The 71,475-nt window shown below is 48.3% G+C and overlaps 2 protein-coding genes across 2 annotated transcripts; both read right to left on the bottom strand.

The window, feature by feature from the left end:
• Positions 1-200: 200 nt before the first annotated feature.
• LOC139235181 (neurofilament light polypeptide-like) lies at positions 201-30,421 on the bottom strand. Its single transcript, XM_070866400.1, has 5 exons — positions 30,347-30,421; positions 6,807-7,889; positions 6,597-6,721; positions 1,779-1,986; positions 201-1,730 (listed from the first exon to the last, which is right to left on the bottom strand). The coding sequence occupies exons 1-5, from the start codon at positions 30,419-30,421 to the stop codon at positions 201-203; spliced, it is 3,021 nt and encodes a 1,006-aa protein (XP_070722501.1).
• Positions 30,422-37,552: 7,131 nt separating this feature from the next.
• On the bottom strand, positions 37,553-43,908 carry LOC139235182 (alpha-internexin-like). The gene is made up of 3 exons (XM_070866401.1): positions 42,868-43,908; positions 42,649-42,773; positions 37,553-39,281 (listed from the first exon to the last, which is right to left on the bottom strand). Exons 1-3 carry the CDS (start codon positions 43,906-43,908, stop codon positions 37,553-37,555), a joined length of 2,895 nt encoding a protein of 964 aa, XP_070722502.1.
• Between the last annotated feature and the right edge of the window lie 27,567 nt (positions 43,909-71,475).

The raw sequence follows: 71,475 nt of genomic DNA on the forward strand, positions 1-71,475 counted from the left end.
CAAGGTTATCACAGACTAATCTTAATGTTAATAGCCTCTTTGCTTCTTATTTTCCCTCTTGTTTCACATTACAGTAGCATTGTGTCTTGTTGTGTCTTCAGTACACCAGACTTTCAGCATCATTTGGCAGAAGTCTTTGAATTTTTCTTCAGTTTCAACTTATTTTTTTCAATTTTATAATCAAACCATTGGTAACGACCTCATTTCTTTTCTTTGCTGTCTTTGCTTTCCTTTTTCTCGTCTATCTTGCTCTCCTTTTTCTCCTCTTTCTTACTCTCCTTTTCTTTTAGTTTTGATGTTTCTTTAACCTCGGGAAGGTCCTTTGATTTTGTTTCTTTGTTTTCAGGATCGGCCTTTGTTTCCCCTTTAACTGCTCCTGTCACGCCCTCCGACTCTTCCTCAGGTTTATCCAGTGGCTTTTTATCTTCACTTTCGTCTGCCTTTTCTTCAGCAGCGGGTTCAGATTTATCGTGGCTTATTTCTGTTGGTGCCTCAGGCTCTGATTCTTTCCCTTGACCTTTGACAGCTGCCTTGGCTGTAGAATTTCCAGACTCAGTCTGACCTTCTTTAGGACTTTCAGGCTCAGCTTTTGCCTCAGTAGCTTCTTCTTCCACAGTCTCCTCTTTTGTCTTATCAGATTCACCTTCCGTTGCATCCTGTTTTGCCTCAATAACTTGTTCCTCCACAACCTTCTCTTTGGCTTCAGCAGTGTCTCCTTTCACAGTTTCCCCTTTTGCCTCAATAGCTTCTTCCTCACTGGCCTTTACTTTTACCTGGACAGCTTGTTCCTCCTCTTTGGCCTCAGGAGCTTCTTTGTCTTCCTTGGCCTCAGTACCTTCTCCCTCTTTGGCCTCGGAAGCTTCTCCCTCTTTGGCCTCGGAAGCTTCTCCCTCTTTGGCCTCGGGAGTTTCTCCCTCTTTGGCCTCAGGACCTTCTCCCTCTTTAGCCTCAGGACCTTCTCCCTCTTTAGCCTCAGGACCTTCTCCCTCTTTAGCCTCAGCACCTTCTCCCTCTTTGGCCTCAGGTGTTTCTCCCTCTTTGGCCTCAGCAACTTCTCCCTCCTCTTTAGCCTCAGTACCTTCTCCCTCTTTGGCCTCAGGTGTTTCTCCCTCTTTGGCCTCAGGTATTTCTCCCTCTTTGGCCTCAGGACCTTCTCCCTCTTTAGCCCCAGCACCTTCTCCCTCCTCTTTAGCCTCAGCACCTTCTCCCTCCTCTTTGGCCTCAGCACCTTCTCCCTCTTCTTTGGCCTCAGCACCTTCTCCCTCTTCTTTGGCCTCAGCACCTTCTCCCTCTTCTTTGGCCTCAGGTGTTTCTCCCTCTTTGGCCTCAGGTGTTTCTCCCTCTTTGGCCTCAGCACCTTCTCCCTCTTTGGCCTCAGCACCTTCTCTCTCCTCTTTGGCCTCAGCACCTTCTCCCTCTTTGGCCTCAGCACCTTCTCCCTCCTCTTTGGCCTCAGCACCTTCTCCCTCCTCTTTGGCCTCAGCATCTTCTCCCTCTTTGGCCTCAGCACCTTCTCCCTCTTTGGCCTCAGCACCTTCTCCCTCCTCTTTGGCCTCAGCACCTTCTCCCTCTTTGGCCTCAGCATCTTCTCCCTCTTTGGCCTCAGCACCTTCTCCCTCTTTGGCCTCAGCATCTTCTCCCTCTTTGGCCTCAGCACCTTCTCCCTCTTTGGCCTCAGCACCTTCGCCCTCCCCTCTTGCATCACTGGTTGCTTCTTCTATAATAGTTTTCTTTTCCTCAAACTCTTCATCATAGACTTGGCCAGGTTTCAGTTTCACATAAACATCTTCGAGCTCTGCCATGTCAACTTCCTTTGTTGTCTCACTTACAACCTCTTCGACAAACTTGTACTGAGGGATGGCCTTTGTCTTAGTTGTCATGTCTGATGCTTGCGTTATATATTGTGGTTGTCTGTATGCATAGGATGAAGGCCTGAAGCTATCAGTAATTGATTCAAATCTGGTCTCCTCGCCTTCAAGGAGTTTCCTTAATAAAGAAAAAACAGATTACTGTCAACTTTTAGCTTGTCCTGTGGAAACAGAGAACAGTACTTGTTATGGGAAGGCAATGTTTTATCTGTCACTTAATTAAAACCCCTAAATATTGAAAGCCAAGGTAAATTTTCAAAATATTCATTTTCTTTAAGTAGGATTAGCTAAATTATTTTCCACCAAATTTCTAATAGGTTCCAAAATAAGATTAGATAAATGTATTCAATTGGATGCCACTGAAATAAATGATAAGATAAGACATACCGTGGTCGCAATTTCTGCCAAGAGTTGTTCCATTTTCTCAAAGGGTCAATTGAGTGAAGGAGGATCATGAAGGGCTTATTTGTTTTCCAATTGACATAAGTCTGTCTCAGTAACCATGAAGCAATTTACTTCATGGTTACTGTATTGTGATCCATAATTCATCATTGCCTTCCTTCAAGTGTATAATATATTTGCTTCATGGGTGCTCTGCTTAAGAATTCATAGCAACACATTGCTATTAAGAGTTAGTTGGTTTATTAACAAAGGTTTACCAATCATACTACACATTACCAGTTCATCCATTAGGCACACAACTGCATGCCTCATCGTGGATGACCTAGACCCAACTTACTGGGGTTTTATTGAGTCTTGTGAACAACATGTGACTGGCTAAGCCACTCGCAATGCAACAGCTCTACAACTATTTTGGATAGAACTTTTAAATCAAGGACCCTCTTTTAGTAAGGGCACTAGAACCCTCAAATTTCCAAATTACCTGGGAACTTTATCAAATTAAATTAAAACTCTGTTTTCCGGGGTGATGATGCACTCCAGTCCCCTCGATGCCCACCTCTCGCGGAAGACCGCGAGCGCACCGGTGGACACCGCGTGTTCCATCTCCAGGGATACCCTGGCGAGAACATAGCCGCGGAAGAGAGGTAGGCAGTCGGGCTGAATGACCCAGCAACAGCATCCTCACAGGTGCATACATTACAAAGTGCTCATTATGTTTTTCAACATCCTGGTCTCATTGACTCCCCAGTGGTTACTAAACTCTCAAACTGCCTGTCTGATATTATGATCTGGATGCGTTGAAATTTCCTTGTGGTCAGCTAAACTCGAAGTAATCTTCCTCGCTCTGTGCTACTGCCTCGATTCCCATTGAACTCTCTGGCTCTGAGGCTTAACTCAATATGCAGTTGTGTTCGATGCTGCGTTGAGATCCAATTGATGACAAAGACTGCTCTGTTCCATTTTCAGAGCCTTGTTCGTCTTCTCACCTACACCTCCCTCTCTGCCACCGAGACCCTAATCCATATTGTCATTACCTCAATGTTCTCCTTCTCCAATGGCCCGCTCACTGGCTTCTCCACCTTCACAAACTTCAACTAATTCAGAAGGCTGTAAACCTGTGTCCTCTCCTGCACAAAGTCCCGCACGCTCATCACCTTGTCCAAGCTGTGTTTTATGGTCTCTCTGTTCTACAGTGAATTGACTTTAAGATCTTCACCTTCGCTTTCAAATCCCTCCATTGCTTAGTCCCACCCTCACACCATTGTTCTACTATTGGTGGCTGTTTCTCCAGACATTATGCTTTTCCACTGGAACTCACTTTCTAAATTTCTATGCCTTGCCACCTCTCTCCCTGCTTCCTAAAAACCCTTCTCTTTTTCTTTTTCTTTGATTCTCTGCATCCACCTTTTTTCCGCCATGTGACGTGCTTCTACACATTCGAGTGATTTCTGGATCCCACCCTCTCGTGGGGAGCGCATGTTGCGAAATTACAGTCACACATCCTGCCATCCTAAAAGGCACTCCCTGCAAACGATGCCCCCTACTGGAGTGCCAGATTACGGATCACTCCCATTGTTCCTTGGGTGAGGAATGCTATCAAGATACAAGGTGTTGTGGAGGGCAATATATGTCGTGTCCTCCTTTTAAAAAGATTAAACGGGAGGTGCGTAAGATGTGATTCATCGCAAGAAGAATACGATTTGTATTGGAGATTCACTCTCTTGATACTATTGGAAGAGCAGAGATCCAATCAGCAGCATTTAAAAACACTTTTAGAAAGAAAGAAAGACTTGCATTTATATAGCGCCCTTCATGACCACCGCATGTCCCAAAGTGCCTTACAACCAATGAAATAATTTTTGAAATGTAGTCACTGTTGTAACGCGAGAAGCGTGCTGTTAATATGGTTTGTATTTATCTTTCAGACTGGGCCTGCTGAGGCAGGAGTGGAGCTAAATTTGCAGACAAATGCTTTGGGGAAGTTTGGAATTATAAAACTACAGTATGAGGGACTTCAGTTACGTTGATAGACTGGAGAAGCTGGGGTTGTTCTCCTGAGAGCAGAGGAGGTTGAGAGGAGATTTGATCGAGGTGTTCAAAATCATGAGGGTTCTGGACAGAGTAGATCGAGAGAAACTGCTCCCATTGGCGGAAGGGTCGAGAACAGAGGACACAGATTTAAGGTGATTGGCAGAAGAACCAAAGGCGACGTAAGAGAAAACCTTTTTACGCAGCGAGTGGTTAGGATCTGGAATGCACTGCCTGAGAGGATGGTGGCGGCAGACTCAATCGTGGCTTTCAAAAGGGAGTTGGAGAAGTACCTGAAGGAATTGCAGGGCTACAGGGAAAAGACAGGAGAGTGGGACTAGCTGAGAGTTGGCACGGGTTCGAATGGCCTTTTTCCGTGCTGTAACCATTCTATGATTCTATAATTCTATCATCATTTGAGGGCGCTGAGCACCTCGAGTCTCATCGACAAGAGCATGCAGAAATCAAGCGCAGGCAGTGGAAGGAGTGTGTGGCAAACCAGACTCCCCACCCACCCTTTCCTTCAACCACTGTCTGCCCCACCTGTGACAGAGACTGTAATTCCCATATTGGACTGTTCAGTCACCTGGGAACTCACTTTTAGAATGGAAGCAAGTCTTCCTCGATTTCGAGGGACTGCCTATGATGAGGAGTATGTCCCCTCTAAATTTTTTTCTCTTTTCTTCCCTTGTGATTTCCACTGGGATATGGCTCCATGGATGCCGGAAGATCTCCCAAACCTCACACAAATGGTCGTTCTTCATGTAGGAGCCTAGATGCTAATTATTGGCAGGCTATTCGACTGTGGGACTCTCATGATCAAGCCTGCCTCTGTATTCACTCAATGCCCCCATATCCAGCAGAGCAACGATCAGAAGTGGGAACTCCGATTGATCCCTCACCCAGGAATGCTTGGGCCAATTGTAGTGTCGTTACTGTCTTTACTGAGGGCAGCTGACTTTTCCCACTATGAAAGCCTGTGCACGTTACTGGTAACTTTGCTAAAATTGTTCTTCTTTGGAAAATCACAAACTGAAATCTGAACCATAAGAAGAAAAGTGCTGCAATTGATGGGCGCTGGGAACTATAGTAAAATTACTGGCTTATCAGTCAGCATCTGTGGAGAGAAGAATCAATTAGCACCTTCAGACCCATCTTCAAATGCTAAGTGTGTTTAAACCAGGATTGCGGAAATCTGGAACTCCCGCCCCCAAAGAGCTGTTGAGGTTGGGGGGGGGGGGAAGGTGGGGGGTCAATTGAAAATTTATAAGCTGCGTTTGCTAGCTTTTTGTTAAGCAAGGGAGTAAGGGGTTACGGCACCACGGCAAGTAGATGGAGTTGAGATACAAATCAGTCAAGATCTAATTGAATGGTGGACAGACTCTAGGGGCGGAATGTTCCTCTGTTCTTATGAAACTATTAAAAAAGGAAAGAGTCATTGTCGATGTTGTCCCGGTGATGCTGCCTGTCCCTGCCTCACTGCAGGATAACCCCACCCCTACAGCACTGCACCAAGCCGAATGCAAATAGACGTAATCAGTGAGTCACACCAAATACATGGCTGTGATTATTTGCCAGTGTGTTACTGAAATACAGTTAAAATGTTCAAATAAGTACTAACTGTCTTGATGTTTCAGGAATGCTGCAGGTTTAACCATTTCCTAACCAGAGATGTCCTGGGCCAATATTTATCCCTCCACCAACACCACTAAAACAGATAATCTCGTCATTTCTCTTGTGCAGTGCGCAGACTAGTTGCTGCGTTTCCTGCATTACAGCAGTGACTACACTTCAAAAGTACTTCATTGGCTATAATGCGCCCTGGGACGTCCTGAAGTCACGATGGCGCTATATAAATGCAAGTTCTTTCTTTAGAAATTGCAATTATTTTCATTGACAAATAAATGATGTGTATACCCAGTTTATTTATCTTAGGTTATGGGAGATCTGGAAAAATACTGAAAGGGAGTCTTAAAGCTTACAGTTGCTCCACATAATTCTCTTCAGCAACATCTGTTGATCTGAATGTCTATCAGTCAGGATATTGTCACAACATCATTATTTTATTCTTTGTTATAATGTTTTAGCAACTAGATGTCCATTATAAGTGGCAGTTCAAGTTAGCATTAATAACTCGTGCTGTTGAAAGGTATGCATGGATTTGTAACGACAGAAATCTTTGAATTCTGTTTTTGTGCTGCATATATTTTATGCTGTTTTATAACATATATTGGATATTTTACTTGCTTATGTGCTAGATACAATTCAAGCCCAGTACACAGGCTGTTGTGGACCTACCTGTAGGAGGCGATCTCCACATCTAAAGCCATTTTGACATTCAGCAGATCTTGATATTCCCTCAGGTGATGAGTCATTTCTTGTTTTGCATTTTTAAGTTCATTTTCTAATTGTTGGACAGCACCCTGAAAAAGACAATTTGTTTAAGGATCACATTGGAATGCAAATGGGGATTTAATCAGATCACACTGCTGTTAAAGGAATTCTCACCTGGTATTGGATTAAATCTCCATGGTGACTGTCTTCAACAACATTCATCTGTTTCTCCAAAGACTCCTTCCTCCCTCTTATTGTCTCCAGCTCTATATTCTTGGACTGTAGTTGCCGATTGTACTCGTTGATCTCCTGCCTTGTGCTCTGTAGAGCTTCTCTGTTGACTTCTGCTGCATTGTTGATTTTGGCTATTCTGGATGTGAACCATTCCTCAGCATGCTGCATGTTGCCATTGGTGTATCCTTCCATCTGGGCTCGGATCTCCCTCAGGGCTCCCGTCAGGTCGGGCTTGGTGAAATCTTTCATTTCAACACTGACCTGCGAGGCTTGGATCTGGGCGAACAGATCAGCCACCTCTTCCTCGTGACTGTTCTTCAGGAACACGATTTCCTCCATGAGCGACTGTGCTTTCCTTTCTAGCTCCAATTTAATCAAGTTGGCGTTGTCGCTGTGCTTCTTGTAGGCTTGAATACTTGCTTCGGTGTCGTGTCGAATTTGTACTTCTTCCTCATATTTCCCCTTCAGTCGTTGGAGATCTTCCTCCAGGTGCTCACGGTCCAGGTGAATCTGCATCTTCTGGTTCTCAATTTCTTGGATGAGGTTTCGTAACTCGGCGATCTCCGGCTCATTGATATTTGGAAGGGAAGAAATGGTGTGCCTTTGCCTGAGGTCTACGATTTCGGCCTCCAGACCCTTGTTCTGCTGCTCCAGCTGCCTGACCTTGTCGATGTAACCGGCGAAGCGGTCGTTGAGACCCTGCATCAACTCCTTCTCGTTGGCGCTGACCATTTTGGCATCTTCGTAAAAGAGGCCGGACTGGCTGAGCTCGACATTTCCCGAGGGCCTGTGAGCTGGTGAGCTGTATCCTCGGGCCGCAGACAGGGTGCTGTGTTTGAGCGATGATCTTGACCAGTCCTGGGAGCTGAAATCTGAGCCTGGGAAGCCCGGGTTCCGAGTTACGGTCCTGGAAGAGACGGAGTGCAGCTTCCCGAGCGGAGAGCTACTAAGAGGCTGCCAACCATAACTCATCTTGCTGCTGTTTGATCGAGCTCGAATGCAGAGTCTCTGCTCTCCGTCTGCCTGATATAGGGAGCGCTAGTGGTGACTTTGCAAAATTGATTCTTTGCCTACTAAAGGGAAATTTGTGATGCCTTCGCTTGATTTCTGTTCTGCATTTAAAACGGCAATGCTTATCTTGTGGATTGGTTGATTGATTTGTTTCTTTGTTTTGGGAAGATTGATATTTAATGAATGAAAAATCAATTTGCTTTTTGTTTAAAAAAAACTGCAGAATTTTCCCTCAAGTTACAAATACTGAATATTGTTCCTTTCCAGGAGGATGACTCACTCTGGGCTAGGAGCATGTTGAGAGTGAGATGGAGCATTGCAGCAAGGAAGATCGAGAAGAGCGTTGGTGCGTCTTCGCTCAGTGCCAACATCCCCAGCATCGAAGCACTGACCACACTCGACCAGCTCCGCTGGGCGGGCCACATTGTCCGCATGCCCGACACGAGACTCCCGAATCAAGCGCTCTGCTCGGAACTCCTAAATGGCAAGCGAGTCCCAGGTGGGCAGAGGAAACGTTTCAAGGACACCCTCAAAGCCTCCTTGATAAAGTGCAACATCCCCACCGGCACCTGGGAATCCCTGGCCCAAGACTGCCCAAAGTGGCGGAAGAGCATCCGGGAGGGCGCTGAACACCTCGAGTCTCGTCGCCGAGAGCGTGCGGAAATCAAGGGCAGGCAGCGGAAGGAGCGTGCGGCAAACCAGGCTCCCCACCCACCCTTTCCTTCAATCACTGTCTGTCCCATCTATGACAGAGACTGTAACTCACTTTTAGAGTGGAGGCAAACCTTCTTCGATTTTGAGGGACTGCCTATGATGATGGATAGGAGCATGTCCTTTTGTATTAACCCGCTGGATCCCAGGATATGCATGGGTGTAGTATTCATTGTACAGGTTCACAGTAGGTCACAGCAGGCTTAGGCTGCTGTTCAAGCCAGGAATTGTATTGGAGCAAGTCCGTTCTGAATCACTGCCTTTACTCTCAGCTCACTCTCTATAGGGTCGAGGAACATTCAAAGAATTGAAAGCAATGAAGTACGGCTTGGGCTACTTCACACTGATAATCTGAGCATCCTACTCCCAAAGCTCTATCCGATTCTGGTTCATTCGATGCGTCGCATGCACACGGCACAGTAATCCTCTCTTTACTGTGGGCCTTTGGGCTGGAAATTCAGTTGAAGGTTTTTTAAGACGCTAATGTCGGGCGTTGGCTAAATTTAGCGCCAGAAAATGGCAGCCAAAATATTTAGTGTTTGCGCCCTGACAGTGGAGTGGAGCGGTATGGAAGAGCTCTTATCTTAGGGCGCTAGGCTGGGTGAGCAACGGAATATCTCGAGTTAAAGACCTGGCTTCGTAGTGCCCTGAGAGAGGCCTCCCTGCAACATTACTCACCCCACATAAAGTTAAATCGCAAGAAAAAAAATCGCAATCGCCCTTCCCTCTCGCAGTCATTCCGTCCCATTGCAATGGGACAGCTCCGCACGCCAGCTTTCTCTGGCGGGGTCACTAGAGGGTGCTATGGGCGCAAACCAAATGGTGTATCCGTGTCGATACCGGGGGCGTTGCACATCGGCGCGGAGCTCCCAGGCGATACTCCTCAGTGCCGCTGGTATCGGCACACTGAATTTGCCGAGCGGCGCCAATGCTGGTGCTCGCGGCTGCAAACCCTTTAGCGCCCCTGGAGTGCCCCACCCCCCGCGCTATCTAACCGAATTTCTCCCCCTTTATGTTGAAGCTTATGATAAATTGCTCGGGTTGGGTGGCTCTTCCTCACAAACTTGCATCCTTGGCTCATTCTCCCTCTTGTAAAACCTGCTGGAGGAAAGCCTGCTTCCACCGGCTGTGAATACTGCCCTCGTTCCCTGCGCTGACACCACTTTAAATGCTGGGCCCTGAGCCTGACGCAGTGCTGGGACGTGGTTGCTTTTCACATTGCTCCCAGATTGCAGACAGTGAAACGTGCCAATTCTGTATTTTAAGCTTGTGTCTGCCCTGCATCATTGCCTCGAAGGTTGCAGGAACCCATGTAGAACCTGTTCAAAGCTACAATGAGCTTTTTTTACTGATGTGCAGATTTCTATGAAACTGAGGTGTTAAAATGACAGCTCGGATCAGGCAAGGAGTTTAGTCTACTGGAATTGTACGGAGCGTGTGGATTATTTTGTGTAATATGGTTTTAAGCACTGAGCTCTTTTAATTTTGATTGCCTATTGACGGATTAATATGATTAACTGTGGGAAGGGACATCCTCAGACACAAACAGTATAGCTAGAAAATATACCAGCCTGGTGTGGCATTCGCCCTATCTTCCCTGAACTACAACTCCAATACTGAACACCAAACTCTCATTTCCCAGGCTGTTACTGACCTCATCTTCTCTAGAAAGCTGCTCATCATGACCTCCAACCCCACTCAGCCTGTTTTTAACCCTTCACCAAAGGAGAATGTCCCAGTAGACCAATCATTTCAGCCATCTGTTGTCCAACCAAACTTATTTTCTCTTATCATGACTCAATTTCCTCGCCCCACCCCGTCCCGGCCTTAACTAATCACTACCCACCTAGAAATTCTAGTATCCTGGTCATAACCAGCTCCCCCTCTATAATCCCTCTACATCTCTGCCCTTCACCAGGATGACCCTGCACATCTCCCACAAACAATGGCCCAATCAGTCTCCATCCACCAGAACCCTCCCCTGTCTGTCCTCACCTTACACCCCATCATCATTCAGCAGATCATGCTCATTTCAGTTTGGGTGCAGACACGTTGACTGAAGCACGAGACAAGTAGCTGGAGTCAACTTACATTCAGAAATGTAAAATTGAACAGCAAGCATAGTTAGACATACGGGAGCCCATAGTGTCGGGGCCCAAGAGCGTATTTTGACCAATGTTTTCATTGCAGAGATGACTAAGTTTGGTCATGAATATCTTAGTTTGTCTTTATAAAATGGAATTCCTTAAGTGACACAAATATGCATTCACAGGAGGTCCATGGCAATAGCTTCAAGTAACTGTAAAACCATGGAACAGTTTTCCTTTGACAAAAGTGAAATTGTGACATTATTTAGTAATTTCATTGACTAGCTGTGGAATTCTGTGAAGACAGAATTGTAAGTTCAGACAGTAGATTCTAGCAAAATGTCCTGCTATCCCAGATTACTGATAATTGAAGGCTGCTAGTCCCCCAATGTTTCAAACAAAGTCTTGTCCTTGTGCTTAAATCCCTTCCTTGCTTTGGTCCTCCCTATCTCTGAAACCTCTTCCAGCTCTACATCCCCTCAAACTGTCTGTTCGTCTGCTCCTTTCTCCCTTCACCCCACTCCCTCCCCTTCACCCCACTCTCTCCCCTTCGGCCTAATCTCTCCCCTTCACCCCACTCTCTCCCCTTCGCCCCACTCCCTCCCCTTCACCCCACTCTCTCCCCTTCGCCCTACTCTCTCCCCTTCACCCCACTCTCTCCCCTTCACCCCACTCTCTCCCCTTCGCCCCACTCCCTCCCCTTCGCCCCACTCCCTCCCCTTCGCCCCATTCTCTCCCCTTCGCCCCACTCCCTCCCCTTCGCCCCACTCCCTCCCCTTCGCCCCACTCCCTCCCCTTCGCCCCACTCCCTCCCCTTTGCCCCACTCCCTCCCCTTCACCCCACTCTCTCCCCTTCGCCCCACTCCCTCCCCTTCGCCCCACTCTCTCCCCTTCGCCCCACTCTCTCCCCTTCACCCCATTCTCTCCCCTTCGCCCCACTCCCTCCCCTTCGCCCCACTCTCTCCCCTTCACCCCATTCTCTCCCCTTCGCCCCACTCCCTCCCCTTCGTCCCACTCCGTCCCCTTCGCCCCACTCTCTCCCCTTCGGCCTAATCTCTCCCCTTCGCCCCACTCTCTCCCCTTCGCCCCACTCCCTCCCCTTCACCCCACTCTCTCCCCTTCGGCCTAATCTCTCCCCTTCGCCCCACTCTCTCCCCTTCGCCCCACTCTCTCCCCTTCACCCCACGCTCTCCCCTTCACCCCACGCTCTCCCCTTCACCCCACTCGCTCCCCTTCGCCCCACTCTCTCCCCTTCACCCCACTCTCTCCCCTTCACCCCACTATCTCCCCTTCACCCCACTCTCTCCCCTTCACCCCACTATCTCCCCTTCACCCCACTCTCTCCCCTTCACCCCACTCTCTCCCCTTCACCCCACTCCCTCCCCTTCACCCCATTCTCTCCCCTTCGCCCCACTCCCTCCCCTTCACCCCACTCCCTCCCCTTCGCCCCACTCTCTCCCCTTCGCCCCACTCCCTCCCCTTCGCCCCACTCCCTCCCCTTCGCCCCACTCCCTCCCCTTCACCCCACTCTCTCCCCTTCGCCCCACTCCCTCCCCTTCACCCCACGCTCTCCCCTTCACCCCACTCGCTCCCCTTCGCCCCACTCTCTCCCCTTCACCCCACTCTCTCCCCTTCACCCCACTCTCTCCCCTTCACCCCACTCTCTCCCCTTCACCCCACTCTCTCCCCTTCGCCCCACTCTCTCTCCTTCACCCCACTCCCTCCCCTTCACCCCACTCTCTCCCCTTCACCCCACTCCCTCCCCTTCACCCCACTCTCTCTCCTTCACCCCACTCTCTCCCCTTCATCCCACTCTCTCCTCTTCACCCCACTCTCTCCCCTTCATCCCACTCTCTCCCCTTCGCCCCACTCTCTCCCCTTCACCCCACTCTCTCCCCTTCACCCCACTCTCTCCCCTTCGCCCCACTCTCTCTCCTTCATCCCACTCTCTCCCCTTCATCCCACTCCCTCCCCTTCACCCCACTCTCTCCCCTTCATCCCACTCTCTCCCCTTCACCCCACTCTCTCCCCTTCGCCCCACTCTCTCCCCTTCACCCCACTCTCTCCCCTTCACCCCACTCTCTCCCCTTCACCCCACTCTCTCCCATTTGCCCCACTCCCTCCCATTTGCCCCACTCCCTCCCCTTTGCCCCACTCCCTCCCCTTTGCCCCACTCTCTCCCCTTCGCCCCACTCTCTCCCCTTCACCCCACTCTCTCCCCTTTGCCCCACTCTCTCTCCTTCATCCCACTCTCTCCCCTTCATCCCACTCCCTCCCCTTCACCCCACTCTCTCCCCTTCATCCCACTCTCTCCCCTTCACCCCACTCTCTCCCCTTTGCCCCACTCCCTCCCCTTTGCCCCACTCTCTCCCCTTCGCCCCACTCTCTCCCATTTGCCCCACTCCCTCCCCTTCGCCCCACTTTCTCCCCTTCACCCCACTCCCTCCCCTTTGCCCCACTCTCTCCCCTTCACCCCACTCTCTCCCCTTCACCCCACTCTCTCCCCTTTGCCCCACTCTCTCCCCTTCACCCCACTCCCTCCCCTTCACCCCACTCCCTCCCCTTCACCCCACTCCCACCCCTTCACCCACTCCCACCCCTTCACCCACTCCCTCCCCTTCACCCCACTCCCTCCCCTTCACCCCACTCCCACCCCTTCACCCCACTCCCACCCCTTCACCCCACTCCCTCCCCTTCGCCCCACTCTCTCCCCTTTGCCCCACTCTCTCCCCTTTGCCCCACTCTCTCCCCTTTGCCCCACTCCCTCCCCTTCACCCCACTCTCTCCCATTCACCCCACTCCCTCCCCTTCACCCCACTCTCTCCCCTTTGCCCCACTCCCTCCCCTCCATCCCACTCCCTCCCCTTCGCCCCACTCCCTCCCCTTCATCCCACTCCCTCCCCTTCGCCCCACTCTCTCCCCTTCGCCCCACTCTCTCCCCTTCACCCCACTCTCTCCCCTTCACCCCACTCTCTCCCCTTCACCCCACTCTCTCCCCTTCACCCCACTCTCTCCCCTTCGCCCCACTCTCTCTCCTTCACCCCACTCCCTCCCCTTCACCCCACTCTCTCCCCTTCGCCCCACTCTCTCCCCTTCACCCCACTCTCTCCCCTTCACCCCACTCTCTCCCCTTCGCCCCACTCTCTCTCCTTCATCCCACTCTCTCCCCTTCACCCCACTCTCTCCCCTTCGCCCCACTCTCTCCCCTTCACCCCACTCTCTCCCCTTCACCCCACTCTCTCCCCTTCACCCCACTCTCTCCCATTTGCCCCACTCCCTCCCATTTGCCCCACTCCCTCCCCTTTGCCCCACTCTCTCCCCTTCGCCCCACTCTCTCCCCTTCGCCCCACTTTCTCCCCTTCGCCCCACTTTCTCCCCTTCACCCCACTCCCTCCCCATTGCCCCACTCTCTCCCCTTCACCCCACTCTCTCCCCTTCACCCCACTCTCTCCCCTTTGCCCCACTCTCTCCCCTTCACCCCACTCCCTCCCCTTCACCCCACTCCCTCCCCTTCACCCCACTCCCACCCCTTCACCCACTCCCTCCCCTTCACCCCACTCCCTCCCCTTCGCCCCACTCCCACCCCTTCACCCCACTCCCACCCCTTCACCCCACTCCCTCCCCTTCGCCCCACTCTCTCCCCTTTGCCCCACTCTCTCCCCTTCGCCCCACTCTCTCCCCTTTGCCCCACTCCCTCCCCTTCACCCCACTCTCTCCCCTTCACCCCACTCCCTCCCCTTCACCCCACTCTCTCCCCTTTGCCCCACTCCCTCCCCTCCATCCCACTCCCTCCCCTTCGCCCCACTCCCTCCCCTTCATCCCACTCCCTCCCCTTCGCCCCACTCTCTCCCCTTCGCCCCACTCCCTCCCCTTCGCCGCACTCCCTCCCCTTTGCCCCACTCTCTCCCCTTTGCCCCACTCTCTCCCCTTTGCCCCATTCCCTCCCCTTTGCCCCACTCCCTCCCCTTTGCCCCACTCTCTCCCCTTTGCCCCACTCCCTCCCCTTTGCCCCACTCTCTCCCTTTGCCCCACTCCCTCCCCTTTGCCCCACTCTCTCCCCTTTGCCCCACTCCCTCCCCTTTGCCCCACTCCCTCCCCTTTGCCCCCACTCGCTCCCCTTCGCCCCACTCTCTCCCCTTTGCCCCACTCCCTCCCCTTTGCCCCACTCCCTCCCCTTTGCCCCATTCCCTCCCCTTTGCCCCACTCCCTCCCCTTTGCCCCACTCTCTCCCCTTTGCCCCACTCCCTCCCCTTTGCCCCACTCTCTCCCCTTTGCCCCACTCCCTCCCCTTTGCCCCACTCCCTCCCCTTTGCCCCACTCCCTCCCCTTTGCCCCACTCCCTCCCCTTTGCCCCACTCGCTCCCCTTCGCCCCACTCTCTCCCCTTCGCCCCACTCTCTCCCCTTCGCCCCACTCTCTCCCCTTCACCCCACTTCCTCCCCTTTGCCCCACTCTCTCCCCTTCACCCCACTCTCTCCCCTTCACCCCACTCTCTCCCCTTTGCCCCACTCCCTCCCCTTTGCCCCACTCTCTCCCCTTTGCCCCACTCTCTCCCCTTCGCCCCACTCTCTCCCCTTCGCCCCACTTTCTCCCCTTCGCCCCACTCTCTCCCCTTCACCCCACTTCCTCCCCTTTGCCCCACTCTCTCCCCTTCACCCCACTCTCTCCCCTTCACCCCACTCTCTCCCCTTTGCCCCACTCCCTCCCCTTCACCCCACTCCCTCCCCTTCACCCAACTCCCTCCCCTTCACCCCACTCCCACCCCTTTACCCACTCCCTCCCCTTCACCCCACTCCCCTCCCCTTCGCCCCACTCCCACCCCTTCACCCCACTCCCACCCCTTCACCCCACTCCCTCCCTTTCGCCCCACTCTCTCCCCTTTGCCCCACTCTCTCCCCTTCGCCCCACTCACTCCCCTTTGCCCCACTCCCTCCCCTCCATCCCACTCTCTCCCCTTCACCCCACTCTCTCCCCTTCACCCCACTCCCTCCCCTTCACCCCACTCCCTCCCCTTCACCCCACTCCCTCCCCTTCACCCCACTCTCTCCCCTTCGCCCCACTCTCTCCCCTTCACCCCACTCCCTCCCGTTCACCCAACTCTCTCCCCTTCACCCCACTCTCTCCCCTTCACCCCACTCTCTCCCCTTCACCCCACTCTCTCCCCTTCGCCCCACTCTCTCCCCTTCACCCCACTCTCTCCCCTTCACCCCACTCTCTCCCCTTCACACCACTCTCTCCCCTTCGCCCCACTCCCTCCCCTTCGCCCCGCTCTCTCCCCTTTGCCCCACTCTCTCCCCTTCGCCCCACTCTCTCCCCTTCACCCCACTCTCTCCCCTTCACACCACTCTCTCCCCTTCGCCCCACTCTCTCCCCTTTGCCCCACTCTCTCCCCTTCGCCCCACTCTCTCCCCTTCACCCCACTCTCTCCCCTTCGCCCCACTCTCTCCCCTTTGCCCCACTCTCTCCCCTTCGCCCCACTCTCTCCCCTTCACCCCACTCTCTCCCCTTTGCCCCACTCCCTCCCCTTTGCCCCACTCTCTCCCCTTCGCCCCACTCTCTCCCCCTTCGCCCCACTCTCTCCCCTTCACCCCACTTCCTCCCCTTTGCCCCACTCTCTCCCCTTCACCCAACTCCCTCCCCTTCACCCCACTCCCTCCCCTTCGCCCTACTCCCACCCCTTCACCCCACTCCCACCCCTTCACCCCACTCCCTCCCCTTCACCCCACTCCCTCCCCTTTGCCCCACTCTCTCCCCTTCACCCCACTCCCTCCCCTTCACCCCACTCCCTCCCCTTCGCCCCACTCCCACCCCTTCACCCCACTCCCACCCCTTCACCCCACTCCCTCCCCTTCGCCCCACTCTCTCCCCTTTGCCCCACTCTCTCCCCTTCGCCCCACTCACTCCCCTTTGCCCCACTCCCTCCCCTCCATCCCACTCTCTCCCCTTCACCCCACTCTCTCCCCCTTCACCCCACTCCCTCCCCTTCACCCCACTCCCTCCCCTTCACCCCACTCCCTCCCCTTCACCCCACTCTCTCCCCTTCACCCCACTCCCTCCCCTTCACCCCACTCTCTCCCCTTCGGCCTAATCTCTCCCTTCACCCCACTCTCTCCCCTTCGCCCCACTCCCTCCCCTTCACCCCACTCTCTCCCCTTCGCCCTACTCTCTCCCCTTCACCCCACTCTCTCCCCTTCACCCCACTCTCTCCCCTTCGCCCCACTCCCTCCCCTTCGCCCCACTCCCTCCCCTTCGCCCCATTCTCTCCCCTTCGCCACACTCCCTCCCCTTCGCCCCACTCCCTCCCCTTCGCCCCACTCCCTCCCCTTCGCCCCACTCCCTCCCCTTTGCCCCACTCCCTCCCCTTCACCCCACTCTCTCCCCTTCGCCCCACTCCCTCCCCTTCGCCCCACTCTCTCCCCTTCGCCCCACTCTCTCCCCTTCACCCCATTCTCTCCCCTTCGCCCCACTCCCTCCCCTTCGCCCCACTCTCTCCCCTTCACCCCATTCTCTCCCCTTCGCCCCACTCCCTCCCCTTCGTCCCACTCCGTCCCCTTCGCCCCACTCTCTCCCCTTCGGCCTAATCTCTCCCCTTCGCCCCACTCTCTCCCCTTCGCCCCACTCCCTCCCCTTCACCCCACTCTCTCCCCTTCGGCCTAATCTCTCCCCTTCGCCCCACTCTCTCCCCTTCGCCCCACTCTCTCCCCTTCACCCCACGCTCTCCCCTTCACCCCACGCTCTCCCCTTCACCCCACTCGCTCCCCTTCGCCCCACTCTCTCCCCTTCACCCCACTCTCTCCCCTTCACCCCACTATCTCCCCTTCACCCCACTCTCTCCCCTTCACCCCACTATCTCCCCTTCACCCCACTCTCTCCCCTTCACCCCACTCTCTCCCCTTCACCCCACTCCCTCCCCTTCACCCCATTCTCTCCCCTTCGCCCCACTCCCTCCCCTTCACCCCACTCCCTCCCCTTCGCCCCACTCTCTCCCCTTCGCCCCACTCCCTCCCCTTCGCCCCACTCCCTCCCTTCGCCCCACTCCCTCCCCTTCACCCCACTCTCTCCCCTTCGCCCCACTCCCTCCCCTTCACCCCACGCTCTCCCCTTCACCCCACTCGCTCCCCTTCGCCCCACTCTCTCCCCTTCACCCCACTCTCTCCCCTTCACCCCACTCTCTCCCCTTCACCCCACTCTCTCCCCTTCACCCCACTCTCTCCCCTTCGCCCCACTCTCTCTCCTTCACCCCACTCCCTCCCCTTCACCCCACTCTCTCCCCTTCACCCCACTCCCTCCCCTTCACCCCACTCTCTCTCCTTCACCCCACTCTCTCCCCTTCATCCCACTCTCTCCTCTTCACCCCACTCTCTCCCCTTCATCCCACTCTCTCCCCTTCGCCCCACTCTCTCCCCTTCACCCACTCTCTCCCCTTCACCCCACTCTCTCCCCTTCGCCCCACTCTCTCTCCTTCATCCCACTCTCTCCCCTTCATCCCACTCCCTCCCCTTCACCCCACTCTCTCCCCTTCATCCCACTCTCTCCCCTTCACCCCACTCTCTCCCCTTCGCCCCACTCTCTCCCCTTCACCCCACTCTCTCCCCTTCACCCCACTCTCTCCCCTTCACCCCACTCTCTCCCATTTGCCCCACTCCCTCCCATTTGCCCCACTCCCTCCCCTTTGCCCCACTCCCTCCCCTTTGCCCCACTCTCTCCCCTTCGCCCCACTCTCTCCCCTTCACCCCACTCTCTCCCCTTTGCCCCACTCTCTCTCCTTCATCCCACTCTCTCCCCTTCATCCCACTCCCTCCCCTTCACCCCACTCTCTCCCCTTCATCCCACTCTCTCCCCTTCACCCCACTCTCTCCCCTTTGCCCCACTCCCTCCCCTTTGCCCCACTCTCTCCCCTTCGCCCCACTCTCTCCCATTTGCCCCACTCCCTCCCCTTCGCCCCACTTTCTCCCCTTCACCCCACTCCCTCCCCTTTGCCCCACTCTCTCCCCTTCACCCCACTCTCTCCCCTTCACCCCACTCTCTCCCCTTTGCCCCACTCTCTCCCCTTCACCCCACTCCCTCCCCTTCACCCCACTCCCTCCCCTTCACCCCACTCCCACCCCTTCACCCACTCCCACCCCTTCACCCACTCCCTCCCCTTCACCCCACTCCCTCCCCTTCACCCCACTCCCACCCCTTCACCCCACTCCCACCCCTTCACCCCACTCCCTCCCCTTCGCCCCACTCTCTCCCCTTTGCCCCACTCTCTCCCCTTTGCCCCACTCTCTCCCCTTTGCCCCACTCCCTCCCCTTCACCCCACTCTCTCCCATTCACCCCACTCCCTCCCCTTCACCCCACTCTCTCCCCTTTGCCCCACTCCCTCCCCTCCATCCCACTCCCTCCCCTTCGCCCCACTCCCTCCCCTTCATCCCACTCCCTCCCCTTCGCCCCACTCTCTCCCCTTCGCCCCACTCTCTCCCCTTCACCCCACTCTCTCCCCTTCACCCCACTCTCTCCCCTTCACCCCACTCTCTCCCCTTCACCCCACTCTCTCCCCTTCGCCCCACTCTCTCTCCTTCACCCCACTCCCTCCCCTTCACCCCACTCTCTCCCCTTCGCCCCACTCTCTCCCCTTCACCCCACTCTCTCCCCTTCACCCCACTCTCTCCCCTTCGCCCCACTCTCTCTCCTTCATCCCACTCTCTCCCCTTCACCCCACTCTCTCCCCTTCGCCCCACTCTCTCCCCTTCACCCCACTCTCTCCCCTTCACCCCACTCTCTCCCCTTCACCCCACTCTCTCCCATTTGCCCCACTCCCTCCCATTTGCCCCACTCCCTCCCCTTTGCCCCACTCTCTCCCCTTCGCCCCACTCTCTCCCCTTCGCCCCACTTTCTCCCCTTCGCCCCACTTTCTCCCCTTCACCCCACTCCCTCCCCATTGCCCCACTCTCTCCCCTTCACCCCACTCTCTCCCCTTTGCCCCACTCTCTCCCCTTTGCCCCACTCTCTCCCCTTTGCCCCATTCCCTCCCCTTTGCCCCACTCCCTCCCCTTTGCCCCACTCTCTCCCCTTTGCCCCACTCCCTCCCCTTTGCCCCACTCTCTCCCCTTTGCCCCACTCCCTCCCCTTTGCCCCACTCTCTCCCCTTTGCCCCACTCCCTCCCCTTTGCCCCACTCCCTCCCCTTTGCCCCACTCGCTCCCCTTCGCCCCACTCTCTCCCCTTTGCCCCACTCCCTCCCCTTTGCCCCACTCCCTCCCCTTTGCCCCATTCCCTCCCCTTTGCCCCACTCCCTCCCCTTTGCCCCACTCTCTCCCCTTTGCCCCACTCCCTCCCCTTTGCCCCACTCTCTCCCCTTTGCCCCACTCCCTCCCCTTTGCCCCACTCCCTCCCCTTTGCCCCACTCCCTCCCCTTTGCCCCACTCCCTCCCCTTTGCCCCACTCGCTCCCCTTCGCCCCACTCTCTCCCCTTCGCCCCACTCTCTCCCCTTCGCCCCACTCTCTCCCCTTCACCCCACTTCCTCCCCTTTGCCCCACTCTCTCCCCTTCACCCCACTCTCTCCCCTTCACCCCACTCTCTCCCCTTTGCCCCACTCCCTCCCCTTTGCCCCACTCTCTCCCCTTTGCCCCACTCTCTCCCCTTCGCCCCACTCTCTCCCCTTCGCCCCACTTTCTCCCCTTCGCCCCACTCTCTCCCCTTCACCCCACTTCCTCCCCTTTGCCCCACTCTCTCCCCTTCACCCCACTCTCTCCCCTTCACCCCACTCTCTCCCCTTTGCCCCACTCCCTCCCCTTCACCCCACTCCCTCCCCTTCACCCAACTCCCTCCCCTTCACCCCACTCCCACCCCTTCACCCACTCCCTCCCCTTCACCCCACTCCCTCCCCTTCGCCCCACTCCCACCCCTTCACCCCACTCCCACCCCTTCACCCCACTCCCTCCCCTTCGCCCCACTCTCTCCCCTTTGCCCCACTCTCTCCCCTTCGCCCCACTCACTCCCCTTTGCCCCACTCCCTCCCCTCCATCCCACTCTCTCCCCTTCACCCCACTCTCTCCCCTTCACCCCACTCCCTCCCCTTCACCCCACTCCCTCCCCTTCACCCCACTCCCTCCCCTTCACCCCACTCTCTCCCCTTCGCCCCACTCTCTCCCCTTCACCCCACTCCCTCCCGTTCACCCAACTCTCTCCCCTTCACCCCACTCTCTCCCCTTCACCCCACTCTCTCCCCTTCACCCCACTCTCTCCCCTTCGCCCCACTCTCTCCCCTTCACCCCACTCTCTCCCCTTCACCCCACTCTCTCCCCTTCACACCACTCTCTCCCCTTCGCCCCACTCCCTCCCCTTCGCCCCGCTCTCTCCCCTTTGCCCCACTCTCTCCCCTTCGCCCCACTCTCTCCCCTTCACCCCACTCTCTCCCCTTCACACCACTCTCTCCCCTTCGCCCCACTCTCTCCCCTTTGCCCCACTCTCTCCCCTTCGCCCCACTCTCTCCCCTTCACCCCACTCTCTCCCCTTCGCCCCACTCTCTCCCCTTTGCCCCACTCTCTCCCCTTCGCCCCACTCTCTCCCCTTCACCCCACTCTCTCCCCTTTGCCCCACTCCCTCCCCTTTGCCCCACTCTCTCCCCTTCGCCCCACTCTCTCCCCTTCGCCCCACTCTCTCCCCTTCACCCCACTTCCTCCCCTTTGCCCCACTCTCTCCCCTTCACCCAACTCCCTCCCCTTCACCCCACTCCCTCCCCTTCGCCCCACTCCCACCCCTTCACCCCACTCCCACCCCTTCACCCCACTCCCTCCCCTTCACCCCACTCCCTCCCCTTTGCCCCACTCTCTCCCCTTCACCCCACTCCCTCCCCTTCACCCCACTCCCTCCCCTTCGCCCCACTCCCACCCCTTCACCCCACTCCCACCCCTTCGCCCCACTCTCTCCCCTTTGCCCCACTCTCTCCCCTTCGCCCCACTCACTCCCCTTTGCCCCACTCCCTCCCCTCCATCCCACTCTCTCCCCTTCACCCCACTCTCTCCCCTTCACCCCACTCCCTCCCCTTCACCCCACTCCCTCCCCTTCACCCCACTCCCTCCCCTTCACCCCACTCTCTCCCCTTCGCCCCACTCTCTCCCCTTCACCCCACTCCCTCCCGTTCACCCCACTCTCTCCCCTTCACCCCACTCCCTCCCCTTCACCCCACTCTCTCCCCTTCACCCCACTCTCTCCCCTTCGCCCCACTCTCTCCCCTTCACCCCACTCTCTCCCCTTCACCCCACTCTCTCCCCTTTGCCCCACTCCCTCCCCTTTACCCCACTCTCTCCCCTTCGCCCCACTCTCTCCCCTTCACCCCACTCTCTCCCCTTCACCCCACTCTCTCCCCTTCACCCCACTCTCTCCCCTTCACACCACTCTCTCCCCTTCGCCCCACTCTCTCCCCTTCGCCCCGCTCTCTCCCCTTTGCCCCACTCTCTCCCCTTCGCCCCACTCTCTCCCCTTCACCCCACTCTCTCCCCTTCACACCACTCTCTCCCCTTCGCCCCACTCTCTCCCCTTTGCCCCACTCTCTCCCCTTCGCCCCACTCTCTCCCCTTCACCCCACTTTCTCCCCTTCTCCCCACTCTCTCCCCTTCACCCCACTCCCTCCCCTTCACCCCACTCTCTCCCCTTCACCCCACTCTCTCTCCTTCGCCCCACTCTCTCCCCTTCGCCCCACTCTCTCCCCTTCACCCCACTCTCTCCCCTTCACCCCACTCTCTCCCCTTCACCCCACTCTCTCCCCTTCACCCCACTCTCTCCCCTTTGCCCCACTCCCTCTCCTTCGCCCCACTCTCTCCCCTTCGTCCCACTCCCTCCCATTCGCCCCACTCCCTCCCCTTCACCCCACTCCCTCCCCTTCGCCCCACTCCCTTCCCTCTGCCCCACTATTTACGGCCTTGCCTACAGCCGCTTAGGCCCTAAGCTTTTGAATTCCGTCCTTAAACCCTTTGGCTTATTCACCTCTCCCTCTCCCTTGAAGACCTTCCTTAAAAGCCACATCTTTTGACCAAGCTTTTGGTTCCCTTCCAAATCTCTCCTTGTTTGGCTCAGTATCGATTTTTTGTCTGGTTATGTTTTTGTGAAGAGCTGCGGGACATTTTTCTACGTTAATGATGCTGAATAAACGCTGTTGTTCATCTGTGGCTCAGTGGGTAGCACACTTGCGTCTGAGTCAGAAGGTTGTGGGTTGTGAGCACAAAAATCTAGGCTGACACTCCAGTGCAGTGCTGAGGGGGGCTACCTTGCGGATGAGTCCTTAAACCGAGGCCCTGTCTGCTCTCTCAGGTGGATGTAAAAATCCCATGGCACTATTTTGAAGAAGAGCAGGGGAGTTATCCCCGGTGTCCTGGCTAATATTTATCCCTCAATCAATATCACATAAACAAATTATCTGGTCATTATCACGTTGCTGTTTGTGGGAGCTTGCAGTGCGCAAGTTGGCTGCCGCGTTTCACACATTACTACAGTAACTACACTCCAAAAGTATTTAATTGGCTGTAAAGCACTTTGAGATGTCCGCTGGTCGTGAAAGGCGCTATATAAATGCAAGTCAGTCTTTCTTTCTTTCTTAGTATTCCTAGCAGGATCTAATGAAGGATTTTCTGGTTGACTAGTAGAGCCACAGTGAAAGACCTGGAGTTCCTTAGTTTGGAATTAGGGTTAAGTTTACCATTGTATCAATGATACTATTTTTTAACAAATGAACTAAACTTTGGATGAATATCATTGCCCTGATGTGTATGGCCCTCAGCAATGGCTTTGGCCTTGCTGAGGTCAGTTTCAATCTGTGCAATTACAAAAATCTAATCTAAATAAAAACATAAGAAATTGGAGCAGGAGTAGGCCATTTGGCCCCTCGAACCTGCTCCACTATGAATAAGATCATAGCTGATCTGATCTTGGGCTCAGCTCCACTTCCCCGCCCGCTTCCCATAACCCTTCACTCCCTTATCGTTCAAAATCTGTCTATCACCACCTTAAATATATTCAATAACCCTTCCTCCACAGCTCTTTGGGGCAGAGAATTCCACAGATTTACAAACCTCTGAGAGAAGAAATTCCTCCTCATCTCAGTCCTAAATGGGCGACCCCCTATTCTGAATAACTTCTAGAAGTACTGCCTCATGAATGTGAGATTTCCAGAAACTGGACCTTAAAGGGGAAAGAAAAGTACTCCCCCAGTTTATATTTTAAAAAATTGATTATAATAATTGTTTAAAAAAAAATGTTTGTCTGCAATAGAGACCCATCAGATTAGGGATCCTTGCTATTGGGCTGTTTCCTTATCAGCAGCAAGGTTAAAGTGAATGGGGTGGTGGAAACGTCAGGCTAGCCTGATAGCCAAACTGAAGCCACCTGACCTCAAAAAACCACACTACCATTTGGAGACAGGCGGACCTGGATTGTCTGTCAGGCTGCTCTGATGTCAAGGTTTCCATCATTCTGAATTTCGCCTCACTCCCGGTGATGTCACCAAAAAGCCTCGGCCGCAAGGACCTCATGGGTCTCTATTTGAGGTTCTCGACATTCCGTTTAAAGTAGGCACCAATGAATTCAGTCAACACAGGGGATGGACTGGCTGACTGTGGATCTGACTGGCCAGCACTCTACCTACTGGATGACCTGGCATTGTCATTAAATGACCCCACTTTCATTTGACCTCTCCAAGTGAAACATTTACCATTGAAATCATAGTGCGTGCAATGATCTCTCTGATGTGATTTCGGCCGCACGTTATGAATGTGGCCATGAGCAGCCTAGACCTGCCTTGGGTTGCTCTGCCTGTGCCTGCGACCAATCACACATTCTATGCTCAACGAGGTGTAAAGGGCTTCTTTGCCTTGAATAGATTTTTGACTGGGGGAAACCTCTGTACTTGATAAGATCTACTTTGTTAATCAAGGCTTATATAGTTGTAAAGGTTTTGAAATATAACCATGGTTTGTAACCAATGTATAAATTTGTAAATTTCCATAGGTTCACATTTTGCTTAAAATGCTTTTGAGCTCCTTTGAAGATTTTTTTTATTCATTCAGGGGATGTGGGTGTCGATGACGAGGCCAGCATTTATTGCCCATCCCTATTTTCCCTTAACTGAGCGTCTCGCTGGGCCATTTCAGAGGGGCAGTTAAGAATCAACCACATTGCTGTGGGTCTGGATTCATATATAGGCCAGACCGGGTAAGGACGGCAGATTTCCTTCCCTAAAGGACAGTAGTGAACTTGTTGGTTTTTTACAACAATCCGGTAGTTGCATGGTCAACATTACTGATTCTCGCTTTTTATTCCAGATTTATTTATTAACTGAACTTAAATTCCCCAGCTGAACTCAAGTCTCTGGATCATTAGTCCAGGACTCTGGATTACTAGTTCAGTAACATAACCCCTATGCTACCATTCCCTATCCCTATGTTGACTTGGCATCTAGCAATAAAGTACTAAAGTCGATTTACTAAGTAATATTAATTTCTAGTTATTATAGCTTTAAGTCTGATTGTACTCTAATAAATATAAGTTAAACCCTTAGTCAAACTCAATATTAAAGTGCTTTACATTATGTCTCGTATTAAGAGGGAAAGTTTAATTGAAGCCTAATTTAAAGTTTTATCACTCTATATTTAACTAAATAATCACATTATATTTATACTCCACGAGCTTTGTGTGAATTTTGTTTGAAGGCCCAAAACGTTTCTGATGGTGACTTTCTCATGTGAGCTCACCCATACAGAAGGAAGTTTGTCCCTCAATGACAGGCCGTAAGGCCCCAAGCCTGGGTGGTGTCCCGGGGCGTCAGAGCTTTGCAGTTTACCATGGAGAGTGTGATCCCCTTCAGTGAGGCTGCATCTGGGCTCTCACCACAGGAGTTCATGGTCTCAGCCTTTGCAGCTTTGGTGGAAGCTCAAACAGCCGCCATGCAGACTCTGGGCTCAGAAACTGTACTCAGCCCTGGAGAGGCAGAGATTGGTGAGAAAATGGGTAGATGCTTTCAAAGAGTTGTTAGAAATCAGGGGTGTCCAAAATGTACATGGTTATGCAATCAAAACTGGTGATACGAATAATGCTGTGTTTTCATGATTGTGTTAAACTGGAGACAAAAAGTCTCTTCAGACTAGTATTAGAATAACTAGACAGATGCTTAGAATGTGCTTATGTTTTTTGTTCCCTGCGGATGTGATAGCATTCTGCACTATGACAGCTATATACAATCTTGTTTTCCAAGCAACTATCTGCTATTTTCAGGTTAGGATTTCAACTCTGTTTATGTATCTTTAATTTGACCAACTAAGACACAATGCCTACAGTTCTTCTATTATTACCAATAATCAAGTTATAATGCTAAAGTGGAGTTAGCTTAACAGAACTGCTTGCGAAGATAATTAATTGGTTGTAGCAGACAAGAGAGCTAAGACGAATTCCAATGGAGGAATCCTCAGAAAGTATAATCAGGAAAGACATGTGAACAAGATCATGAGACTCCTTTCGGGAGGGCTTTGTTTCAAGAATTGAGACAAAGAACTCAATGCCCCATTGGGTACTGAGTTTTTTGGGGATAGGTTAAAAGGTTTTGCTAATATTGCTTCCGATTCTCACCCCTAAAAAGAAAATAACAGTAACACTATGAGGGTTTTTCAGCACAGGTGGTGAAGGGGAGAGCTTCCTTAATTAACACTCTTGGAGGATCTAGAAAGAGGAAGAAAGGCCATAAGCCGGAGATCTGTTCGCGCTGTCAGCCATCTGTCCAATCGGATCAATACCAGCTGCTTGTCACAGTCGTATGATTTGCTGCAAACTAGTGTGTTATATTTGGCCTTAAACTCTGATTAAACACTATGGGCTAGAACCTCCACTTTTGTGCTTATCACCCAAAAATGGGTGATATTTCCGGCGTGGGCGGAAAAAAGAGTTTTCAGATCGCCAGCTTCTCGCCCATTCTCAAAGCACCTAGTCTCCATTTTTGAAAATGGGCATTACCGCGAGCAATCTGAAATGGGCGTCAGCGTTACATTTTTTTGACCTTCTGCCATAAAGTATCGCTGTCCTTAGCAACGGCATGGCAATGCTCGATTCCCGCAATTCAGGACATCAAGGGTCATCATGACATGCGCAGAAGAGGAGACAGAGGGAAAGGAAGCTCAGAGGCACTGAAAGCATGTGTGGCTGTGGTGTGCACTTATCTGGCTGTTGTGGGAGGCACAAGGGAGATTCACCAGTATAAAAAGCCTACTAAGCACCAAGAGCATAGTTGGCATCAACTTAAACTTTAACTGTCACCAAGGTGATGCCCACCATTGATGTATGACCTGCACACCCAGCAGTGTGTCAGCCTTGTAAATAACACCAACATTCTTTCAGGCAAAGCGATCATTGATGAGCTCCTGACATAAGGCTGTTGCAGTTATCATGCCATCATGGGCCCTTTCATGCAGTCTACAGGGTGGATGGGGGCATGGCTTCAGCATCAGCCTGATTGTTCGGGCCGATGTCAGTGTCCGCCTCCTCATCCTTCTCTTCTTCTCCCTGGTGAGGTGAACTGGCAGACTCATCAGTCAATTCTTGTCCCCTCCTGATAGCCAAGTTGTGCAGCGTGGAGCACACCATCACGAATTGAGCTACCTGCTCAGGGTGGTATTGGAGTTTGCCTCCTGAGTGGTCCAGACATCTAAAGCGCTACTTCAGCACTCCAATGGTTTTCTCCACGATATTGCGAGTTGCTCTGTGGCTCTCGTTGTATCGCCTCTCGGCTTCGGTGTGGGTGTCACGCAGGGCGGGGGGGGGGTGTCATCAACCAGGCGGCGAAGCCATATCGTTTGTCACCAAGCATCCAGCGTTGACCTTGTGGCTGATTGTTAAACAAGTCAGATACAGTGCTCTCACGCAGAATGTGAGCATCATGGATGCTGTCCGGAAATTGAGCATTCACTGCCAGTATAATTTTCTGGTGGACAACCAGTTGGACATTCAGGGAGTGGAATCCCTTGTGGTTCCTGGAAACCTCTGCATCCTGAAAAGGTGCTCGCATCGCGATGTGCGTACAGTCTATTGCTCCCTGCACCTTGGGGAAGTTTGCAATTCTGGAGAGTCCTAGAGCCCTCTCACTCGGTGCCTTCCTGGTCATAGGGAAGCTGATCAAGTATCTTTTGCATGCATACAGGGCTTCAGTGACCTGTCTAATGCAGCGATGTGTGGCATGCTGAGAAAGTCTGCAAATGTCGTCAGCTGTGGCCTGAAAAGAACCCGAGGCATAGAATGACAGTGTCACGGTGACTTTGATCTCAGTGATAATCTCTTTGTGTTGCAGTCTCCGAAGGCAGGTGGTGTCGGGCAAGTTGAGGTAAGAATGCTTCTCCTTGTACTTGCGGGGACTGTAACATCTGGTCCTCCTCATCAGTCTGTCACGTCTTACGTTGGGCACATAATGCAGTGGAGTGTACCTTCAGTGATCTCGAGTCTGCTGCATGTAATTGGTCACCAAGAGAGGGTGAGAAAGGACAGGCTCCATTGCAGTAGCTCTCTGTTTTCCACCGATTTATCACAAACAAGAAGACACCTATTCAATTCCAATCGGTCACAGTATGGTCAAGATGTTTGTAGAGATGTTCACATCAATTCCAACGACCTGCAGAGTACATCCGAACTCCGCCGAGGTTGAAGCACAGCGGCCTTTTAAAGGATGCGACATGTGATCTAGAACATGGCGTCCATAACGCTGCAATTAGTTCTGGTTAGTTCCACTTTTTCTGGGCAGTTTTTTGGGCGAGCGATATTGTGGCCGATATGTGTGCGAGGTGATGAAATTGACGCTGGGCGATTTCATGGCCGCTAGTTTCGGTAAATATGCTCTTTACGACACAAAAAAGTGGGCGAGCGTTAATATTGAATTTCGGCGTTAAATCCACGCGGAAAGTAACGCTGGGCGATATTATGGGCGTTCAATTTTCCCATTCTGCTGATTCTGCCCCAAAAAGGTGAGCGGCGGTAATATTTTTTCCCGGCGTTAAGCACATGGGGAAAGTAATGTTTGGCGATAAGTTTCCTAAAAATGCCCATCAGTTTCCATTTTGTGCCAAAATGGGCGATATATGGGCGTTATACGGCTTTAAGTGGGCATTAAGCATGCAAAAAAAGTGGAGTTTCTAGCCCAATATACCCAGCATATTGCTTTGCAGTCGATCCTGATTATTTAAAAGATCAGAGATTAGCTGATATTAACAAATTAGTTAATGTCATCAACGTAGGCGGCAGAGTGCCGATGCCCCGGGAAAGAACACGAGCTGGATGCTGACTTCTCCACACTTTCAGCCATGGTGGTGAAACACCTTGTCAGTTTTCCCAATAGCTGATATAACTGTGTGTGTGAAGCAAGCAGTTATCTTCTCATTGCCGGGCCCATGAAGTCCACATCTCTATCCTCTTTAGCAAAGCTGGGAGTCCTGCAATGAGCTGTCTCCTGGGCTGTCTTTGCCACCAGTACCCGCTGCTGCTCACTAGTGCTGGGTGTTCCAATCATGTGTGGGTCCCTCTACCTCACTCTCTAACCCAGCCACAGATCTGTGATGAGCCACAGCCCCACGGCACAGAGGAAAAGACAAGCGTTGCCCCCTCGCAGGAGGTCAGCACATCTGTACCCTTGCCACTGACTCAACCAATGACCTTGCAGCAGCCTAAGTGCTCGAGTTCCCAGAAATCGGCAGCCACGTGTGACTCAAGTGTCCCCAACATGTAGAAAATTTTGAGGGGCCTAGATAGAATGATAGGAAAGATCTATTTCCCTTAGCAGAGTGGTCAATAACCAGGGGCATGGATTTAAAGCAATTGGTTGGGAGGGGATTGGAGGAGAAATTGTTTCACCCGGAGGGTGGTGGGGCTCTGGGGCTCACTGCCTGAAAGGGTGGTCGAGGCAGAAACCCTCATAGCATTTAAAAAGTACTTGGCCGAGCACTTGAGTTACTGCAAGGCTACGGGCCAAGAGCTGGAAAGTGGGATTAGGCTGGGAACTCTTTGTCGGCTGGCACAGACACGATGGGCCAAATATTCTCCTTCTGTGCTGTAAGTTTCTGTGATTCTATGATTCTATGAGCAACCACGGCCTTCCAGCAGCTCTGCTAACACTACTGGGGGGGGCATCTCATAGGTCTGGTAGAGTTAGTAAATCTTTTAAGTAAAGCAGCATGGGCTGATCTCTTGGGTGATTTTAAGAATTCATAACATGATTGTGTTTGGAATTAAAACCAACACCTTTATTACATTTGAAATTTTGATCTATAATGTCTTCTCGTGACAGCTTCTTAAAACATAAGAATTAGGAGCAGGAGTAGCCCATTCGGTCCCTCGAGCCTGCTCTGCCATTCAATGGGAGTATAGCTGATCTCCGACCTCAACTCGAACTGCCTTGTCAGAATTTCATTGCCACAGAGACAGGAGGAATGGTTTCAATGTTCTTCAGGCAGAATCAAGAGATTGGTGAAGGGTTAAGAACTGTTAATGCTAAGGGGATTGGGGAGGTCACTGAGAGCGCTGCTCTGCCACCTGATCTCTGGCCTCTCTAGTTTCAGTGCAGCTTTCTCAGAAATATTGAAGAATGTAACTCAGACGATAGACCCTGTGGGCTGGCTATGGTCTTCTGCGAGCAGCCCCTGCCTCCGCCCTTCCCCCGCCCCTCACCTGCTGTCTTCTAACAGGCTCAGTTGCTGCTGGTTCTTCAAGCTGCTGCTCCTCTTCCTCCAACCCTTCGTCCATCCGAAGGAGAGAAGTGAAAGCAGCAACCACGATAAGCAGTGAGTGCTCAATGAGGGTAGGCAAGGTGGGAGGCGGAGAAACGTCAGGAAGAAGACAACTGGAAGCTCAGAACTGCTTTGGAGATGCACTATGGAGCCCAAATGACATCGTTGGACCCCGAATTGAATTTATTCACGAGGCTCCCACCACTTTCCCACAGGTGCGTCGGTGAGCCGAGTCAGCTCTGGAGTTAAGATGGCGGTTGGCGGTATCTGGGGCAGTAACCCGACGTGTGCAATTTTAACTGCGCACCTGCCCTGCTCCTGCCGGGAGGGTTGGGTTAAAATCAGGGCCAAGGTCACAAAATCCTCCAGCATGTATTCAGATTTATAGGAAGACTTGCATTTATATAGCACCTTTCATGACCACTGGACATCTCAAAGCACTTTACAGCCAATGAAGTACTTTTTGAAGCGTAGTCACTGTTGTAATGTATGAAACTGGGCAGCCAATTTGCACACAGCAAGCTCCCACAAATAGCAATGTGAAAACAACCAGATAATCTGTTTTTGCTATGTTGATTGAGGGATAAATATTGGCCAGAACACCAGGGATAACTCCTCTGCTCTTTGAAATAATGTCATGGATGTTTTACGTCCACCCGAGAGAGCAGACGAGGCCTTGGTTTAACGGCTCATCTGAAAGATGGCATCTCCGACAGTACAGCACTCCCTCAGCACTACACTGGGAGTTTCAGCCTAGATTTTTGTGCTCAAGTCTCTGGAGAAGGCCCTTCCGCCACGATAAACCAGGGGATGGAACCAGACCCCCCTCGGGCTGTACTTGTTAATCTGCTTGTATACACAGAGCACCATGTACTGAAAAACACCTGTGTTGTGCCATGTATAATGAAAGTCTCTGCACTGTTTAGTTACTTGTAAAGAAATGTAAATGTATTCTCATCCATTCCGTGTATTGCTTTCATCTACATAGTGCTACATGTAACGTGATTCGTGATCGGTATTGAAATGTATCCTGGAATGTAATGTAAACCTGTTCTCATCTACTCCATGTAATACCCTTATTTGCACAGTACTACGTGTAACGTGATTTACGGATTGTACTAAACTGTACCTTGAAATGAAATGCACTGTATTGTATGGAACTGCTGTCAGCATCCAAACGGATTGTATGGAATTGCTGACCGCAAGGCACTGAACTATTTTCTAATGTATTGTGAAAATGTTATATAAATAAAGTATATTTTTGAAAATAGAAGGGACTTGAACCCACAACCTTCTGACCCAGAGTGCTATCCACTGCACCACAGCTGATGCTGTAACTAAATGCAACTTAAATGCAACTACACTGCAGCACCCTCTGTCTAACAGCCGCAGATGCAGAGGAACAAGGTGAACTACACAACTGAACCCCATTCTCTCAGTCTTATTTGCACTATACGTGACATGGTGAATAATTTGGGAAATATAGGCTGCGATTTTATTCCCACCCCAATGGACAAGGTCATTTGCTGGGGCGGTGGGGGGTGGGGGGGGATAGGGGGGGGATAGAGGACCGCAAAGATCTGCAGAGGTTGGGGGTCCCGGCACAGCGGAGGGCCGGATTATTTCGGTGAGCCCCGGAGGAGCGCCCACCTTTGGCGGGTCTCTTTGGTTCCATTGCCCGCGGAGCCTGCATGGTGCAGGCACCGACCAGTTCCGTCACATGATTCCGACTTCCATATTAAAGGGGGGGGGGGGTGCTTATTGCCTGAATCAGGCAGGTGCTTTGGACACCCAGCAGTAGGTCTCTTTCAAAATGGAGCCACCCGCCTTGCCCGTGTTAACGGGACAGTAAAGTTATCGACCCCACTTTGAGGCCAGGCAAAGGCAGTGAAAATCAATTCCCAGGAGTGCTGTGCCACTGAACTAATTTCAAATAATGCAGAAATGTTGCTGCCGTCATCAACAAGAGTAAAGCTGACTTGTCGAACAGATGATTCGTATGACTTTGAGGTAACCTTACTAAATAAATCAATGTTTCCCACTTAGTTTTTCAATGGTATCGCCCAGATCTGAAAACGCCCGCTGGGACCAAACCGCTGACATGCACCGCCGAGAGAATCACCGGGGCGTAAGTTTGGCCTCAACGGAAACCCGACCAGATCGCCGAGGGAACCGCCCTGTGAAAGCTGCTTAACCAGTGCGGTAGGTGAGTACTCAGCAAAGAAAGGTAAGTTAAAGGTTCTTTCTTTATTTTTTTTTAATTGTAAAACAGCAATTAGATTTAAAAGTCTCTTGGGAATGTTTTAAAACTTTTTATTTTGTTTTTTGTGAATTAAAAAAAAGGTTTTTCCCCTCCCTAGGCCCAACTGCAACCTTGGACTAAATTTTTTTTTAAACTGCCCGTTTTACATAGTTTCCCTTTAACCGCCGAGATTATTTTTAACTTGATTATGGAAATTTTCGCCGGCGTTACGTGCAAAACATTAGCGTTATTTTCTGTGCAGGCAATTGGGCGTTGAGGGGCTCTCGGGGAGGTCTAGCCCATTGGGTGTTGAGGGGCTCTCGGGGAGGCCTAGCCCATTGAGCATGGAGAGGCTCTCGGGAAAGTCTAGCCCATTGTCTTTATGTAAATTTTGAATACATATGTGGCTCAGTTGCCGTGTTTCCCACATTACAACACTCCAAAAGTACTGAATTGACTATAAAGCGCTTTGCGACGTCCAGTGGTCGTGAAAGGTCGTGAAATAAATGCAAGTCTTTCTATTTCAGTCCATGCCTGTATAGCTCTCATTCTGGACCATCAGTCAGTATCTATTCGTCTGTGTTAGCAAGAACCTTCCTTAAATTATCCACCAGGTGTGGCTGAGCATCCCAATCTGCTCCACTTTAACCGTCCTGTGGACCACTGTGTTGCAGTTCTTAGATCACAGTGCATGTGGGGAATGTGAAAAAGCCAACAATAATTCAGTATTTAAACCGTTGTGTATGGTCAGTGATTCGAATAAATGCTTAAACAGAGCGATGCTTAGGAGCCTTGTCAGTAGATGGTGCTGTGGTGTGCGATTGGGTTTGAGCATCTTAAACTGCTGAGTCACGGTGCAGGAAGGGGAGACGAAGTGTAGAAAAAGCCTCGGTAGAAATGATTTCAGAAATGAAAGCAATTCCCACCCACTCAAAAGCACACCTACTGTTTTTATCAACAATGTACACGCTTTGACAAGTTTTACTGTCCAGGGCTGATGATGATCACGCATTGTCCCCACTTGTAATTGCCAGGCAATCGCTCACGAAACATAGAAACATAGAAAATAGGTGCAGGAGCAGGCCATTCGGCCCTTTGAGCCTGCACCACCATTCAATATGATCATGGCTGATCATTTTTGCAACTTCAGTACCCCATTCCTGCTTTCTCTCCATACCCCTTGATCCCTTTAACCATAAGGGCCGCATCTAACTCCCTTTTGAATATATCTAACGAACTAGCCTCAACAACCTTCTGTGGTAGAGAATTCCACAGGTTCACAATTCACTGAGTGAAGAAGTTTCTCCTCATCTCAGTTCTAAATGGCTTACCCCTTACCCTTAGTCTGTGACCCCTGGTTCTGGACTTCCCTAACATCGGGAACATTCTTCCTGCATCTAACCTGTCCAATCCCGTCAGAATTCTATATGTTTCTGTGAAATCCCCTCTCAATCTTCTAAATTCCAGTGAATATAAGCCCAGACGATCCAGTCTTTCTTCATATGTCAGACCTGCCATCCTGGGAATCAGTCTGGTGAACCTTTGCTGCACGCCCTCAATGTAAAGCTGTGCTTACATTGGGCGCAGTGGACTCTGGGATCGCTGCCTCCAGGTGGGCAGGTGAGGTACAACCGGTGTTGTCCAATGAGCAGCGAGCACTAAAGCCGGCAGATTGGGAAAGGCCGACCGTCGATGGGAAGATAAAATATGGGAAGGACCGTATGTGACCGCAGCTCCCCTGTGGCTGGTCTTGGTGAATCTGCCATGTTTACTCTGGGGCTGAAGCCAGTTGTGTGAGGCTCACACGTTAGGAATCGACAGCACAAGCACCCCAACGAAACCTAATATCAAAGCTGCTCTGTGGTTATATTGTAGTGTTGTATCTCAGATCAGTAGATCTACAAATTACATTTATATAGTGCCTTTAACGCAATAAAATGTCCCTCGACCTTCACAGGAGTGTTCTCAAACAAAATTTGACACCGAGCCACATAGAGAGATATTAGGGCAGATGACCAAAAGCTTGGCTAAAGAGGTAGGTTTTAAGAAGCATCTTGAAGGAGGAGAGAGAGGTGGAGCAGTTTGGGGAGGCATTTCCAGAGCTTGGAGATGAGGCAGCTGAAGGCACGGCCACCGATGTTGGGGCAAAGGAAATCGGAGATATCCAAAAGGCCAGAATTAGAGGAGCGCAGATATATCGGAGGATTGTAGAGATAAGGATTGTAGAGCGAGGCCATGGAGGGATTTGAACACCGGGATGAGAATTTTGAAATTGAGGCGTTGCTGGAACGGGAGCCAATATAGGTCAGTGAACACAGGGTGATGGGTGAACGGGACTTGGTGCGAGTGAGGACACGGGGAGCCGAGTTTTGGATGAGCTCACATTTATGGAGGGTGGGTGGTGAGAGACCAGTCAGGAGTGCGTTGGAATCTGCTACTGAAGCAATGGGCGCTGCACTTTTTTTGTACTGCCTGGCTCTGAATGCAGCTCACACAGTTTGGACAGGGCTCTGCCCTTGCCTGTTTACACATATGTGCAGATCTTCACTGCCAACTGGTAAATTTACAAAGTATCCAGGTAGTCCGAAGAATCATTCTGCCGACTTGACTGGATATATACTCCATAGGGCTGAATATCCTCGCCCCGCCCCTCCATCCTCTGACTCACCTGAAGTTGAGCATTGTGCAGATCTTAGCATCTGACTAGACCACAGCTATGGCGACATTTTGGGATTAAGCTGATGTCCTTGGCCGGAACGTCACCAAGCTGCAGGTATGTCCTTGTGAATGTGTGGCTGTTCCAGATCTCAGAACTTGCACAGTGAAACTTTCTGTTAGCTTCAGAGCTGTTGGTTTTTGTCAATAGCCACATGGCCTCCTCTCCCACTATTGCATGTTGCTACCCTAAACTTATCTGGTGGAAGGTTTGACGAGGTTGCTGACAGCCTCCTTTTATGACCCTACCACCTCCCCCACCCCCCCCCCCCACAATATGAATGGGTGCCAACTCTCTCTGGGTGACTGCCACACTGAGATCCAGGAGGTCTTTTGATGTCCCACCAAAAGGTGGGAGTTTTCTGTCTACGCTGTGAGTGCCCCAGAAAATGGTAGGCGTGAAGCCTTTATGTTGGGGTTCGGTTTACTTCTCTCTCAATAACAGCCGCAAGGGTCAGTGTCTATAATCTCATGAGAATACAGAGAATCAGCAAAGTAAAGTGAAAAATGGACAAATTGTTCTTAATATTATTTGCTGGCATTTCAGGTGTGGAGGTAGAATCTGGATTAGCTGCCGGTGACCAGGGATGAAAATCTTATTGATAAAATGGAATGATGCTTCAGGGGACACACTTTTGTTGCTTAATGCTTTTCCTCAGGAGATTGAATAAATGAGTAAACTTGATGGGATAGATTATATATAGACTGTGAAAAGAATTGATTTGTGAGCCAATCCTTTATCCTTCTGTGCTTTCTTATCTTTTGAGTCCATTTTTAAGGTTGATTGTACATGGTTCATGGATTGTTTTAAGGATTAAGGAACTAAGTCCCAGGAAGAACCATTTACACTATAGGACCTTGCTGTGAGCAAATTGGCTGCTTCATTTGCCTATATGAGAACAATGGCTATACTTCAAAAGTAATTAACTGACTGTGACATAATTTGGGATATCTTGAGGACATATGATGCTTTATACTAACTTGGCTACATTTTTTGAGGAGGTAACAAGGAGGGTCGATGAGGGTAGTGCATTTGATGTAGTGTATTTGGATTTTAGCAAGACTTTTGATAAGATCACACATGGCAGACTGGTCACAAAGGTAAAAGCCCATGAGATCCAAGGCAAAGTGGCAAGTTGGATCCAAAATAGTCTCAGAGGCAGGAAGCAAAGGGTAATGGTTGATGGGTGTTTTTGTGATTGGAAGGCTGTTTCCAGTGGAGTTCCACAGGGCTCAGTCCTGGGTCCCTTGGTTTTTGCTATGAGGAAAGATTGGATAGGCTGGATCTGTTTTCTTTGGAACAGAGGAGGCTGAGGGGAGACCTTATTGAGATGTATAAAATTATGAGGGACCGAGATAGAGTGGCTAGGACGGACCTATTTCCCTTAGCATAGGGGTCAACAACCTGGGGGCATAGATTTCAAGTAACTAGTAAGAGGTTTAGAGGGGATTTGAGGGGAAATGTTTTCACCCAGAGGGTGGTGGGGGTCTGGAACTCACTGCCTGAAAGGATGGTAGAGGCAGAAACTCTCACCACATCTAAAGAGTACTTTGATGTGCACTTGAAGTGCTGTAACCTAAAAGGCTACGGACCAAGAGTTGGAAAGTGAGATTAGGCTGGATAGCTCTTTGTCAGCTGATGCGGACACGATGGGCTGAAATTGCTTCCTTCCGTGCTGTAAATTTCTATGATTCTATGAAACAGATAAAATATCCCAAATAAATAAATCACATTGAAGCCGATCCATTTTCTTTGACAAAGTGCATTTATTTGTGAATGGCATGTTGATTGCTACTTGTTCATTGATTATATTTGTAGCAACTGTTAGTATATCATCTCACCGCGGACTCAAAAATGTCTGAATCCAAATGCGCAATGCGCATGTATTTAAATATATTAAAATCAACAGGAAAATTAAGGCTTTTTCTGTTGTATTTGATTTCATAGACATCAAAACTATTTCTCAAAGTGAAAGATATTTGTAAGCACCCCATGGCAATGGCAATGTTTAATTGTGCAATTATTCATGCAACAATAAATTAAAATTGAAATTATTCCCCTGAGAAAATCCCATACTTCCTATTGCACAAACATATATTTCATTTCTATGTTCTTAAATTGCTAAAGTGCCAGGCCTTTACCATGTAACATGCATTTCTTATTGTCGGATCTATTAAGTTTTCTTGTATTCATTTACTTTCTTTGGCATCACTTTTAGTGTCTGAGGAAGTGGTCACCGACTTTTCTTCCTTTTTTGTTTCTTCAATCACTTCTTTTTTCACCGTGCTCGTAACTGACACTTTCGTTGTCTCTTCCTTGCTCTTGATGCTTTCCTCTGCAATTTTCTGAATGACCTCTGTGGAGGTTTTTGTAGTTTTCTTCTCTGTCTCAACTACTTTCTCTTCTTTATCCAATTTGATATCCAAGCCGTTTACGACAGCCTCTGGTATTTTGGCTACAGACTGCGTGCTCTTGCTTTCAGGATTGTCACTTGCAACTTTCTCTTCCACTTTCTCTGCCTTGGAGGCTTTCACTGTTTTTCCTTCACTTTCTTTGCTATCGTCCTTCTTGTCGCTATCTTTGTCAGTTTTCTTTTCTTCCGCTGTTGGTGATTCCTTGTCCTTATTGGGTTCTTTCCCCTCCTTCTTCGGGATATCAGATTTTTTCTCTTCGACTTTTTCTTCCTTTGGTTGTTCTTTAGACTTCTCGGTCTGCCCGGAAGTTTCTGATGCCTTTGTTTCTTCACTCGCTTGAACTTTCTCCACTTTGATTTTCTGGTTTTCATTTTCTTTTGCTGATTCTTGAGGAGCAGCTTCTTTTTCCTCTGCTTTCGTCTTTTCTTTCACTTTAGGTGATTCTTGTTCTGGTTTATCCGCTTGCTTGCTATCTTTACTTTCCTCTGGATTTTCTTCAGCAGCAGGTTCAGGTTCATCTTTTTGGCTGGTACTTGTTCCTTTTGACTCCTCTTTTTGTTGAGCCGCAGTGTCTTCAGCCTCTTCCTTGGTAGTTTTTTTGTCTGTAGCACCTCCTGGCTCTGTCTGATCTTCCTCACTAGCTGCTGGTGTCACACTTTCAGCTTCATCTTTTGGGCTGGCAATTTCTTCCACTTCCGCCTCTGCGTTTGTTTCAGATGTTGCTCGCTCTTCAGACCCTTTCGTTTCCGTAGTTTCTTCTTTGCCTTGTTTTCCTTCAGCGTCTTTTTCCTCTTCAGTGTCTTTCCTTTCTGTAGTTTTTTGCTGTTCAGTCTTGTCTTTTGTTTCAGGAGCTTCTTGTTCTTCAGAATCTTTTGTCTCTGTGGTCTCCTCCTCTTCAGCGTCTTCTCTAGTTTCTGCCGTTTCTTCTTCAACCTCTTCTTTTGTTTCAACGGCGTCGAGCTCTTCAGTCTCTTTTGTTTTTGTAGATTCCTCTTCAGCCTTTGTTTCTGTCGTCTCTGCTACTTCACTCTCCTCTTTTGTTTCAATGCTTTCAGTCTCTTCAGATTCTTTTGCCGCCTTTGTTTCTTCCTTCTCGGCTTCTTTACTATCTACAGCTTCTTCCTCTGTGCTCTCTTCTTTAGTTTCACTGGTTCTCTCAGCCTCCTCCTCATCTGAAGCTTCAGCTGTCGTTGCCTCATCCTTATCTTCATCCTCTTCCTGTTTAGTTTGGTCCTCTTCATCAAATTTCTCACCAGACCCGTCATCGGAGATCGCTCTGAGAACAGTATCTTCAAGCTCTGCCATGTCAACTTCCTTTGTTGTCTCACTTATAATTTCTTCGACAAATTTGTACTGAGGTGCAATCTTTGTGGGGGTGCCCTTGGTCTTAGCCGTGACATAAACTGAGTGTGTCACAGGCTGTGCTTGTCTGTATGTATACGAAGCAGGAGTGAAGCTATCTGCAATTGAGCCAAATCTTGTCTCTTCACCTTCAAGCAGTTTCCTTAATAAAGAAGAGAGCACAGTTATGTATTTATAAGATGCATTAAACTTGTGTATGTAAAACTGAAACAATAGAAACATAGAAACATAGAAAATAGGTGCAGGAGTAGGCCTGCAGATTAGGAAAAGGGGAATAGGCCAATGCTTTATGACTTTAAAGCTACCATAGACAGTTTGGTATAATTAAATTATTTCTTTTTTGTCTCGCTTTTACATGGTTTGTATTTCTCTCTCTTTGTAAGTCCTTCACGCTAAGCACCATGCAATTGAGCAAATGACCTTCTCCGAGACCCCTGTCCCTGCTATACTAGGCCACTGTCCATGGAGGAGAGTAATGTAGGGTGCCTAGCTCTCCATTTTCTTATCCTACCTTTGGAAAACCACATTGCATCTGCACAATGCCCATGGCTTTCCCATGACAGTAACATTGTGGCCAGTTGTGAATCATATGAAGAATCACTGACTCAAACTTGAAAATTTAAAAATGATTTTCTAAATTCTATCCCTTCTCTTCTGAAGTCCGGCATTGGAGTTGAGGTGCAGATCAGCCATGATCTAAATGAGTGGTGGAGCAGGCTCGAGGGGCTAAAGGACCCTCTCCTATTTCTTGCTGGGTCTATTTGTGCTAGTAGCCCTTCAGCATCTTACTCAAATGCACCAATCTCTACACGACTGAACACGGTGAATATCTGCAAATTATTTTATCATATGGGGACATCGCAGCCAAATCCAATCCTGCCCTAACTCACTGTCCACACACATGCTGTTTAAGATATTTTAAATTACCTGACATTAACTCACTTATTTAAACCCTGTTGCAGTAACCTTGAAGCACTTTATTTTAAATATAATGTAACATTAAAACATCATTAACTTTCTTCAGATATCTGTTTATGTTGATGGGTACAATCCTAAAGGGGGTGCAGGAACAGAGACCTGGGGGTATGTGTGCACAAATTGTTGAAGGTGGCAGGGCAGGTAGAGAAAGCGGTTTAAAATGCATACAGAGTCTTGGGCTTCATACATAGAGGTTTTGATGAACTTTTATAAAACACTGGTTCAGCCCCAACTGGAGCAGTTTAGGAAGGATGTGAAGGCCTTAGAGAGGGTGCAGAAAAGATTTACAAGAATGATTCCAGGGATGAGGGACTTCAGTTTCGTGGATAGACTGGAGAAGCTGGGGTTGTTCTCCTTGGAACAGAGAAGATTGAGAGGGTTCTAGACAGAGCAGATTGAACGAAACTGTTCCCATTGACGGAAGGGTCAAGAACCAAAGGACACAGGTTTAAGGCAGAAGAACCAAAGGTGACATGAAGAAAAACTTTTTAATGCAGCGAGTGGCTATGATCTGAAATGCAATGCCTAAGAGGGTGGTGGAGGCAGATTCAATTGTGGCTTTCAAAAGGGAGTTGGATAGGTACCTGAAGGAAAAAAAAATGCAAGGCTCCGGGGAAAGGGCGGGGCAGTGGGAATAACTGAGGTGTGATTGCAGAGAGTCAGCACGGGCTCGATGGGCCGAATGGCCTCCTTCTGTGCTGTAACCGTTCTATGATTCTACGCTGAACACAGCATGCAAATTTTAATAACATTTAATGAAAACATGTTCTGTCTTCAGAAGCCTGTAATCCACATTGGGAGTGGTCATGCTGGTATAGGTGCAAGCCCTTCAACACAGCTTACCTGCTTGTGTCAAACCCCAAAGCAGAGACATTTGGCACAAAATACATGAAGGAAATTCAATCTGATTTTTATTTCATAGAATTATGATGAAAAACTTCACGAATTCGAGTTATTTTTTGAAAAAGTGTCAGTTACAGTTAGTTACTGACCGGAAAGGTGAATTGTAAAATGCATCAAAAGATTTGCTCCAATGATTACGGATGTAGAAATATCATCCTGGGAATGTGAGGGTTAGAAGTTAAATATAAAAGATGTTGGGGTAAAAAATCCATTGTCTTTAAGCCTGGTCTGTGTCCCCACCATGTTTCTGAGGGAGTCTAGCTTAACTTAGGGGACCGAAATAGCCGGGGCTGCAAAAACAGCGCACAATAACTGCAAGTGGCCAGTGAGAGGAGTGTTTTCAATGACGAACTTTGCTGAAGCTCTGCCTCTCAGCTCCCCACCCTCCAGCAAACTGCAGCATCGCATCACCGCATGGTGCCTCATCTTGCGGCCGAAGTGAAACATTGCTCAGAATTCACCTGGCAGCACTACACTGAAGAAACGAGGTGTTAGCTTTCTATTTTCAGTTTGCTGCTCCCTGAACACTGCTTTGGCTTTTCTGGGAGCGGGTTAATGGTAGAAACGATTGTTGCAGAGTATGGTAATGGTCCTAGGATGCTGCACAGGTCCCCATTTACAGGATCCTCACGCCCCTCAGTTCTCACCTCCACACACTGTACTTGTGAAATCACCGACAATATTAACTCACAACCGCTCTGGTTTATCGAGAATCAATCCTGTGGCACTTACCTCAGTCTCTGTTAATGTTAACCCTTTCAACACCGATTGTCCTTGGTGACTTTGGAAATACACACAGACCCCTTTGCAAGAATAATTATCTGCGAAATCTGATGATGTTATGAAATTGCACACGCGAAACTGTATAGAATCAGACAAGGTTTCTTAATATTCAGGGTCCTCGGAATAGAGGGAGGCATGTTCTGTTTTTTGATTTTGGTGCAGGATCGCAACTTGATTCCTGAGCAAGTTGAAATATTCTCAGCGTAATTTTTGCACAGATTGATTGGGGAGAAAAAGAAATCTCGTTGTATTGAATAATGTACTGTTTTGCTCTCTAGTTTATCTCTCTCTCAAGATCACTGCAGCTTTAACCCTTTCTCGTATCTCCATGTTTTTGGTGGGACTGCGTTCACCACTTTTAGAGATTTCAGGTCCATCTCTAACTGCTCGGAATACAGTCACAATAGCGGCTTAGGAGTTGACGAGTTGTTCAGTTTTGCTGACTGCGAGCAAGGCTGTCGGTCAGAGGTAGAATATAGTCAGAAAGGAGAAATGCTCAGCTCTGCAATCTCCTTGAAGTTATTAATGCTAATATAGAAAAGGAGTGGTCTACACTAAGGGGCGCTAATGTCTGGCTTTGTGCGTTAGATTGATTGTTTGATAGTTCGCAAACCATATGCAGAAATACTGCGGAGGTATGCGGAACAGGTCACTGACGCAAATAATTTAACCCCTTCAGGGCGACTGCAGCTGATTCTGCACCTTTCCAGAGAGCACACGTTTCCTCATTCTACAGTTTAACATTCGCAGCTTGCGATCATTTCTTAACCTGGCGTGTGACATGATCGACATGGCAATACGGCGGAGTGCGAGACACAGCAGCGGGAAGTTAGGATTAACCCTACCTGTAGGACGCAATCTCCACATCTAAAGCCATTTTGACATTCAGCAGATCTTGGTATTCCCTCAGGTGATGAGTCATTTCCCATTTTGTATTTTTAAACTCGTTTTCTAAATGTTGAATAGTATCCTGCAAAACAAAAGGTGATTAAAAAAAAACGTTACAACGAACGCCAGCGGAAATCAAACCCGAGCAAAATTGAGAGCGGACCGCCAGTTCTCACCTGGTAGTGTACCAATTCTGCATCGTGTCTTTCTTCAATGTCGTTCAGCTGTTTCTCCAGAGATTCCTTGGTGCCTCTGACAGTCTCCAGCTCGATGCTCTTGGTCTGCAGTTGCCTGCGATATTCGCTGATCTCCTGCCGGGTGCTCTGCAACGCCACGTTGTTGATCTCCGCCGCCTCGTTAAGTTTGGCCACTCTGGATCGGAACCATTCCTCGGCCTGCTGCATGTTGCCATTGGTGTATCCTTCCATCTGGGCTCGGATCTCCCTCAGGGCTCCCGTCAGGTCGGGCTTGGTGAAATCTTTCATTTCAACACTGACCTGCGAGGCTTGGATCTGAGCGAACAGATCAGCCACCTCTTCCTCGTGGTTGGTCTTCAGGAACACGATTTCATCGGCCAGGGACTGAGCTTTCTTCTCAAGTTCCAACTTAATCAAGTGAGCCTCGTCCCTGTCTTTCTTAAAGACTCGAATGTTGTTCTCCACCTCGTCTCGAAGGCGGGCCTCGTCCTCATACTTGTTCTTCAGCTGTTGCAGGTCTTCCCCCAGGTGCTCGCTGTCCAGGTGCACCTGCGACTTCTGGTTCTCGATGTCTTGGATGAGGCTGCGAAGTTCTCGGATCTCGGGCTCGTAGATGTTGGCCAGGCGAGAAGGAGAAGTCTGCTTTTGCCTGAGCTCTGTGATTTCCACCTCCAGACCCTTGTTCTGCTGCTCCAGCTGCCTGACCTTGTCGATGTAGCCGGCGAAGCGGTCGTTGAGACCCTGCATCAGCTCCTTCTCGTTGGCGCTGAGCGCTTTCTGCTCGTCATTGTAGAGAGCCGGGTGTCCGAGATCGCCGCTGTCCGAGGACCTGTAGCCGCGGGCGGTGGAAAGGCTGGAGCGCTTGTACGTGGAGCCGACGCTGCTGCTGCTGCCCCTGGACCAGTTGTGGGCGCGGTAACCGGGCGCTGAATAGCCCAGGTTCCGAGTCAGACTGCGGGTCGGGTCTGTGTGCACCTTCCGGTACGGGGAACCGCCGAGAGAATCCCAGCCGTAGCTCATCCTGCTGCTGCTGGGCTGTCTGCAACAGTGCAGAGTCAGCGCTCTCTCTCCGCCTTATATAGAGGGTGCTAACACTGCAAAACCCATCCTTTGCCTGCTGTTTGCTATTCTGAAGGGGGATTTGGGACGTATGACGCACACAACCCTCTCTCCCTGACTTTCGGATTTGCATTTAAAATGGAAATGTTCAGTTTAGAGGTGGAATTAAGATTGGGAGAGAAAAAAAACTCGAAAAGCTAGTAAACCATAATTTTGATTTTCACAAGGATTGAGATATTATGCTGTTGCCGAATGCTAGGGCAAGCTTTGACTATCGCCCTGCCTTGCTCTGAAGCAGTATTTCACTGACACAAAAGATTGTGTCCAGTGCTGGTCTGGGAAGGTGACTAATTTTTTATATAGACTTTCAGAAATAGTCCACAAACTTTAACTTTCCAGATCTATCCATTAAGTTCTGGAATATACTGAACTCTTGAATGGAGCTATTTAGTAGAATTCTTGTTTTTAAAAAAAATAGTCAGATCATTTATAGATGCTGAACAGGTCCATAGCAAATCCACGCTTCACTCCTTCAGAAGACGTCAATAACTGCAGTGCTCAATCCCTGCGGGGAAACAGACCTTCCTCAATGTTTTCTGCTACTGAATTCAAGAAGTAGCTTATTTTGCAACCGTGCACTCCAAAATAATGACATTTGGTAAATGAATAAACGTGAAAATTGTTGAACACGGGTTCGAGCACGTAACCTTTCTGATGGCAACGGGACAGCTCGAGTTGTCAGTGAAACTTTACTGATGGGTGAGCCCCAAACACCACCGTGTCGCTGCTCAGTTCCACAACGGGTTGAATTTGCAGCAAATATGTGAATCTTTATTTCTTTGTTCCCAGGGTGTGGGTGATGCCGGCAACCCTGCATTTATTGGCCATCTCGAGTTGCCGTGAGCTGTCGGGAGCGGTAATGTTTGCGGTGGTCCTTGTGGTGATGGTTGGGGGGTAAAAATGAAATGGCTAAATAATAATGAAGCACTTTGCACTTTCACACCCTGACCCTCTTATTGCAAATACTGAAACTATTTCACTCTATCAGGAGTTGTCGAACTGATTGCTACTAGTTGATGGAACTGAGAAAACAGCAAATTCACGTTCACTTATAAGAAACAAATTAGCTGGGCCTGAAGCTGATAGTTGTTCATACAATGATTCAGGTAGTGTCTGATTCAAAGATCTCTGCACACTGAGGCTGAGCTGCAGCGGAGCAGATACCCTGTGAGAAATTTCATGACGAAAATGGCCATTTTGTAAATAATAAGAGGTTTGCAGATTAAGATTATGCAGCACCAGTAACACACATCAGTTCATTCATATCAATGAACTTCCTCTCTCTGCTATTTAAATGAAGACTTTAACCTGTTCATTTTTTTTAAGTATTATTTTAAATAACCTTTTGTAGAAGTAGTGGAGGAAGGATTTTCATCTGAATGTGTTAACCCATTCTTTATATGGCATAAATATTGCACGGTGCAGTTTCAAGCCATGCTTTCTGCCTGGATGCACTGTAATGCAACAACCATTACTGCGTGTCTTTCTACTACAAGAGGGTAATGATTCTGGTAAGTGATCTTATAATCTCATTTGGAAACATGAATTGAGACACTGTCGGAGGTACCGTCTTTCGGATGAGACGCTAAGCTTCTCAGATGAACGTAAAAGATCCCATGGCACTATTTCGAAGAAGAGCAGGGGAGTTATCCCAGGTATCCTGGCCAATATTTATCCCTCAATCAACATAACAAAAACAGATTATCTGGTCATTATCACATTGCTGCTTGTGGGAGTTTTCTGTGTGCAAATTGGTTGCCGTGTTTCTCACAAGGTTGAGCAGGTTGGGCCTGTACTCAATGGAGTTTAGAATAATGAGAGGTGATCTTATTGAAACATATAAGATACTGAGGGAGCTCAACAAGATAGGTGCAGACAGGGTGTTTCCCTTCGTGGGGGAATCTAGAACTAGGAGGCACAAGTTAAGAATAAGGAGTCGCCCATTTAGAACTGAAATGAGGAGGAATTTCTTCTCTGAGAGTAGTAAATCTGTGGAATTCTCTGTAGAGGCTGGATCGTTGAATATATTTAAGGTGGAGATAGACAGATTTTTGAAAGATAAGGGAGTGAAGGGTTATGGAGAGCGGGCAGGGAAGTGGAGCTGAGCCAAAGATCAGATCAGCCATGATCTTATTGAATGGCGGAGCAGGCTCGAGGGGCCAAATGGCCTACTCCTGCTCCTATTTCTTATGTTCTTATGTTCTTATGACTTCAAAGGTACTTCATTGGCTGTAAAGCGCTTTGAGACGGCCGGTGGTCGTGAAAGGCACTATATAAAGGCAAGTCCTTCTTTCCTGGTCAGTTGTTTGATTTCTTTCTAAGTATTACTCTCCTGACAAGCGCACTCGTACAATATCTGTTATAGCACTGAACGTTCTCCTGGGGCAATTTAAAAAGGAATTCTGTCTTGCTGTCTGCTGATTAGGTTTGAATCAAGTCCATGATGTGATTATATATAACATGCACCATGCATCATAAAGCTGAAACAGGTCCGAGCAGACAAATGACTCATTCTTTGCATCTGCAATGTGAGGCTGGATACAGCTCATTGGAAGGTATCACCAGTGTCAGGTGTGCCATTGTACAGAACATCTTGATGCTGTACTCTGATCTGAAGTATTCTATTTAGAGGTTTGCCATTAATTTATTTTACATCCTTAGGAATCATTTTATGATATACCAATATGTATTGGATTCTAAATGACCTGCTTTTATACAGTTAAAAGAAAGAAAGACTTGTGTTCATATAACGCCTTTCATAACCACTGGAGGACTCAAAGCGCTTTACAGCCAATGAAGTAGTTTTGGAGTGTAGTCACTGTTGTAATGTGGCAGCCAAATTGTACACAGCAAGCTCCCACAAACACCAATGTGATAATGATCAGATTATCTGATTTTGTTATGTTGATTGAGGGATAACTATTGGCCTGGACACCGGGGTAACTCTCTAGTGGGATCTTTTACATCCACCTGAGCAGGTTCGGTTCAACATCTCATCCAAAAGACAGCACCTCTGACAGGGCAGCGCTCACTCAGCACCGCACTGGAGTATCAGCCTAGATTTATGTGGGACTTGAACCCACAACCTTCTGACTCAGAGGCAAGGGTGGTACCCACTGAGCCACAGCTGACACAGTTCTGTCTGCTCCCTATATGTTATGTGAGTTTACCACCAAATTGAATTGTTACATAAGACTTTTGAGAGCGATTACTGTTCCCAATGCAATAAAAGTCTTTCATTTTCATTTAAGTGAAATATTGACCTGTTAAATCATCCAAAGAACTATTGGGTCTCATTTAAGAATTCAGCCCATTCTTGTGCAGTATAGAAGCCTCCGCAAAGAAAATATTTAACATAAGATAAAGTGAGAAGATTGCTAATGCTATCATTTGCTCTGGAGGTTACCTTTAAGTTGTGATAAGCTGTCTTTCGACTTGTATGCTCTCTCAAATGGATAAACCCCAGGACAGATGTGCATCACTAAGCTTTGTGCTGAACATTTCAAACATCTGTCTGTCTCCATTCTGTTTGCTTGTGCCAGAAACAAAATGGATGAGATTCTGTTATCAATGGCTAGGAAGGTAATGGCTTGTTAAAATCCATCTGCTCCTTCATTTTTTTCTCTCCAATTTTCTCCCCTGCCTCCCTTCCCTGAAGGTTTGGAACAATGAAATGGGCGGCATTGGCTCTCTGGAACCTTGATCAAGTTGTCAATATTCATAGAAAGAAAGAAAAACTTGCATTTATATAGCACCTTTCACGATCACCAGCCATCCCAAAATGCTTTACAGCCAATGAAGTACTTTTGAAGTGTAGTCACTGTTGTAATGGAAACGCGGCAGCCAATTTGTGCACAGCAAGCTCCCACAAACAGCAATGTGATAAGGACCAGATAATCTGTTTTTGTGATGTTGATTGAAGGATAAATATTGACCCAGGATGCCAGGGATAACTCCCCTGCTCTTCTTCGAAATATGGCCATGAGACCTTTTACAGCCACCTGAGAGAGGAGACGCGACCTTGGTTTAACATAGAAACATAGAAAATAGGTGCAGGAGTAGGTCATTTGGCCCTTCGAGCCTGCACCACCACTCAATATGATCAGGGCTGATCATGTAACTTCACTACCCCACTCCCGCCTTCTCTCCATACCCTTTGATCCCTTTAGCCGTAAGGGCCACATCTAACTCCCTTTTGAATATATCCAACAAACTGGATTCAACAACTTTCTGTGGCAGAGAATTCCACAGGTTCACAATTCTCTGGGTGAAGAAGTTTTCCTCATCTCGGTCCTATATGGCTTACCCCTTATCCTTAGTCTGTGACCTCTGGTCTGGACTTCCCCAACATCGGGAACATTCTTCCTGAATCTAAGCTGTCCAATCCCGTCATAATTTTATATGTTTCTATGTGATCCCCTCTCATTCTTCTAAATTCCAGTGAGTATAAGCCTAGCCGATCCAATCTTTCTTCATATGTCAGTCCTGCCATCCTGGGAATTAGTCTGGTGAACCTTCGCTGCACTCCCTCAATAGCAAGTACATCCTTCCTCAGATTAGGGGACCAAAACTGCACACAATACTCAAGATGTGGTCTCACCAAGGCCCTGTACAACTGCAGTAAGATCTCCCTGCTCCTATACTCAAATCCTCTCGCTATGAAGGCCAGCATGCCATTTGCTTTCTTTACCGCCTGCTGTACCTGCATGCCTTCCTTCAGTGACTGATGTACCATGACACCCAGGTCTCATTGCACCTCCCCTCTTACTAATCTGTCACCATTCAGATAATAATCTGCCTTCCTGTTTTTTTTTCACCAAAGTGGATAACCTCACATTTATCCACATTATACTGCATCTGCCATGTATTTTCCCATTCACCTAACCTGTCCAAGTCACCCTGCAGCCTCTTAGCATCCTCCTCACAGCTCACACTGCCACCCAGCTTAGTGTCATCTGCAAACTTGGAGATATTACATTCAATTCCTTCATTGAAATCATTAATATATATTGTAAATAGCTGGGATCCCAGCACTGAACCCTGTGGCACTCCACTAGTCACTGCCTGCCATTCTGAAAAGGACCCATTTATTCCCACTCTTTGCTTCCTGTCTGCCAACCAGTTCTCTATCCACGTCAATACATTACCCCTAATACCATGTGCCTTAATTTTGTACACTAATCTCTTGTGTGGGACCTTGTCAAAAGCCTTTTGAAAGTCCAAATACACCACATCCACTGATTCTCCCTCATCCACTCTACTAGTTACATCCTCAAAACCCTCTAGAAGATTTGTCAAGCATGATTTCCCTTTCATAAATCCATGCTGATTGGACCGATCCTGTCACTGCTTTCCAAATGCGCTGCTATTACATCTTTAATAATTGATTCCAGCATTTTCTCCACCACCGATGTCAGGCTAATAGGTCTGTAATTCCCTGTTTTCTCTCTCCCTCCTAATCTGAGGAAGGACGTTCTTGCTATTGAGGGAGTGCAGTGAAGGTTCACCAGATTGATTCCCGGGATGGCAGGACTGACATATGAGGAGAGGCTGGATCGACTGGGCCTGTATTCACTGGAGTTTAGAAGAATGAGAGGAGATCTCATAGAAACATATAAAATTCTGACGGTACTTGACAGGTTAGATGCAGAAAGAATGTTCCCGATGTTGGGGGAGTCCATAACCAGTCTTAGGATAAGGGGTAAGCCATTTAGGACCGAGATGAGGAGAAACTTCTTCACTCAGAGTTGTTAACCTGTGGAATTCTCTTCCGCAGAGAGTTGTTGATGCCAGTTCGTTAGATATATTCAAGAGGGAGTTGGATATGGCCCTTATGGCTAAAGGGATCAAGGGGTATGGAGAGAAAGCAGGAAAGGGGTACTGAGGTGAATGATCAACCATGATCTTATTGAATGGTGGTGCGGGCTTGAAGGGCCGAATGGCCTACTCCTGCACCTATTTTCTATGTTTCTATGTTTAAAAAGTGGGGTTACATTAGCTACCCTCCAATCCATAGGAACTGATCCAGAGTCCATGTAATTTTGGAAAATGACCACTATTTCTACTATTATTTCTATATTTCTAGGGCCACTTTCTTAAGTACTCTGGGGTGCAGACTATCAGACCCTGGGGATTTATCGGCCTTTGGTCCCATCAGTTTCCCTAACACCATTTTCTGACTAGTAAGGATTTCCTTCAGTTCCTCCTTCTCGCTAGACCCTCGGTCCCCTAGTATTTTTGAGAGATTTCTCGTGTCTTCCTTAGTGAAGACAGAACCAAAGTATTTGTTCAATTGGTCTGCTATTTCCTTGTTCCCCATTATGAATTCACCTGATTCTGACTGCAAGGGATCTACATTAATCTTCACTAATCTTTTTCTCTTCACATACCTATAGAAGCTTTTGCCGTTAGTTTTTATGTTCCCTGCAAGCTTACTCTCATACTCTATTTTCCCCCTCCTAATTAAACCCTTAGTCCTCCTCTGCTGAATTCTAAATTTCTCCCAGTCCTGTGGTTTACTGCTTTTTCTGGCCAATTTATATGCCTCTTCCTTGGATTTAACACTATCCCTAATTTCCTTTGTTAGCCACGGTTGAGCCACCTTTTCTGTTTTATTTTTATGCCAGACAGGGATGTACAATAGTTGTAATTCATTCATCTTTAAATGTCTGCCATTGTCTATCCACCGTCAGCCCTTTAAGTATCATTTGCCAGTCTATCCTAGCCAAATCATATCTCATGCCATCGAAGTTTCCTTTCTTTAAGTTCAGGACCCTAGTCTCTGAATTAACTGTGTCGCTCTCCATCTTAATGAAGAATTCTACCATTTTATGGTCACTCTTCCCCAAGGGGCCACACATGACCAGATTACTAATTAATCCTCTCTCTTAACACAACACCAGTCTAGGATGGCCTGCTCTCTAGTTGGTTCCTTGACATATTGGTCTAGAAAACTATCCCTTATACACGCCAGGAAATCCTCCACCACAGTATTGCTACCAGTTTGGTTAGCCCAATCAATATGTAGGTTAAAGTCACCCATGATAACTGCTGTACCCTTACTGCATCCCTAATTTCCTTTTGATGCCATCCCCAACTTCCCTACTACTGTTTGGTGGTCTGTACACAACTCCCACTAATGTTTTCTGCCCTTTGGTATTTCGCAGCTCTACCCATATAGATTCCACATCATCCAAGCTAATGTCCTTCCTGACTATTGCGTTAACCTCCTCTTTAACCAGTAACGCTAGCCCACCTCCTTTTCCTTCCTGAATATTGAATACCCCTGGATGTTGAGTTCCCAGCCTTGGTTACCCTGGAGCCATGTCTCCGTAATCCCAATTACATCATATCCTATAACAGCTATCTGCGCAGTTAATTTATCCACCATATTACGAATGCTCCTCGCATTGAGACTCAGAGCCTTCACGCTTGTGTTTTTAACACTCTTTGTCCTTTTAGAATTATGTTGCAATGTGGCCCTTTTTGATTTTTGCCCTTGATTTCTCTGCCCTCCACTCTTGCTTTTCTCCTTCCTACCTTTTGCTTCCACCCTCTTTTTACTTCCCTTTGCCTCCCTGCATAGGTTCTCATCCCTCTGCTATATTAGTTTAACCCCTCCCCAACAGCACTAGCAAACACGCCGCCTAGGACATAGTTTCCGGTCATTCCCAGGTGCAGACCATCCGGTTTGTACTGGTCCCACCTCCCCTCATCCGAAAGACGGCACCTATGAGAGTGCAGCACTCCCTTAGCACTGCATTGGAGTGTCAGCCTAGATTTTTGTGCTCAACTCCCTGGAGTGGGACTTGAACCCACAACCTCCTCACTCAGAGGCAAGAGTGCTATCTACTGAGCCACAGCTGACACTCGGAGCCTTAGTAGTGCATGCCATCGGGTAACCCACTGTGAAAGACATTACAGCTGAGCCCAGTGTTGCCCTCACATGCATTTCTAGTACAGTGATCTCTGTATAGTGATCGGGGTGAAAATCCCAGACACGAGGAGATTTGATAGAGATGTTTAGAATCATAAAAGGTTTCGATAGAGTAAATAAAGAGAAACGGTTTCCAATGGCTGTACGATAACGAGAGGGCACAGATTTAAGGTGACTGGCAAAAAAAACAGAGACGACATGAGGAGAAACTTTTTTATGCAACGAGTGTTAGGGTTGGGAAGGCACTGCTTAATAGGGTGGTTGATTCGGATTCAATAGTAGCCTTCAAAAGGGAACTGGATAACTACTTGAAGGAGACAACATTTGCAGGGATATGGGGAAAGAGCGGGGGGGGGGGGGGGGGTGGGACTAACAGGATTGCTCTTCAAAAGAACCGGCGCAGAATCGATGGGCTGAATGGCTTCCTTCTGTACTTTTCTATGATTCTGTGAATTTCCCTTCTCCATACCCAGGAGATCCCTGAGCAGTTGTTGTTAGCCTACTGTTGCACTGGTTTGGATCAGCTAACCCAGCTCAGCCCAGGAATTGAACCAGTGTGCTGCCGAAATCTAACTGTGTCCGGTGTGAGTACAATGACATCCTGCTGTAAGGAGGAATTGTCCCTCGATGTTGCTCAATGCTGACACTGAACTGGCAAATGTGTGATTGATGATAGGCTGATTATTGTGCTGGTTGTGTTTTTTCCCCTACTTGCTCAATTCTCTGACCCCTGCTTGCCTGCTCAGTCAGCAAAGTGAATCTAAAAATCTACCCATATCTCAACCAGCAATTCACATAATGTCACACATAAAAAACTAAAAAGGTATATACAAAATTACGTACATAAAAAACAAGCAATAACTATGCCTGGATAAAATCAATATTTTATAACCAATAATTCTATACATTTTAGCTCACTCATGAAAAAGGTCTATATAGATTATGACTACTTGTGAGTAACTCATATTTAACCTCTTCTTCATCTCCATTTGTTTTCTTTATCTGAAGAGAAAATTAAATTGCTCCAAATAATGGGCTCTTGCCTTGGAATGGTGGCCTGATCATGGAGGTGTATTTGTAGGAAGTGATAGTATTTGGACTGTATGAGTTTTCATTTTTTCCTGTCCTGCATCTAATAGGCAAATATAGAAACATAGAAAATAGGTGCAGGAGCAGGCCATTTGGCCCTTCGAGCCTGCACCACCATTCAATATGATCATGGCTGATCATGCAACCTTCGTACCCCATTCCTGCTGTCTCTCCATACCCCTTGATTCCTTTAGCTGTAAGGACCACATCTAACTCCCTTTTGAATATATCTAATGAACTGGCCTTAACAACTTTCAGTGGTAGAGAATTCCACAGGTTCACAATTCTCTGAGTGAAGAAGTTTCTCCTCATCTCAATCCTAAATGGCTTACCCCATATCCTTAGACTGTGACCCATGGTTCTGGACTTCCCCAACATTGGGAACATTCTTCCTGCATCTAACCTGTCCAATCCCGTCAGAATTTTATAAGTTTCTATCAGATCCCCTCTCATTCTTCTAAATTCCGGTGAATATAAGCCTAGTCAATCCAGTCTTTCTTCATATGTCATTCCTGCCATCCCGGGAATCAGTCTGGTGAACCTTCGCTGCACTCCTTCAATAGCAAGAATGTCCTTCCTCAGATTCAGATACCAAAGCTGTACCCAATATTCAAAGTGTGACCTCACCAAGGCCCTGTACAACTGCAGCAAGACCTCCCTGCTGCTATACTCAAATCCTCTCGCTATGAAGGCCAACATGCCATTTGCCTTCTTCACCACCTGCTGTACCTGCATGCCAACTTTCAATGATTGATGTACCATGACACCCATGACATCCTTTTCCTAATCTGTTGTCATTCAGATAATATTCCGCCTTCCTGTTTTTGCCACCAAAGTGGATAACCTCACATTTATCCACATTATACTGCATCTGCCATGCATTTGCCCACTCACCTAACCTGCAGCCTCTTAGCATCTTCCTCACAGCTCAAACCGCCAACCAGCTTAGTGTCATCTGCAAACTTGGAGATATTACATTCAATTTCTTCATCTAAATCATTAATTTATATTGTAAATAGCTGGGGTCCCAGCACCGAACCCCACTAGTCACGCTGCCATTCTGAAAAGGACCCATTTATTCCTACTCTTTGCTTCCTGTCTGCCAACCAGTTCTCTATCCATGTCAATACATTACCCCCAATACCATGTGCTTTAATTTTGGACACTAATCTCTTGTGTCAAATGCCTTTTGAAAGTCCAAATACACCACATCCACTGGTTCTCCCTTGTCCACTCTATCAGTTACATCCTCACAAAATTCTGGAAGATTTGTCAAGCATGATTTCCCTTTCATAAATCCATGCTGACTTGGACCGATCATGTCACTGCTTTCCAAATGCGCTGCTATTACATCTTTAATAATTGATTCCAACATTTTCCTCACCACCGATGTCAGGCTAACCGGTCTATAATTCCCTGTTTTCTCACTCCCTGCTGTTTTTAAAAATGGGGTTACATTAGCTACTCTTCAATCCATGGGAACTGATCCAGAGTCTATAGAATGTTGGAAAATGACCACCAATGCATCCACTATTTCTAGGACCATTTTCTTAAGTACTCTGGGATTCAGACTATCAGGCCCTGGGGACTTATCGGGCCTCAGTCCCATCAATTTCCCTAACACAATTTCCTGACTAATAAGGATTTCCTTCAATTCCTCCTTCTCGCTAGACTCTCTGTCCCCTAGTATTTCCGGAAGGTTATTTGTGTCTTCTTTAGTGAAGACAGAACCAAAATATTTGTTCAATTGGTCTGCCATTTCTTTTGTTTGATAGATTCCATTTAAAGTACGCTACTAATCCCATGTTGAGAAAAATATTGGCAGAGCCAGAGGGGCAGAGCACACCCTCCTCCTCCCCCCCACCCCCCACCCAAATGGATGGATGCTGAAGTTTCTGGCAGGCATGGGCAGACAGACATCGAAGAGGTGTCTTTCTGCAAACTCTGATGCAGTCAGCACTGAAAGGCTCTGCCAGGCGTAATCGCAGCACAGATTATATATCAGTCGGCATACCACTGCAGGGAGCAGCGCGTGCTGTTGCAGGCGGGCGACGGCTGCAAAGCCAGGTCACTGATAGCAGTGCGGGCAGGTACAGCAGGAGGGGTGAAGGAGTGGCAAGAGTTTGGAGATGGAAGTGACTGGGGCTCAGGAGAGGTGTGAGTTTGGGGCTCAGAAGAGGCGAGGGCCCAGGGGCAGCACGGGCCAGCCCACACTGCGATATGTGTGCACACTAGGTCCGTGCAGCAGAGCTGGTCTCCAGTCGTCCTGGTTAACCTTTGCGGCCTGGCTCTGTCAAGCCCGTGTGGCCGCTGGTGTGCAACGACCACCCCACGTTAGTAAAATCCACGCACAGGCATCTTCCACCCTTCAAGATGTAGTTCGGGATCTGGAATATTAGTTCGGGATCTGGAACATTGAAACACCTGGAGTGGAAGCAAGTCATCCTCGCTTCGTGGGACTGCCTATGATGATGATGTATATCAGTCCCATCTCTGACCACTAGATGTCTCTATGCAACTTTAACATACTATTACACCCCCCTCTCTTAGAGCAGAGAAGGTTAAGGGGAGATTTAATAGAGGTGTTCAAAATTATGAAGGGCTTTGATAGAATAAATAAGGAGAAACTGTTTGCAGGAGGGTCGGTAGCCAGAGGACACAGATTTAAGGTAATTGACCAGAAGGGAAATTAGTTTTTTTTTGTTACTTGGAAATGGACTACCTGAAAGGGTGATGGAAGCAGATTCAATGGTAACTTTCAAAAGGGAATTGGATATATACTTGAAGGGGAGACATTTGCAGGGCTATGGGGAAAGAGCAGGGGAGTGGAACTAATTGATGGCTCTTTCAGAGAGCCAGCTCAGGCACGATGGGCCGAGTGGCCTCCTTCTGCGCTGCATGATTCTATGATTCTTTCAGGAAACTTTATATTTACTTTTTTACTAAATTCAAAATTCAAATCAACCTCTACATGGGGATCATTATAAGATTATATGTGGGTACATACTGGGGATAGTTTTCTAACATTGTGCTCCCAGTGGGGAAGTTTTGCCACTGGTAATTTTATTTATTCGTTGGGATGTGGGCATCGCTGGCAAGGCCAGCATTTATTGCCCATCCCTAATTGCCCTCGAGAAGGTGGTGGTGGTGAGCCGCCTTCTTGAACCGCTGCAGTCCGTGTGGTGATGGAACTCCCACAGTGCTGTTAGGGAGGGAGTTCCAGGATTTTGACCCAGCGACGATGAAGGAGCGGCGATACATTTCCAAGTCAGGATGATGTGTAAATTGGAGGGGAACGTGGAGGTGATGGTGTTCCCATGCGCCTGCTGCCCTCGTCCTTCTAGGTCGTAGATGTCGTGGGTTTGGGAGGTGCTGCTGAAGAAGCCTTGGCAAGTTGCTACAGTGCATCTTGTAGATGGTACACACTGCAGCCAATTGCGCAATCTGAAATTCAAGTGTGCACTGTGTATGATCATCAGACCATTAATGTCCTTTTCTTCCTTTCAACATCGACTTGTGCAGAACAATTGTTGCTTTTTGTCATGTATTTGCTTCCTGGGTTCTTTGCTTAAGAATTCATAGCAACACGTTGCTATTAAGAACTAGTTGGTTTATGAACAAAGGTTTAACAATCACACTGCACATTACGGCCCCAAGTTTCCACATGATTTGCTCCTGATTTTTAGGAGCAACTGGTGGAGAACGGAGTATCTTAGAAATCGGAATTCTCCACATTTAAGTTTTCTGCAGTTCTAGTCAGGTAGAACAGTTTCACTTTTGAGCAGAATTTTTTTTCAAAAGGGGGCGTGTCCGGCCACTGACGCCTGATTTGAAAGTTTCCACAGTGAAAACGTACTCCAAACTAACTTAGAATGGAGCAAGTGAAGATTTTTTGTGGGCTTGAAAAAACCTTGTCTACACATTAAAAAATCAGGCGCAGGTTACTAATTAGGCGTCGGGAACGAGGTGGGGGGGGAGGGGGGGAAGGGAAGTCATTAAATTCTACAATAAATCCTTAGTTATACTTATACAAATAATATACAAATAAATCCAACCTGAATAAAAATTTATAAGCAAAGAAAAGATTAAATGAACCATGTTCCTACCTGTGTGAAAGTGCTTCAGGCAGGCCTTTCAGGCAGCGGTTTGCCGTCGGGACCGACCGACAGCAGGGGGAGGGAGGGAGAAGGCTGCAGGAAGCCTCATTACTTGAGGCAGCCGTTCCCGACAGGCCCGACGGACGGCAGGGGGAGAAAGCTGCAAGAAGCCTCAGTGCTGATCATGGAAGGGCAATGTGGTTTTATTAAAAAATGTTAAAAATTGAACAGCTACAAAGAATTTGAATAGTCTCAAACAAATGCATGTGTCCCGTTTATCACAGTCTATCTTTAATTACAGAATGCACTCCCTCATCCTCACACACAGAAATATCAAGAAAATTAAAATACAAGCCTTTGCAAGGGTTCAATAAACAAATTTTCACTTTTTCTGCAGCACTTTTTAAAATGGCCGAGTGCCAATGTTTCCTTCAGACTGCGCGTGTGCGAACGCTCCAACGCGCACGCGCAGGGTTGCCGGCACGAAAAAAACTCATTTAAATTGTACCCGCCCCCTCCTACTTACAAAATCGGCGCGAGTGGTAGGCTCCGCCCCCTGGGCACCGCACCAAGCAGACATCGAGCTGCAAAGCGCTCGAGAATAGCACGTTTTTTTTCAGGCGCCGTTTTCGGCGCGAGAAACGGGCGCCCAGCTCGGAGGGGCGCCTGTTTTGCCGCATGTGGAAACTTAGGGCCTACCAGTTCATTCACTAGGCTCACAACTGCATACCTCATCGTGGATGACCTAGACCCAACTGACTGGGGTTTTATTGAGTCTTGTGAACATCACGTGACTGGCTAAGCCACTCACAATACAACAGCTCTACAAATCTGTGAGCATCCTCATAGGTGCATACATTACACTTTTCATTCATTTAGCTTGTACATGCACGCTCACTGTAACGCCTGGTAGCGGTAGTTTTAAATGACGAGGTCCTCAGCCATTGTCCATCTTTTGCTTACTTTTGTCCCGCTTGACTTGCTGTGAAATTCCTTTGATGACGCTCGGTTTGAACAGTTGTTCTGAGAGGGGAAGTGTTGTCTTTGTTTTATGGACCAGCGACACTTGTGCGGGTGATGCAATTCCACCTCCGGACGTGTTCTGAAAATCGAGTAGAACTGGTTATGTGTCTTGCTTTCATCATCAAATTTCCTTGCCTTCCCATTGAATGGTGCACACATTGGTGACGACGTTCTGCATTTACTATTTTGACCCTGTGTCCTGTTGATGTAATCCTTCCGTTTAATATAATTTACTATGCTGGGTTAACATGGTCTATATATTTAACTATACCTCTGTAAAGTCACCTCTGAGATCCTCCTTTCCAAGATGGAAAGCCCAAATCTTTCCAGTCTTTATCCACAAGTCTGCTCCTTGACATTATAGATCTGTCTTGAGGGCCTTCATTGCACTGTCTCCACTGCCTGATTGTCTTGTTTCTTGGTGTCCTAGTGCATATTTAAGGTGCGATCTGACCAGAGAAATATAAAGAGTGGATATTAATATTTATGTTCTACTGTTTTAGATTTGTAGTTCAACATCCTATGAGCTTTATTGATTGCTGCTCTGGTTCGGGCATCCTTCGTGTTGAATCTACAACAACAACTTGCATTTATATAGTGCCTCTAATGTAGAAAAATGCCCCATAGCCCTTCGCAGCAACATAATCAAAAAGCAAAATGGACACCAAGCCAAAGAAAGAGATATTAGGAGAAGTGACCAAGATTTTGGTCAAAGAGGTAGGTTTAAAGGACGAGAGTGATGGAGGGATTTCGGAAGGGACCTGCGTGGTTGAAGGCACAGTGGGGCAAAAGAAGGGGTAATGCCAAGGAGGCCAGAGTTGGAGGAATTAGAGGTAAGAGGTTGTACGGTTGAAGGAGATGACAGAGATAGAGTGGGGCAAGGCCATGCAAGGATTTAAACATGACATGTTACATTTCCTATCGCTTTATGTTGTGGCTGGGGTGGACCACCAGCTGTGTATTAGACCTAGTACATTTTATACCTATCTTTTTGTAAATCGACCGAGGCATAACATTACATTGAGCTTCCCTGTGCTCAGTTTAAAATGAACAGTTCACCTTTTTATCTTGCGATCGACTGTCTATTCACCATCATCTCCTGTTTGAATCAGATTTTGTTTCCATTGTATGATGTGGAAGCTCTGTCCCACTCACATATCATACAGCACTGCCAGGACCGCACAGGCCTCCTGCAAATAGCTACTGCTTTCCACAGCTCCAGATTCTTTTCTATTAGCAACTTGGCTCGGACATGATCATTTATTATACCAAGTATAATTGTGTCTGTCACAAGTCTGCTTATGACTTGTTAAACTTTCAAGGCTTGGTCTTTTTTCACACAAATTGAACAATGGCTTTTCTTTGGATTTGAATCCTGATAATAAATACATGTATATCGGACCTAAGTATACTTCTAAGCTGTTAAACGTGTCCATTAATACCTTCAGGTCCCGGGTAGCCGCTCACATTCAGCATACGTAAACATTTCATACACCGATCACGCACGGTCGTGTGTGTGGCCTGCACATCTCTCTTATCTCCTATAGCTTTTGCTGCTGCATACATTTCAAAGTCATCTATCCATTTTTACAATACTTCCAGTTTCAAATTCTAAAAGCCTTTCATTTGTAATAGTTCTGACACCATCTAAAGGTCTGTGGCCTATGTGGACAACAGGAGACTGTCTGAAGCACATCTCAATCTTCATTTAAAATGTCTGTCTCCTTTGCCGAGGGTGATAGCAATCCCGACTCAGCACCACTCGATGGCTTTATACAGTTTTAACGTGTCATTACAAGTGCAATGAACCTTGACTGCAGCACAGTGAGTTGCAAGGAGAAGGAAGAATGCGGAAGATGCCAATATTGGAGCTCAGGGAGAAGGAAAGAGCAGAACGGTTGCAGGAGAGTGCGCTTGTGGGTCAGAGGCCAAAGAGCGATCATTAACTGCTGTGAGTAGCGGGTATTGCTCAGAAATTAATCCCCACATTAGAGTAAGTTATTCAAATGAATAAATGGATCAATGCCCCCATTAAAATAAAGGATGCAGGGCTGTCACATGGATGCCTTAAGTATTCCTCTGCTAATATTGCAGTGAGTAATTTCCAGGCACAGTTGCCAGAGGTGCTGCCACTGGAGTAACTTTCAAACTTGCATGTATTTCATGGCATAGTAGTGAAATTAATAGTTCCTCAGGGTGGAGGTGGTACCATTAGGGATTGGTGCTTAACACGTAAAATCTATCTTGTGGTATCTTCCTGTGGTGTCAGCTGTGGCTCAATGGTAGCACCCTCACCTCTGAGTCAGAAGGTTCTGGGTTTAAGCCCCACTCCAGGAACTTGAGCACATAAAAAATCTAGGCTGGCACTCCAGTGCAGTGCTGAGGGAGTGTTGCACTGTCGGAGGTGCCGTCTTTCAGATGAGACGTTAAACCTAGGCCCCACCTGCTCTCTCAGGTGGCACTATTTCGAAGAAGAGAAGCGGAGTTATCCCCGGTGTCCAGGCCAATATTTATCCCCCAATCATAACAAAAACAGATTATCTGTTCATTATCACATTGCTGTTTGTGGGAGCTTGCTGTGTGTAAATTGGCTGCTGGGTTTCCCACATAACAACAGTGACTACAAAAAGTACTTCATTGGCTGTAAAGTGCTTTGAGACGTCCAGTGGTCGTGAAAGGTGCTATATAAATGCAAATCTTTCTTTCTTTCTTAGCAGAACAAATTAGGATGCCCAGACAATTGATAATAGCGTTGACTGACCACAGTAATTGTAACAATAGGCCAGAATTTTCTGGGAAATGAATGATGAGTTAAATGTTCACGTAAGTGAATAACCCAGCAACTTGTGACAAGGAAGAGATTCCCCGTGAGTTGCGAATGGCCACAAATTGCAGGACGATTTGCGTCACTCCGCTGTCAACCTCGCGAAAATGGGAGCTCACCCGCAACCTCCCCCCTCACCGTGAGTTTCATTAAATTGCTGCATTTGCCCAGCAAATACGCATTAAACGCACCACAGAAAGCGTAACATCGTAAAGACCCTTTTTATTGATAAGATTTATGTTCCTGCAATGACACTCGACCTCTCCAGCTCAGAAAAGGAACAATTGAAACTGTGGAGTCTCATTCGTGCAGGTAGTAAATTGTTCTTAGAGAATTTTAAAATTTTACAGTACAAAGTTTAAAAATGATTTCGTACTTTTCTGTTATGTCTTTTTTTCTCTCTCTCTCTCAATCCAATATTTCTTTCGCTTTCTTTATTTTCTTTTTGTACCTAATTAGACTCTAATTTCCTTATTTTTTCTCCTTCGTTCCTCTGTTTCTTTCTCAATCCTTAAATAAGAACATAAGAACATAAGAAATAGGAGCAGGAGCAGGCCATTTGGCATCTCGAGCCTGCTGCGTCATTTAATAAGATCATGGCTGATCTGATCATGGACTCAGCTCCACTTCCTTGCCCGCTCCCCATAACCCTTTATTCCCTTATCGCTCAAAACCCCACCTTAGATATATTCAATGACCCAGCCTCCACAGCTCTCTGGGGAAGAGAATTCCACAGATTTACAACCCTCTGAGAGAAGAAATTCCTCCTCATCTCAGTTTAAAATGAGCAGCCACTTATTCTGAGACTATGCCTCCTAGTTTTAGTTTCCCCTATGAATGGAAATATCCTCTCTGCATCCATCTTGTCTAGCCCCCTCATTATCTTATATGTTGCAATAAGATCACCTCTCATTCTTCTGAGCTCCAATGTGTATAGGCCCAACCTACTCAACCTATCTTCATAAGTCAACCTCCTAATTTCTGGAATCAACCTAGTGAACCTTCTCTGAACAGCCTCCAACGCAGGTATATCCTTCCTTAAATACGGAGATCAAAACTTTACACAGTACTCTAGGTGTGGCCTCGCCAATACCCTGTGCAGTTGTAGCAGGACTTCTCTGCTTTTATACTCTATCCCCCTTGCAATAAAGGCCAACATTCCATTTGCTTTCCTGATTACTTGCTGTACCTGCATACTAACTTTTTGTGTTTTATGCACAAGGACCCCCAGGTCCCTCGGTACTGCAGCACTTTGCTATTTTTCTCCATTTAAATTATAATTTGCTTTTTTATTTATTCTGCCAAAATGGATAACCTCACATTTGCCGCATTATACTCCATCTGCCAAATTTTTGCCCACTCACTTCTTTGTCTATATTCCTTTGCAGATTTCTTGTATCCTCCTCACAATTTGCTTTCCCACCCATTTTTGTATCATTAGCAAACATGGCTACATTACACTCAGTCCCTTCACCCAATATAGATTGTAAATAGTTGAGGCCCCAGCACCGATCCCTGCGGCACCCTACTAGTTACTGTTTGCCAAGTGGAAAATGATCCATTTATCCCGACTCTCTGTTTTCTGTTAGTTAGCCAATCCTCTATCCATGCTAATATATTACCCCCAACCCTGTGAACTTTTATCTTGTGCAGTAACCTTTTATGTGGCATCTTATCGAATGTCTTCTGTAAATCCAAATACACCACAGCCACTGGTTTCCCCCTATCCACCCTGCCCGTTGCATCCTCAAAGAACTCCAGAAAATTTGTCAAACGTGATTTCCCTTTGTCTTACAGATGTTTAGTGTAAGGCCCATGCTCAGTAAATACGTTGACTATGTCCTGGAGTTCAGCCTCTGTATGTGCGCAGACACAGGCAGCGTCCGCGTACTATAGTTCGATGACAGAGGTTGGGGTGGTCTTGGACCTGGCCTGGAGATGGAGCAGGTTGAACAAGTTCCCATTGGTTCTGTTGTTTAGTTCCACTCCAGCGGGGAGCTTGTTGACTGTGAGGTGGAGTATGGTGGCGAGAAAGAATGAGAAGAGGGTTGAGGCGATGACGTACCCCTGTTTGACCCTGGTCTGGACGTGGATTGGGTCTGTGATGGATCCGGTGGTAAGGATCACGGCCTGCATGTCGTTGTGAAGCAGGTGGAGGATGGTGATGAACTTTTGGGGCATCCGAAACGGAGGAGGACGCTCCATAGACCCTCACGGTTGACAGTGTCAAAGGCCTTTGTAAGGTCGAAGAAGGTATAAGGGATGGCATTGTTCCCTGCATTTTTTCTGTAGCTGTCGCGCTGCAAAAATCATGACTGTTGTGCCCCATAGGGGACGAAATCCGCACTGTGACTCCGGGTAGAGCTCCTCGGCCACGGGAAGAAGACGGTTGAGGAGGACTCTAGCGACAAGTTTCCCAGTGGCTGATAGCAGGGAGATTCCTCTGTAGTTGCCGCAGTCGGACTTGTCCCCTTTTTTAAAGTTGGTCATGATCACTGCATCTCTGAGATATCCCGGCATGCTCTCCTCCCTCCAGATGAGAGAGATGGTGTATTCACGCCAGCAGTGCCTCTCCACCATACTTCAATGCCTCAGCAGGGATTCCGTCTGCACCCGTGGCCTTGTTGTTTTTAAGCTATCTTATGGCTTTTTCTACCTCGTGCAGTGTTGGGATCTCACTGAGGTGGTGGTGGATAGCATGCTGCGGGATGGAGTCAAGGACACTCAGGTCAAAGGCAGAGTCTCAATTGAGGAGATCTTCGAAGTGCTCCTTCCAGCGGGCCCTGACTGCCTCGGTGTCCTTGATGAGTGTTTCCCCGTTCCTGGCCAGCAGTGGGGTGGGGCCTTGGGTGTTTGGCCCATAGGTGGCCTTGACTGCGATGAAGAATCCTCGCACATCATGGTTGTCGGCCAACTGCTGCATCTCCTGTGCTTTCTCCATCCACCACCTGTTCTTTAGGTCCCGGGTTTTTTGTTGGACCTCAGCCTTTAGCCGTCTGTAATGCTGCTTTGCTGCTCCCGAGTTGGGATGTTGCTTAAGACTCAGAAATACCCTGAATTTGCGATTTACCAATCACCTTCACACTGGTTGACTGCATTGTTCTGTGCTGTGCCCATCAGGTATATTTGAAGGTGTCAGGCCTTTATGTCTGATAATATGAGGAGTGGTTGGGGAGGGCCCAATCACATTACCTTTATCACATTGCAGCATTTCTTTTTTGTTGCATGATTTTCACAATATTCTCTCATATATTCTTAGGAGGCATCTCTTCAGAGCTGCTTTCACTCACCTGATAAGTCGTCACATAAACACTTTTGAGGATGTATTGCCTGCTGCACCCTAACGAGGGTTTGCATAGGAATTGAGTGGGCTGAACAAAATGATTCTTTGTCTAAGGACTAATAGCGCACTGCACTCTGAAACTATATTGAGAAAATAAATCACGCAGAGAAACTCAATGGATTAAAATGTTGATTTTTAAGTATCAATCAGTTATTCGCACATTACAATCTCTGTCTTATAATTCCATTATTAAAATTAAAGGAAGACAATTTTGGAAACGCTCCGCAAGTCAGGCAGCAACTCTGGAGAGTGCAACAGAGTAAAACAGGGGGCGATTTTAACCCTTCTCGCTCAGCAGAAGCCTGGCGAGTGGGCAATTAAAATCACTGTCCAAAAGCCGCCATGATCGCAACATCTGCAATTTTAACCTGCTCTCCTGAGCAGACAGCAAGGACCCGAGCCTGGAGCCAACAGGGTCCTTCTTTACATATGCATGTCGTGGCCCGATGGCATCATTGAAACCCAACTGTAATTTAAACTCGGGCCTGAGCGGGGAATCCATCTAGAGTTACGTTTCAGGTCAATGAACTTTCATCAAATACCAATTTTACTTTGAGGAAGTGTGGAAAGATTTTGAAGGACTTTGAGACGACAAATGCACTGTTGTAAAGTCAATCCTTATTAGTCAGGAAATGGTGTTAGGGAAATTGATGGGATTGAAGGTCGATAAATCCCCAGGGCCTGATAGTCTGCATCCCAGAGTACTTAAGGAAGCAGCCCTAGAAATATTAGATGCATTGGTGGAAATTTTCCTGCATTCCATGGACTCTGGATCAGTTCTTATGGATTGGAGGGTAGCTAATGTAACCTCACTTTTTAAAAAAGGAGGCAGAGAGGAAACGGAATTATAGACCGGTTAGCCTGACATCGGTAGTGGGAAAAATGCTGGAATCAATTATTAAAGATGTAATAGCAGCACATTTGGAAAGCAGTAACAGGATCGGTCCAAGTCAGCATGGATTTATGAAAGGGAAATCATACCTGACAAATCTTCTAGAATTTTTTGAGGATGTAAGGGAGAACCAGTGGATGCGGTGTATTTGGACTTTCAAAAGGCTTTTGACAAAGTCCCACACAAGAGATTAGTGCGCAAAATTAAGGCACATGGTATTGGGGGTAATGTATTGATGTGGATAAGGAACTGGTTGGCAGACAGAAAGCAAAGAGTGGGAATAAACGGGTCCTTTTCAGAATGGCAGACAGTGACTAATGGGGTACCGCAAGGTTCAGTGCTGGAACCCCAGCTATTTACAACATACATTAATGATTTAGACGAAGGAATTGAATGTAATATCTCCAAGTTTGCAGATGACACTAAGCTGAGTGACGGTGTGAGCTGTGAGAAGGATGCTAAAAGGCTGCAGGGTGACCTGGACAGGTTAAGTGAATGGGAAAATGCATGGCAGATGCAGTATAATGTGGATAAATGTGAGGTTATCCACTTTGGTGGCAAAAACAGGAAGGCAGATTATTATCTGAATGGTGACAGATTAGTAAAAGGGGAGGTACAATGAGACCTGGGTGTCATGGTACATCAGTCATTGAAAGCAGGCAGCAAAGAAAGCAAATGGCATGTTGGCCTTCATAGCGAGAGGATTTGAGTATAGGTGCAGGGAGGTCTTACAGCACTTGTACAGGGCCTTGGTGAGACCACACCTTGAGTATTGTGTGCAGTATTGGTCTCCTAATCTGAGAAAGGACGTTCTTGCTATTGAGGGAGTGCAGCGAAGGTTCACCATTCTCGGGATGGCAGGACTGACATATGAAGAAAGACTGGATCGACTAGGCTTATATTCACTGGAATTTAGAAGAATGAGAGGGGATCTGATAGAAACATATAAAATTCTGATGGGATTGGACAGGTTAGATGCAGGAAGAATGTTCCTGATGTTGGGGAAGTCCAGAACCAGGGGTCACAGTCTAAGGATAAGGGGTAGGTCATTTAGGACTGAGATGAGGAGAAACTTCTTCACTCAGAGAATTGTGAACCTGTGGAATTCTCAACCACGTATGTTGTTGAGTCCAGTTCGTTGAATATATTCAAAAGGGAGTTAGATGTGGCCTTTACGGCTAAAGGGATCAAGGGGTATGGAGAGAAAGCAGGAGTGGGGTTTTGAAGTTGCATGATCAGCCATGATCATATTGAATGGTGGTGCAGGCTCGAAGGGCCGAATGGCCTACTCCTGCACCTATTTTCTATGTTTATAAACACTAACGCTTGATGTTAAATCTATCGACTTTGCGATGTGAGGTGAGAATTAACTCAATTCACAGCCGCAAATCACTTGCATTATGGGACTTCTGTGCACTGTGCTCAGATCCCGGTGGGCTTAGTTTGAGCATGTCAAGGCATAATTGGTTTTATCTGAGCTCAGATTCTTTTCAGTAGGTCCTTGTAGTTATTCCTGCAGGTTACACACTCATTTCACAATCAATAGAAATAGCTTAGGTTTTACAGAAATAGGGTATGTTCTCTCGGCAATCTACTCGAGCTGCCGATTTCGCTGCTTAATTCCATCGCGAGATCAAAGAAGACAGCATCTCCATCTTTTGTGATATCATCGTCTGTTCTGATAACAATTTGGTTTTGGATCCACTTGTTTAAAACCGATGTTACTCAGGTTCCCCGGTGCGAAAGCTGCAATGACCTGACTTAAAACTACGGCTCTCTGGAACTTTAGGAAAATTTCAGTGGGCCACTGTAATGTATGTACATAAGGTCTGCCCACCACCAGGGGCACTACCGTCGAAGGTCCTAGGGTCATAGGTACACTCGTGCTGGGCCTGGTATATAACCTGAACTTCAGCTTTTATCTTCACTTCTGAAAGCCATTAAAGACTGGCCAGGTTACATGCACCTGGTCACTGGCTCACAGTACAGAGTTCATTGTATCATTTCATACACAATAGCCACATTCCCAGAAGGGCTGCCACTTGGAGGTAAGATATCCCACTGGGGCAATGGTAAAGGATGAGCAGTTCCCAGGATGTTCTCCTCCCACGACCAGGGATGGTCACTAGTCATTTATTTTCACTGGTCGATTTGATAATTCAGACAAGATTATCTGAACTCCGACGGTAAAGGTTGTAAATTAATCTATTGCAATACGATGTCCTTATAGTGAGGATACGGGGATAATTTTCAACTTATCGCTTGACATAAAACTGGAATTGCAGGTCAGGCGGCCATTATAGAAACAGCCCAATTTCCTTTCCATTAAAATCAATCAGCGTTAAGTTGGAAACTATCCACCATAGAGTACTGATGTAAGAGAGTGGAAACATGAAAAGGAAGCCCTTCTGTGATGGTCAGATCAATACCCTTTCTGATTTGGGACTATGGGAATCTAAAACAAACTCACACATTTACCACGTTAAGTCTGCGTTGGTTTGCAGTGCCATTATTATGTGTAAAACTGACAAATGACCGAATAAATGTTTACTAACCAGGTGGTCACGGCTCGATTTTCCAGGCCTGAGCTTCACTCAACCACAAATAGTGGGAGGAGCCTTCCACTTGACTGCCTTTGAACCATGGTTGCCTGCAGCTTAGGCAGGAGGATGCCAGTGGACCTTGGCCAGACCACCAGAGAGAATTCCTTACTTTGTTTCAAATTGAAAGGAAGGAAAATCTGCCAGCTCATGCCCGCTGTTATGTGTGGCTTCTTTCCGCTGGTCAAGGAGCTCCATTAAGCGTAACTGTGGAGGAACTGTCAGCACAGCCTGGCCTGCCTTCCTAGCTCAAGGAGTCTGTGTGCAGACCTGTGGCTTCGGCAGGGTGATAAAGGGGAAGGAATGAATTAAGATAAAACTAATAATACTGGTGAAACAGCAGGATGTAACTCCCACCATCAACATCCTGGGGGTCACCATTGACCAGAAACTTAACTGGACCACCCACATAAATACTGTGGCAACAAGAGCGGGTCAGAGGCTGAGTATTCTGCGGCGAGTGTCTCACCTCCTGACTCCCCAAAGCCTTTCTACCATTTACAAGGCACAAGTCAGGAGTGTGATGGAATACTCTCCACTTGCCTGGATGAGTGCAGCTCCAACAACACTCAAGAAGCTCGACACCATCCAGGACAAAGCAGCCCGCTTGAACCCCATCCACCACCTTAAACTTTCACTCCCATCACCACCGGCGCACCGTGGCTGCAGTGTGTACCATCTACATGATGCACTGCAGCAACTCGCCAAGGCTTCTTCGGCAGCACCTCCCAAAACCGCGACCTCTACCAGCTAGAAGGACGAGGGCAGCAGGCGCATGGGAGCACCATCACCTCCACGTTCCCCTCCAAGCTACACACCATCCTGACTTGGAAATGTATCGCCTTTCCTTCATCGTCGCTGGGTCAAAATCCTGGAACTCCCTCCCTAACAGCACTGTGGGAGCACCTTCACCACACAGACTGCAGCGGTTCAAGAAGGCGGCTCACCACCACCTTCTCCAGGGCAATTAGGGATGGGCAATAAATGCTGGCCTTGCCAGTGATGCCCACATCCCGGAACGAATAAAAAAAAAAACAACATCTACCATTTATCTGGAAACATTACCTCTTCTGTTCCAGAATAAGCCTTCCTTCTGATCCTTTACTATTGATCTATGACAAGTTCCATTTACAGTTATAATAGATGCGTTGAAAAGACAGTACGATTATCACAGGCTTAGATATTACAATGGAAGGGCATCGCTTCCCCAGATGGATGACGTTCAGTGATCACAACACTGCACTAAAATTGGCACGAATTGGAACTAATTTAGCAGCCTGATTAGTCGTAACCCACAGGGCAAAGCCTATTAAAATAAATATTGGAGAAGGAAAGAACCAGGGCAGTAATTTGCTACTTTTTAGAAAAATGCAAGCATTATTGCCGTAGGATCTTTAGAGGATCAAACATGAGTCTGCTAAAAGAAAGACTTGCATTTCTATAGCGCCTATCATAACCTCAGGACGTCCCATAGTACTTTACAGCCAATTAAGTACTTTTTTGAAATGTAGTCACTGTTGTAATGTAGGAAACATGCCAGCCATTTTGTGCACAGCAAGCTCCCATAAACAGAAATGAAATAAATAAACCAGAAAATTTGTTTTAGTGATGTTGATTGAGAGATAAATATTGGCCAGGACAGGACACTGGGAGAGCTCCACTACTCTTCTTTGGAATAGTGCCATGGGATCTTTTATGTTCACCTGAGAGGGGAAACGGGGCCTCGGTTTAACATCTCATCCAAAAGAAGCCACCTCTGACAGTGCAGCGCTCCCTCAGTACTGCACTAAAGTAAAGGTCACAGCGATTATCCACAAGCTGATTTCCCGTGCTCCCCTAATCTGTGTTCTTCCTGAACTACGAGAATTCATGTGAAGGTCAGAAGATCAGCGGGAGCCAGGGATTTGGGTTGGAAGACCAATTGGGCCTCTCTGTCCAGTCAGTGGATGAGGTGCACAAGGCCCAGGATCTTCAGCTGATTTTGCGAGGGAGGCACATAACACCCAAACTTCTCTGTTTCCCGATGGATTTGAATCATTGGAGGGAGTAAACGGCACGGGTTAAACTGTCGCTTGTGCTGCCTGCAGATTGAACCATACCTGGAAGCCAGATTTTCAGCTGCTCAGCAGGCCTTGTGCCCGAGAAGAGGTGCGTAACTCCTCCCTCAGCGCCCTGCTCCATACCCAGATGATGAATTTTGCTGACTGAGGCGCAAACTGTTCCCAGGCACCAAACTTCACCGCCCTGCCGCCATTACCGCCCCGAAATGAGCAGAACCAAAAATCCAGCCCCATATTAAATATTAACATTTTCCATCCACAATGAAACAGAACAATACAAATTACACAATTATGGTGAGTATCATAATGCACAACCGGCCCATCAGCACCTGAAAAGAGAAAACACAGATTAATTCCAGTTAAAATGCCAGTGATATATTCCCTCTCTCTTCAGATAGTGGCAGAGGATTATTGCAGGGTTTTCTGGTTATATTTCCCATTATTTGCACTTTTTTGTTCTCTTTCTCTCTTCTCTGTCTCCCAACTCTCTCTCCTTTCTTTCTTTCTGTCTCTTTCCTTTCTCTTTCTCTCTCTCCCTATAAATACATAGGGTGATGAGAATTCACTCGATGCAATCTTGTGCAGATTCATCACACTTCCAGGTCGCACTCAAAATGGCAAATGTACACGGAAGAAGAAAGCCTGTCATTTTGTGCTCTTTGGTTCTGACTTTGACAACCTGGTTTCTCCCTGAGGGCAGCTGCCAATCTACAGACACCTCCCTGACCTCTGACCTATTCAAACCATTTCCCCACGGGCAGTGGGTAATAAATGACTTTAAAGACAGAGCGCCACCTTAGCAGCTGAGCTGTGATTCAGACTGCAGGTTCTCCGTGAGCAATAGGTTGTCTGTTGCACGTGTTGTCCATTAGAAGCACAAGGGAAAAGTTTCCTCAGGGCTTCTTGGCGTTTCCTCCGAAGTTACGATGGTGGAACGGACCCCCCCCCCCAGCTACCCTTGGCCACGTAGATATTTTTAGAGATGGGGGAAACATACTCAAATTTCAAGCAGAAACTGAAGAGGCCGGAAACATGCAACAGGCCAGTCAGCATCTGTGGAGAGAGCAGGGGAGTTAACGTTTGCGCCGTGGACCGTTTGTGTACTATTGGGAAAGCTCCCTTTTATCAAAACCATACATGATATTGGAAATCGGCGCGGTCCCGGACTGCAAGACCATCATCAGGCCGGGGCCATTAGAGGGAGCAACGTGCGGTGGTATACCACTGCAGGGAGCAGCGTGTGCTGCTGCAGGAGGGCGACGGATGATTGGAGTGTGCGCAGGTACAGCAGGAGCGGCCAGGTCGGCAAAAGTTCGTAGAGCGATTGGGGCCCAGAAGAGCCGAGGGCCCAGGGGCAGCACGGGACAGCCCACACTAGGTCCGTGCAGCAGAGCTGGTCTCCAGTCATCTTGGTTAACCCTTGCCACTGGAACAAGACCTAGCTCTGTCAAGCCCGTGTGGTGGCTGGTGTGCAACGGCCACCACACGTTAAACAAATCCACGCACAGACATCTTCCATCCTTCAAGATGTAGTTCCTGATCTGGAATATTAGGTCCTTCATTGAAACACCTGTGAACTCATCCCTTTTCGGCGTGGAAACAAG

This window comes from Pristiophorus japonicus, chromosome 22, assembly GCF_044704955.1.
Source record: "Pristiophorus japonicus isolate sPriJap1 chromosome 22, sPriJap1.hap1, whole genome shotgun sequence".
Taxonomy (NCBI): Eukaryota; Metazoa; Chordata; class Chondrichthyes; family Pristiophoridae; genus Pristiophorus; species Pristiophorus japonicus.

What these genes read in the sequence shown, in the direction of transcription:
- LOC139235182 (XM_070866401.1), bottom strand. Translation starts at nt 43,908, where the DNA reads ATGAGCTACGGCTGGGATTCTCTCGGCGGTTCCCCGTACCGGAAGGTG. An exon ending in CAGAATTGGTACACTACCAG is followed by an intron (nt 42,774 to 42,867) that starts GTGAGAACTGGC and finishes TTTGTTTTGCAG; the next exon opens with GATACTATTCAACATTTAGA. An exon ending in GTGGAGATTGCGTCCTACAG is followed by an intron (nt 39,282 to 42,648) that starts GTAGGGTTAATC and finishes TTCTTTATTAAG; the next exon opens with GAAACTGCTTGAAGGTGAAG.
- LOC139235181 (XM_070866400.1), bottom strand. Translation starts at nt 30,421, where the DNA reads ATGGACGAAGGGTTGGAGGAAGAGGAGCAGCAGCTTGAAGAACCAGCA. An exon ending in AGCCTGTTAGAAGACAGCAG is followed by an intron (nt 7,890 to 30,346) that starts GTGAGGGGCGGG and finishes TCCCTATATCAG; the next exon opens with GCAGACGGAGAGCAGAGACT. An exon ending in CAGAGCTCGAAGATGTTTAT is followed by an intron (nt 1,731 to 1,778) that starts GTGAAACTGAAA and finishes TTTGAGGAAAAG; the next exon opens with AAAACTATTATAGAAGAAGC.